Genomic DNA, 72,089 nt, shown 5'->3' with positions numbered 1-72,089 from the left:
ATGCTTCATTTTATTCTCTTTAGAGGCACTTGTTGAGGACTAAGGATTTCTCTAAAGAAGGTACAGTTCTGAGAAAGGGAATGAAAATTAACTTTTTCTTTCTTGATCTTCAAATGGAACCGTTGGTTTTGTTGGGCAACTCAGCTACACAAGAACATAGTGTGTTAGGCTGGACCTCAAAGGCCAACAGAACCTGAAAATATGACCCATTCATATTCGGATGGTAGAGACCTAGCCCATGTTGCCCCTGGCAGAACATTTTGTTTGGCCACAATGTTTTTCAAAGCTACAGAACACTCTAGTTGTTCTGTTGTATACAGTGTACTTATTCTTTGGCTTTACCCTGCTCTATATTAAAGCTTATTTGTGTATCCCATGGACACCTCTAATACACACACACAGAAACACACCCTTTGCACATACTAATGCTTAAATCGAACTAATGACCTATACACAGAAAGCAACTCTTGGTAACATAATTAAGAGAGACTAGTTTAGACTTCCTTTGCCAATTGTGATCTACCGGTTTCTCCCAGAGACACATAATTTGCTTAGAATTTCATAAATACATGTCTAGTTTTTCTAACAGGGATTCAGACTCTCTTAATGTTAGAAAGTTTCAGTCTTAAGCCACCTATGTTAAACTAACAAATAAACCTAAACATGCTTTGGTGAAATATACATCTGAAAAGGCTACAAATGGGTAAAGAGAATCAGAAATCTTAGCTTGGAATCCTCGGGATTCTATATCATTTACCAGCTGTGGGACCTGAAATGAGTCACTTAATCCCTCTGAGCCTCGGTTTACCTCATTTATAAAGTGAGGATGCTAAAAGAAGTATAAAAACAGAGAGTAAAGACTTGGGCTGCTGGTTATTTGATCAAAGTGAATGCAGGAAAATGCCCTATGAAAACTATATAGTTTGCACTTTTCCAGAATATATCTCTTAGTTTGCACATGAAAATCTGTATCCTTTTAAAATACTTCTAACTTGTTATCTTTAGAAGGATAACAAGGGATTTCTGCAGAACCCTGCTGATATCACAAGTCTCACAGGCACCGAGGCAGTAGATAAAGGTATCTGGTTCTGAAGGTCATCTCTCAGGTCACCTACGCCCAGTAAAGAGGGAAACAGAAGCGGCTCCTTGACCTCATTTTCCCTACTCTGGGCCTGTCTGTAAACAAGTGGCTTGAGGGAAGTATGAGGTCTGCTTGTTGCCAGGGGTTCTGTTGCTTCCTCTTAACAGAAAAAAGCTCTTTCTGCTATTTTCAAAGGCAGCAGCTTCTGGCAGGAGCCAGGTAGGACAGGGCTGCCTTTGGCTCACTAGTGTCAGAATCGTTGCTGACAGGCACCTGAAGGGTAGGGTCTAGGGCAGGAAAATGTCTTCTCAATGTTTACCTCTCAGAGGTCATTTAAGCCCATGTCCTGGGAGGCAGGTCTCATCTCTTATGGGGTGGAGACTGGAGTGGGCAGGGAAACTGAACTCAAGAGGGAAGGTCGGTTAATCCCGCCTTAGAAAGAAGCAAGGACATTGTGATCAGAGATTCCAAGATTGTTGTGGGTTACCTTCAAGGTGACCATCTCAGTTTGGAATTTTCTGCTGAGGGGAAATGAAAGCTCCACAAGTGTTGCTATATGACGAGAAATGTGTCTCCAAGAATAACATGCCTAAACTCAAGATTTTTCTCAAGTGGATAGTGTTCCAATCCGGTGCAGCCTTTCTGGGGAGGGGGCTGTGGTATGGCCCGCAGGAACTAGAGGACTCACTTTAAAGGGCCCATTCTGTTGAGTTCAAATAGGGCTACTTTTAGCAGTAGTTGCTGCTTCCAGAATAACTTGTTAAATATGTGTTTGAGTGTTTTGTTGAGATATCATTGTTTTCTTTTTGCCTTGTGTTTTCCTTTCCTTCTCCCAGGAAGGTAGCTTTGTCCTCTGAGCCTTTCCCTTGCCTCAAGAGAGGTTTATGTGGTGGGCATAGGAAGCAAAAATTACTATAAACCATGGGTCTTTCTGGCTCTTATGTTCCCAATAACTGAGCCCTTTGAGTGGATTGTACTAGGGAGATGGGGGAGAAATAAGTGTTTTTGAGAAGGGCGACTCCTTAAGACTGGAGTGAATGGAAATCTTCATGGAGAGTGGGGGGATGTGCTCCCTGCACCATGAAGAGACTCAGGGAGGAGACAAGACTGAAGAAAGCTGCAGCTAAGGTGGCTGGATGCCAGCACAGGGCTCTGCCCACAGACAGCAGGGGATTCTACACAGACACCAGACTCTACAGTATCCTGGAACAACGAAACCTGGACAATGAGCATGTATCATCATCAGGGTGAACTGAAGGCCTCCCTTCAGTTCTCCCTCTATTTCCTACATTCTAGTTGGAGCCTGAGTCTCCCAGATTATAGGTGGAGCCTGAAGGGAAGATTCCTCCCGACCAACCCCAGTAATGAGAGGTTGAATTTTTCTACACCTTAGAAGGCAGGAGGCTTGTGGGGCAGGAAAAATTTTTCCTGTACCCTCATAGGTTTAGTACTTGGTGCCTTCCCAATTAAACTGACAAAAGCAAATTGGCAAGAGACAAGACAAATTTTATGCATGAATGTACACAGAAGTTTGTAGAAAAATATGACTCAAGGAAGTGCTTAAAGTTGAGGGCTTATGTACCATCTTTAGTAGGGGAAGAGGAGTGGGACAAAGGGCATTTACAGGAAAACAAAAGACTTTTAGGAAAGATAAACTGGCCTTTAAGAGAATGGATGGGAGATAAAGATAGTTTTCTGGCAATGTTTGTTTAGAGAAATTCTTATCCTGGTGCCAACTTCTCCTCTCTAGCCATAGGAGTCAATCCTCCCTGGTTAAGTCTCAAGGAGGGGATTTATAATCATTGAATTCCTTTGGGAGGCTCTGCTTTCAAAAAGATAGCTAAGGAGAGCTCAAGAAAAAAATCTCTTCACATATATTCAGCATTTTTTCACACTCAAATTTGGATTAAATTTGAAGAAAGTAAAGAAATGAGATACTTCTCTTACACCCAACTTTACGGAGTAAGAGGTTCGTATAGGCTACAAATGCACAGGACCCTGGGAGCTAAAATACACAAAATAGACTCAATGGGTGACAATTCAGTGCAGATTTTTTCATCAGGATAGACTCACATTGGAACTAATTTCCTAAAAATGGGACAGATGAGCAGAAAATTTTGAGAAGACTAAAAAAGAGCAAGAGATGAAGACTCACTGGTAGCAGTTGGTTAAAACATTGAGCCATTTTTATGGGACTCCGGTATATGACTTTTTTATTTATCTATAGCCCAACTTTTTCCACAAGTCTCTTTATCCTTCAAAATCAAATAATCATTAGCACCTGGAGAAAAAAGTACTGACAAGTGCATAATAATTCCTGTGTGTGTACCTGTTCTCTCTTCCAATCTTCAGAGGACAGTGTGCATAAAATTCTTCTTTTAAAAAATACCTTCCATAACTGGGTGATACCATAAAGTAAATTATTATTTTTGCAGTTTTCATTCTCTTTTTAATTTTTAAAAATTTTTATGTTTTTTAGAGACAAGGTCTCACACTGTCGCCTAGGCTGAAGTGCCTAGGTGGTGCCATCATAGCTCACTACAGCCTTGAACTCTTGGTCTCAAGCAACCTTCCTGCTTCAGCCTCCCTGATAGCTAGTACTACAGGTGTGTGCCACCATGCCAGGCTAATTTTATTTTTGTAGAGTTGAGGTCTCTTTATACTGCTCAGGCTGGTCTTGACTCCTGGCCTCAAGTGATCCTCTTGCCTAGCCCAAAGTGCTCCCAAAAGTGCTGGAATTATAGGCATGAGTCACTACACTCAGCCTCATCCTTTTTTTTTTTTTTAAATATTTTGTCCCTGCTACATCTTTACCAGTCTGGGATTATCCTAGCTTTCTGATGGCTCCTGAATATAGTCTTTTTTTCATCCCGTTGCTAACTTCAACACTTTTGCATTTCCCTAAACCACTAGCAACAGGAGAATTATTGAACAATACATTATTTACTGAAACTCTGTTAAGGATGAGAGGGGATACCATTTTTCTTATATGCTGCACAGCAAACTCTTTCAAAACACTGTTAAATATCTCTGTTTCCCAAAGTTCGCATTATGGCTACTCAGCAAATGGGGTGTTTCCTTTTTGCTTTTTCCAAGCATGGTCCAGTTTCCTCTATTTTGCTGAGTAATTCAGTTCTTCTCCTAAATTTGCATTCCCTACTTAGCTAGGTGCTCAACAAAGCAAAAAGATCTACAATATATATGACTCCCTCCTCCTCTTAGAAGGAAGTTTAGTGACTGTTACTACTTGAAAATGGACTTGAATATCTCACTCTGCCCTATTTTCAACTCATCCCTGCTATGTAGTTGATCAAAGTGTGTTTTCCCAAATATACAGAGCAATTTCTCTTAGAAGAGTGTTGGTAAATGTAATTTTCTATGCCTAATTCCCTAATAATATGGCTGCTTATCAGGGCCCATTGGCTGTTAGCAGATTCTAGGAACACCAAGATGCTGGAAAGTTCAGCAGTCAAGTGTGTTAGAAAAGATGCTCCTTCCCTGAGGGTGACCCGAAACTTCTGATTTTCTTAAATTTGGAAACGGCCTGAATAATAGTGAGAGACAGGACTAGCTGGATTTCCTAGGCCAACTAAGAATCCCTAAGCCTAGCTGGGAAGGTGACCGCATCCACCTTTTTTTTTTTTTTTTTTTTTGAGAGGGAGTCTCGCTCTGTTGCCCAGGCTGGAGTGCAGTGGCGCAATCTTGGCTCACTGCAAGCTCCACCTCCCGGGTTCACGCCATTCTCCTGCCTCAGCCTCCCAAGTAGCTGGGACTACAGGCGCCCGCCACCTCCCCGCCCCCCACCCCGGCTAATTTTTTGTATTTTTTAGTGGAGACGGGGTTTCACTGTGTTAGCCAGGATGGTCTCAATCTCCTGACCTAGTGATCCGCCTGCCTCGGCCTCCCGAAGTGCTGGGATTACAGGTGTGAGCCATCGCCCCAGGCCCGCATCCACCTTTAAACACGGGGCTTGCAATTTAGCTCATACCCGACCAGTCAGGTAGTAAAGAGAGCTCACTAAAATGCTAATTAGGCTAAAACAGGAGGCAAAGAAGTAGCCAGTCATCTATCTCCTGAGAGCACAGGGGGAGGGACAATAATCGGGATATAAACCCAGGCATTGGAGCCCGCAAGGGCAACCCCCTTTGGGTCCCCTCGCATTTTATGGGAGCTGTTTTCACTCTATTAAATCTTGCAACTGCACACTCTTCTGGTCTGTGTTTGTTATGGCTCCAGCTGAGCTTTCGCTGGCCATCCACCACTGCTGTTTGCCGCCATCACAGACCTGACGCTGTCTTCCACCCCTCCAGATCCAGCAGGGTGTCCCCTGCGCTCCTGATCCAGCAAGTCTCCCACTGCTGCTCCTGATCGGGCTAAACGCTCGCCATTGTTCCCGCACAGCTAAGTGCCTGGGTTTGTCCTAAGCAAGCTGAACACTAATCGCTGGGTTGCACGGTTCTCTTCCGTGACCCACGGCTTCCAATAGAGCTATAACACTCACCGCATGGCCCAAGATTCCATTCCTTGGAATCCGTGAGGCCAAGAACCCCAGGTTAGAGAACAAGAGGCTTGCCGCCATCTTGGAAGCGGCCTGTCACCATCTTGGCAGCTCTAAGGAAAAGGAACACTCCCCGCCCTCGGCTGCCTGCCCCATAACAATAGGAAATAAAAGTGACTACAAAATAATTCTGTTTTGGCTACTATTGCTTCATAACGAATTACCCTAAAACTTAGTGGCTTAAAACAACCATTTTAAAACAACCATTTTATTTTGCTAATAATTCTTCGGGGCTAGGAATGTGGGAAGAGCTTGGCTGGGTATTTCTGGCATAAGAGCTCTCAAGCAGTTGGAGTCAGATGTCACGGAGCTGCTGTCCTCTGAAGATTAGACTGGTCTAGACATTCAAGACAACTCTCCCACTGTTGGTGTTGACTGTTTGCTGGGAATGACACTGGGCTGTCAAGTGCAGTACCCACTTAATGGCCTTTCCATGGAGTTTGGCTTCCTGACATCATGGTGACCTCAGGGTAGTTGAGCTTCTTACAGGGCAGCTCTGGACTCCAAGTGTAAACATTCTAGCAAACAAGGCAAAAACTACATTATCTATTATGACCCAGTCTTTGAAGTCACACAGCATCACTTCTGCTGTATTCTACTAGTAGGAGTAGCCATATGCTTTTTCCGGATTCAAACTGAGGAGAATTAGACTCCCTTCAAGATATGGGTGTGGTGAGATCACATAATAAGAGCAGGAAAGATGGAAATATTGTTGCAGCCATTTTGGAAAATGCAATATCCCCCTTTCTGTGGAGGTAACAGCCAGAGGCAACTATGTGGGTGAACAAAAATCCAATGTAGAATGGGGTTATCAATGTCCTTTCAAAAAAAACAGTTCCACAACCTTCTGCCATTGCCACCATCTCCTACTAGATCATTCATCATTGCGTCAAAGGAAACACACCTGAGGAGACGTGGCTTGAATTTCTTTCTTTTTTTTTTTTGAGACAGAGTCTCGCTGTGTCGCCCAGGCTGGAGTGCAGTGGCACAATCTCGGCTCACTGCAAGCTCCTCCTCTGGGTTCATGCCATTCTCCTGCCTCAGCCTCCCAAGTAGCTGGGACCACAGGCACCCGCCACCACGCCCGGCTAATTTTTTGTATTTTTAGTAGAGACGGGGTTTCACTGTGTTAGCCAGGATGGTCTTGATCTCCTGACCTCGTGATCCACCCTCCTCGGCCTCCCAAAGTGCTGGGATTACAGGCGTGAGCCACTGCGCCTGGCCCGTGGCTTGAATTTCTATGACTGTTAGTAGAAAGAGAGTGTGTAGAGGTCTGAAGGTATATAATAGGTTTCCTCCTTGGGATTTAAGTTCACAATTTTACATGGAAATATAATAATTTTGTTTTAGTTAAAAAGGTTGATTGAACCTAATCATACCTGGGCCTGGACAATCTATTCCACTGGTTTGGCCTACTGAGGACCATGGCAGTATTAGATCTTTAGTCTATGGAAACCTACACAGTGGAGATGTGCCACCCTATTTATATCTTTCTCCAGCTACTCTGTTACCAAGCCCACACAATACCAAATGTTCATATTGGGCTGAACTAATTATGTATCAAGAAAATAGTTTAGATTTGGTGCTATAAAGATTTCTGACGGGTTTGTTTCATACTACAAAGGGGTATAGAATGCCCTCACTAGTTTATCCACTGAAAAACTTCAGACATCATTGACTAACAAGTAGACTCTACGGCTATGGTACATTAAATGGCAAAACATGTGTATGTGAATATAGAGTGCCTTTTCTTCTGGTGAAATTTTAGAATTTCCTTTTATTATATTCTAACTTCTGAGTTACAGGGGTCAACACTGTTTAGTAGTAGAAATTTATTTTTTCCTAAATGAAAATATAATACCAAGCGGCACTAAGCAGACTGTTTATATTTCTGCATAACTGAAGAGTCCAACTTTATTTAATGGGATCTTTGGGCTCAGCATAGTGGGAAAAACTGGATACCATATCTCGCAGAGCCATGGGGCAGTCTTGCAAAATAAACTCCCGATAAAGCTGTAATCCCTTTGTCGGGTTAACTGTGATTAGATTTGAGACAGTGGAAAACACCACAAAGGCTTTGCATGTAAAATGGATGATACCTTTATTATGCACATATTCTCAGGGGGACTGCGGGGAGAGATATCATGTTTTTTGCTAAATGCATCATTTCAGCAATGCTTTAAATTTGAATCAGATGTACCTCAAATTCTGAGATTTGAAATCCTGGTCTTACCTTCACTCCTCTGAGCATCAGATACATGTGATTCACATGGCAATTAGGAAGGCGGTAATATACTTTCCAGGTCAACATGAATTATGGGGCAGAGGATGAGCTCTCATTATTTGATTATGGGTTTAAATTCATCTTGACTCAATATCACGTCCAAGAAGAAAACAGCAGGCCAAGAAGTCATCCTTGGCCTACTACATCTACCCTGATAGAATGATGGGTGGGCTTTGATTAGTCCTAGTAGCTTTGACTCAAATCTGTGAGGTTTTATATTGCTAGTAAGAGCAGGCCGGGTACGGTGGCTCACACCTGTAATCCCAGCACTTTAGGAGGCCGAGGCAGGCGGATCACGGGGTCAGGAGCTCGAGACCATCCTGGCTAACACGGTGAAATCCTGTCTCTACTAAAAATACAAGATACTAGCCGGGCATGATGGTGGGCGCCTGTAGTACCAGATACTCAGGAGGCTGAGGCAGGAGAATGGCATGAACTCGGGAGGCGGAGCTTGCAGTGAGCTGAGATCGTGCCACTGCACTCCAGCCTGGGTGACAGAGTGAGACTCTGTGTCAAAAAAAAAAAAAAAAAAAAAAAAGTGCAGCCTTGTGGGTATGCTAGAGGAAACTTCTGTCCTCAAGCCCCAGTCTTCATTTAAAGAAGTGACTTGTGGAGCCACGGGAGACCCCCAGATGGCCAAGACCATATTCACTGACAACTTGTGTAATCCTTCTTATTGTGTCCCAAAGAATCCTGATTTTCAGGTAGAGAGTCTGGGCCTTAGAATGTAACTGCCGAAGGGGTTCACCTTGCCGGCTGCCTAGACAGAGCCAATTCATCAAGACAGGGGAATTGCAATAGAGAAAGAGTAATTCATGCAGAGCCAGCTGTGCGGGAGGCCAGAAGTCTTATTATTACTCAAATCAGTCTACCCAAGCAATCAGGGAGCAGAGTTTTTAAGGACAATTTGGTGGGTGGGGGGAAGCCAGTGAGCCAGGAGTGCTGATTGGTCAGGGTTGAAATCATAAGGCGTTGAAGTTGTCTTCTTGTGCTGAGTCATTTTCCAGGTGGGGGCCACAAGATCAGATGATCTGGTTTATTGCTCTGGGTGATGCCAGCTGATCCATCAAGTGCAGGGTCTGCAAAAATACCTCAAGCACTAATCTTAGGAGCAGTTTAGGGAGGGTTGGAATCTTGTATCCTCCAGTGGCATGACTCCTAAATCATAATTTCTAATCTTGTGGCTAATGTTAGTCCCACAAAGGCAATCTAATCTGCAGGCAAGAAGGAGGTCTGCTTTGGGAAAGGACTGTTACCGTCTTTGTTTTAAACTATAAACTATAAACTAAATTTATCCCAGAGTTAGTACAGCCTACACCCAGGAATGAACAAGGACAGCTTGGAGGTTAGAAGCAAGATGGAATTGATTAAGTTAGATCTCTTTCACTGTCTTAGTCATAATTTTGCAAAGGCAGTTTCAAGAAGCAGGTTTGAGAGCATTGGGCCTCACATCACACTCTTGTCTAGGACCAGAAAAATGGGGAGAGTTTCAAAATTCTGAGGTCAAGACTGTACCTAGCCTAATTAAATCCAAAATGCTGGGGGTGAGGGTCCAGGCTTCAGTAGTTTTTAAAGCTTTTAAGGGATTCCATTACATAAGTCAGGTTGAGAACCACGGTTCCCAATTTCTGCATACAACATTAGTGAACCAGGGCTATAAATCTCCTAACCTGTGGAATATAACACTTTGTTGGAGGAGTTTGGGAATTTAGGATAGGACTGATCTTCATTGTAGATTCAACAGAGATGGAAGCAGTTGAACTCATAAACTCCATCAGAAGTCAGGTCAAAGGCATTAAAAAATATTTTTTATAAAAGCCAGCCCCCTATAGTGGAGTTTTGCCATTTTTTTCTCTCTCCCCTTTTCTTTGTGGTTTCTACATCCTTTCATTCACCATCCCAACCCCAGAGTGCTAGCTGGCTATGTTCCTATTTTTAACTAAAAAAAATAAACTCGGGTTATGCTGCCTGTTGCTTGCCCCCACTGACAAGGCAGTCAGCAGCTGTGTTCACAAATATCTGGAAAACGGATCTGTTCCACTAATCTGGAAAATTATGCTGTAGACCACAAAGATTTGCTGCAGTGGGGCCATTGAGTGAGGGTGATAAAGTCCGTTGTATTTCCTTTTTGAAACTGGATGAAGCTATGTGGATAAGGGAGCAAGAATTCTGTAGGAAGTGATATACATAGTTTTGTTGCTACTTATCTCCTCACTTAAAGATAAGGAAGTTGGAAAACAAGAGTCTTTAGAATGGAAAGCTCTTCAGTGTCCTTTCAGACTAGTTGCCTTGAGGCTGGCACCTGATAAGCTCATTCCTGGACAGAATGTGTGTGGGGTACAATCTTACATTAGGTGCTGAAGCACTTACAACTTCTTTCATCCATTATTTTCACATCCATTTCACTGGAGGAAATCATCTTTCAAACTTACAGAGGAAAAATGTAAACAGCCCAATATCCAAATAGTTTATTTATCATGCAGGTTGAAAATCCTGTTAAGTAAGCTAGACAAAAATTTCACGTGGAAGTATTTGCTAAAATTCCTGCCTCTCTTCCGAAACCTGGATAATATATTTTGCTTTGCTCTTAAACGTCTCATAGTGATGATGATAAAACTATGAAAACGGTGATCCTGCTCTTGGAAAACACACACACAGCTGTTTTTGTATATGGTTGGGATGTGTGCTGCTCTAATTAAATATGAAGTGGTTTGTCTGTGTCATAGTTCATTTTGTGTGGCTGTAACAGAATACCTGAGACTGGGTAATTTATAAAAATAAAGATTTATTTCTCATAGTTCGGGAGGCTGGGAAGTCCAAGGTCTTGGGGCCCACATCTGGCAAGCACCTTCTTGCTGCATCATCCCATGGAGGAAGGCAGAGGGCAAGAGAGCACAAGCTCGGTGGACGGTGGAAGGGGACTGAATTCATCCTAACCACCTTAATCCCCACATCAGGGCAGAGCCTTCACGACCCAATTACCTCTTAAAGGTCCCACCTCTCAACAGTGTTGCATTGGGGATTAAGTTTCCAACCAACGTATGAATTCAAGGGTCACATTCAACTCATAGCAGTCTGTTTTGGGAAACAGTTTCTTGAGTTATGCTTAGCTTTACAATTATTTGCTCAAATTATTTTTTTTGTTGTTGTTTAGAAAATTTTTTTCTGCTCTGAATAACTCCAATCAGTTGATGAAAGTGGATTGATATGTATATCACAAGTGTACATTTTATAAAATGAAGCAATATATGTTCATTAGAGAAAAATAAACACCAAGCATTTTTGCTTTAAATTTCATAGGGAAGATTAAAGCAAGCACAGTTCAAGACTTTTCTTACTGTCTTTTGCCACTTTAACATCCTCTAGTGTGTCTGAGGCAATATAGGATAGTGGAATACATAGCTAACTATCAACTTGCCAGAGTTCAGATCCCAGCTCCATCACCACGGGCCAGGTGACTTTGAGCAGATTAGTCAGCTTTTCCAAAGCTCAATCTCCACACCTATAAATACAAAATTTAAAATACTATCTACCTCATAGGGTAGATGTGAAGATTAAGCCAGATCATAAAGGCAAAGTAAGTATTAGAATATTTCAAAGATCTCACTTTAGTTTAATATAGCCGTTATTTTTTACTTTTAGAAGGAATTTTTATCTTGATTATAGAAACCAGTTCAAACAAGTTGACTGAACTTAGACCTTTCTTGAGACATATAAGGCATTAAAATTCATAGCTACTTTTGAAAATTAGAATGTACTTCTAATTTATTTATGAGAACTAATAAAAATACAGTGTTCTTGATTAAGAAATGTTGAGCCTTATCAAATAAGATATAATCCAGTTAATAAACTTGAGATTTTTTCCATCCTGCTTTAGATCTTAGATCCTGGAATGTTGATGCTAAATAGAACCTTAAAGAACATCTCTCCTTTCAGGTCTTTGAGCCCAAGCTAAGCCATATCCCCTGTGACCTTCACATATACATCCATGGCCTGAAGCAGCTGAAGATCCACAAAAGAAGTGAAAATAGCCAGGTCCTGCCTTAACTTATGACATTCCACCATTGTGATTTGTTTCTGCCCCACCCTAACCGATCAATTGACTTTGTGACAATATACCCTCCCCACCCTTAAGAAGGTACTTTGTAATATTATCCCCCCACCCTTAAGAACGTACTTTGTAAGATTCTCCCCACCCTTGAGAATGTACTTTGTAAGATATACCCCCTGCCGGCAAAAAATTGCTCCTAACTCCACTGCCTATCCCAAACCTATAAGAATTAATGATAATCCCACCACCCTTTGCTGACTCTCTTTTCAGACTCAGCCCGCCTGCACCCATGTGATTAAAAAGCTTTATTGCTCACACAAAGCCTGTTTGGTGGTCTCTTCACACGGATGTGCGTGACATTTTCGAGTGTAGCTGTGGAGGGAGAACATATTCAAGCCTTCAAAAGGAGGGAGTCCCATGAAGACACGATCTCTCATCTCTCTCTTCTGTGTCTCTTTCTTTTTTTCCCTCTCTTTTTCCCTCCCACTCCTTCTCTCTCTCATTATTTTCTCTGACAATTCCACTCTTTCTCAGTAAGAAACAGATTCTGTCGTCCTCCTCCCTACCACCCAGTCCCGTTTTGCATCTGTAAACCCCAAATATCAGAGACAGATCTTAGTCAATTTAGGACGTTTATTTTGCCAAGGTTAAGGACTCGCCTATGACACAGCCTCAGGAGGTGCTGACGGCATGTGCCCAAGGTGGTCGGGGCACAGCTTGGTTTTACACATTTTTAGGGAGACGGGAGATATCAATCAATATATGTAAGATATACATTGGTTCATTTCAGCAAGGCGGGACAACTCAAAGCAGGGAGGGGGCTTCCAGGTCATAGATAGATAAGAGACAAATGATATTACATTCTTTTGAGTTTCTGATTAGTATTTCCAAAGGAAGCAATCAGATGTGCATTTATCTTGGTGAGCAGAGAGATAACTTTGAGTTCTGTCTGTCCTTTGTCCCCAAGGAATTTCCTTGTGGACAAATTGTGAGGGAGGTATATAGTTTTTTGTTTGTTTGTTTTCTTAGTAGCTATCTTTTTTAGAAATAGAATGAGAGGCAAGTTTGCCCTAAGCAATTTCTAGCTTGACTTTTCACTTTGGCTTAGTGAATTTGGTGTCCCTAGATTTATTTTCCCTTCACACATCCTTCACACTTTAGGTGCCTCAGTCCTGGACTGAATGCTGATGAAGACTCCCACTCAGGTATTGCATCAGGGCAGAAAGGTGTGATGCCTTTCCTTACCCATCATAAGGGTCACCACCAACATTCTTATAGCAAAAGACAGTTTAACAAGCAAAAAGCATAATACAAAGTCTTATGTCACGTGGGAACTTTCAGAAATGAAGACCCAAAGACCCAGGGAAAAGTGTCCGTTTTTACACTTAAGTTTGATGAAGAAAGCACAGCTGTGTAGAAACGTGCCTAGGCAAAAAGGTATGATCTAATGTTGACAGACTGAGGGGATAAACCCAGCAAGGGCTGTCTGCTCAGATTCTTTCTGGCCTCTCTCTGTAGCATTCCTTTCTCTGGGGCAGGACCCTCTGGAGTGAGGGTCTTGCAGGGTGAAGAGAGAGACAGAGTGACCTTTCTAGTTTTCATAGCTTGCTTTGGGCGAATGGAGTTCTAGTTTTTATGATCTGCCATGGGGAAGAGGAATTCTGGTTTCTCTGACTCCCTTCAGGGAAGAAAGGGAAGTGGAAGACCAGAGGCCGGGGGAAGGTCACAGAGACCTTGCTTCTGAGGTCCTTCCAATCTCCTTCAGTTCAAAGTACTTAGCATGCCAAGGTACCATACTTTGCAGTATCATGTTCTGAGCCCCCAAATTGCTGAGTGTAGATGAGGAGGGTTAGAATTCCAGCCAATGAGAGAAAGTAAAAGTGTTGACATCACTTTATTTTGGTCTACTTATCACTTAGCATTTTGGTTTATTTCTTGCTCATTTTCCCAGGGAGCAAGCCACACCTTGCTAGAATGAGCAGTCCTTTTTTGGGAGGACAACACAATCTAATCTTATAAGGAGAAAGGGTATTCCTTTTGAAACCAAAACTTTGACCCTATCGCTTATGGAATCATGACCTTAATAACCTTAATAACAGGACCTACTGGCAGTAAATGGCTCTCTTTGCCATTCTGGAGAGTCAGAATCAGCTTTAGGAGGCCAGAGGGAAGAGATTTATCTGCTTTGTTCATTGCTGTATCCCTTGCATATAAGCACAAAGCAAAAGCTAAATATATATTGGTTGAAATAATAGATTTGTTTATCCTCCAAAGTGTCCATCCTGTCCTGCACCCATGAGAGGAAGGAAATTTTAAATTCATCCTGCAATACATGTGCACACACATACACACATACATACTGTTTGGATCTTTCTTTGCAGGGGTAGAAGGCCAGACGCTTTTAGGTCCAGGCTGTTTTTGGTTCCAAGAGACTACTGGTGAACTGTAGAATAGTACATCATTTGCTTTATGGCTGAAGGTGAGTATATCCAAGGGAGAAGTTCGGGAGGGGAAATCTTGGGGTGAGATGATAGGCTATCTAAATATGTTATCTATCTTAAGGAGCTTGGAAGAAAGGGTGAGTCAGGGTATAGAGCCATTGGGATGGAACGAGTCAGAGATAAAATAAGAGCCATTGGGATGGAGAGATAAAATAGGAAAATATGTTCCAAGTATAACATGGAAGAGTCAAATTTTGGAATCTCCCAGGCAGGGAGCAGCCACGGCTTTTAGAGGGTGCTCATGACCACAGTGGGTAAGGAGATAGTAAAGACATATATAACCATGTGATTATATATGTATATATATATGTAAATGTATGTGTGTGTATATGTATCCACACATATATAACCACACCAACTTGCTGTCTTTACTCACTCCTTACCCACTGAGGCCATGAGTACCCTGTAAAAGGGGATAGACTTTACAGAATCTACCAGTCCACAAGATAAGGAATTTGTAATTATTTCTTAAGGTTTGAGTCAATTTGAAAAGTGGTTTGTGTCAAGCAATGAAAAAGCCAAATACGACGTAATATAAATCAGGATCTAGAGAGGAAAGCTCGGTTCATGCCAGGTGTCCAGTAGAAATAATTTAATACAGGGCACTAGGTACAAAAAGACTGGAAGAGCTGAGAAGCCAAATAGGGCTTCTTAAAGATTAGCAGCTTAAAGATTAGTAACAGCAGGAAGCCACTACCACCCACAGGACTGAAGGGACAAAGAAAGGAGATAGTGTGTACCAGAGCTTGGAAGTCAGAGTCACCTGGAGCTGGATGTGTAAGATGTGTAAGATGGCTGCTTGGTGGGAGCTGGGACCATGGAAGAGGGCCCATTGGCATTGGCTGGGATTATGGAGAAGACCATGTCAACACTGGAGATACTGCTGGAAGCAGAGGAAGGGAAGATAAATCCCCTGGCTTCTCCATTCCTCTTATTCCTCAATTTCCTCCTAGTGCTGCCAATGACTATATCTAGCTGGAGGCAGTTGGCAAGGGAGTTTGGAAATTTTATTTACAGGTAAGGGTCCAAAATAAATTTTGGAACAAGCAGGTAAATAACCTGTACAGTGAATTAAATAAACAGAATTCTCTTGGTCTTTCCCTGAGCACCTGAGGTGGCTGGGACAGCTCCAGCTCTAATGTCCATGAGCAAGGTAGGAAGAAGAGGGAAAGGCTATGCCAATCATTTATGTCTCCATTTACCAGCAAAACTAATTTCTATTTTCCAGAATGTGCCCAGTTGACTTCTATTTAGTTCTCACTGGCCTGGACTGAGCAGCTGAGAAACGGGGAAAAGAATGGTCATAATTGGCTTAGTCCATTTATCCCCATCTGCAGTGGTGCACAATGTTATTATAACCAAAATAAAGGTTTCAGATGGTGAGTAAAAGTGGGAAGTGGAAAGTGAGTAGGTAGCTAAAGTGTCTGCCAAAGAATTAAATGTCTTCTGGACTTTCAATCTTTGCTGACTTACTTTGGACTTTAAAGCTTCTGAGCAGCTTGGTATCCTGGTCCTCACTGAATTTTAACTGTTGGCCCCTCCCTGTTAGATATTTCACTATTTGTTCATAACTTAGTTTGAATCACTAGCACTTGTCCTTAATGCTCTGAATTTCCTTCTTTAGTCTATTGTCTCCCAGTTTTGATTACATAAGGACAAATTCAGTATCTACTATGTACCAGGCATTGTTCTAGGAAGGTGAGATACATCAGCGAACAAAACTGGCAAAAAAATCCTTAACCTCTGTAGAGCTTACATTCTGGTGAACGGAGACAGACAATAAAAAGTAAATAGCATATTAGAAGGAAGTAAGTGCTATGGAAAAAAACAGAGTAAAGTGGTCGGGATGGGAAGTTTCAGGGTGGAGTGTTCTCAATTTAAAATAGGACACTCAGGGTAGGGCTCTTGGAAGCTGAAGCCTCATCTGACTACTATCTGCATGGTTCTATTTCTCACAGAAAAGGTCAGGCTGGCCTTTCTCATAGTTAGGGAACCTTCCACTTTCCCTGGCTCTAGGGAAAAGCCATGAGAGTTTTCTTGATTCAGTTTTTCTAGCTTTCAAAGAGTAATAATTCTGTTATTTGAAGCTAGAATTTATATACTTATTTTGTTCCGGACTGCTGAAAGGAACATGTTAACAGCAAAATCATTCAAGATTTAAGAAAATAAATCTGCTTGCACCAGCAATTTTAAAGTTTGATTAGTTTCCATCAACATATCCCTTATCTAAACATTTCTGAATTAAATAGCTTTTAAAATAGATATGCTACTGTAAAATAAAAATATACTTGAAGAATTTCTAATCATTGACTTCACACTAATTTCATGCTTAACTATATAATTCTTCTGATTTAAAATTTTGATCTTTTGAACACAGTTTCTTTTTCCCAAGAAGGGGGTGCTATATAAAGATAATTGCTTGGTTGCAAAGACCAAAGTGTTGCTGACCTTTTGCTTGAATATCCATCCCTTTCCTCTTATATTTCACCAGCTTTTAATATATTTCCATCCCTTTCCTCTTATATTTCACCATTAACTCCATCCCTTTCCTCTTATGTTTCACCATTAACTCCAAATGAGCCAGGCCTCATCTTTCACCCTATTCCTATCCTAACCAGTAGCCACAATAAGTTCAGAGTGAGATTCCTCCGACACATCCTACCTGCTGTATCCTGAATAAACCAGCTTGACTTGCAGAATTTTAAGCAGGGTAGCCTGAGCTTGTGGGTAATCATTCTTTGAGAAGGTCAGGAGCAATTGTCACTTAAATCCAAAGCCTTACTGTTACCCCAATTTACATTTTCCTCTATTTATGGAATACTACCTCATTTTCATCACTTTCCTAGAACCTATTAGAAATATGTTGTCTTCTATGACTCTAGTAGTAACTCAGGAATACTTATATGTTTTGACATAATCTGGAATTTGTGTTTAGAGATTAAAATCTAAGATAATCCAATTCTGTTATATTATTTTAGTGCTGAATTATGTTTTTTAAAATTGTAGACAAAGTCTTCAGTAATCTCTATGCTGATGATTAAAGAAAACATTGCTATTTTCATAGGTCATAGAGAGGATAACTGAGGAATTCATTGGCAAGCTTGTGGGTGTTGCTTTTTACAGTATTTTATTGTGAAACATAGGTGAGTCATTGCCATATTACTGCTACAAAACTGCAATAACCTCAAAGAATTTTTATAAAACATTTCAAATTGGGGTAGAAAAAGAACTTCTGAAGAAGAAAAGAGACATATAAATCAAACATGTCCACGTGTAGTACTATGTGGTGGCGGGGGGATCCTGACATATCTTTAATCCCTCTTGGAATGTATTGAGTGTATAGAATGTAGAATATCTTTGTTTTAGTCTGTGTATTCTTAACATACCACTACCACCTGACTGAGACCAGCGTTTGCTCTAATACTTACTATGCAACCGTAACACTGGCATTGCAGTGATTCATCATATGGAATTGTAGGCAGAGAAAAGCTATTAGCCAGCCCATGCAATAATTGAACACTTGAATGAAAGTTTATTGACAGATTACTGTGCCTACTTTGCAAGGTGCTGGGGATGCAGAGATGAATAAGCACAGTTTTTATTTTCAATAAATTTATAGTACAATCCAGGGCAGATATGACTCTTTTTTTCTTTCCAAGCCTGGATGCTCAGTGGACACACTTTTTCACACAGTTCTCTAGGAAGCCATCACATTTCCAGCCCCATCTCCATGATCCTCTGGGTTCAGCCATATTATCTTCAGATCCTTGAACCTGTCCTACACTTTAGCCTTTGAGCCATTGAACTTGCCATTCCCTCCTCCAAAATCACTGCCCTGCCCACACCCACAGACCTCTTCTTTGCTTGGTTCACTTCTACTGGTCCTTTGCATCTGGATTTAGCTCTCACTTCCTCTAGGAAGTCTTTTCTGCCCCACTCTGCCTCCCCCTGCCCTCCTAAGTGTTCCCACTTCCCCATCCCAGTATTTATCACATCTTCCTGAAACTGCCTTTTTACTGAATTCTGTCTCTCACCAGGCAATAGTCTCCATGACCATAGGGACAGAGTCTTGTTCACAACTGTATCTCCAGGAAGGATGAGCATGCCTGTTTCATAGTAGACGGTCCATAAATGTTTTTGAGTGAAGAATCTGACGCAGTTTTTAGAGCTGGGGGTCAAAGTCAGAGACAGATTAGAGGCCAAAGTGATTGGGTCCAGGACTCAGATAGGTGGGCAAGATTGGGTAAACTTCTCTTCTTGGGCCTGTCTATTCTGGGGCAGGGAAAACCTTTGGGTGGATTTAGGGGCCTCACTTGGAGGGCCACAGAGGCTTGAATCCAGCAGGGCATGGTTCCAGAAGGTAGAGACAAGGACACTCATTAATACCAATTTGACACCAAATTGGAGAGACAAACCCCCAGAAGATGCCCTCCTCTGGATGCCATAGGGTCTAGCTTGAGCCCTGCTGCCTGTACGCAGGAGTGGGAGGAGGAGATGGGGATGGAATATGCTGTAAAGGGAGAAAACATGGGTAAGGGGAAATTGTAACAGAGTTCCTTCTAGACCCAGATCTCAAGACTTTACTTCTTTTATTCCTTGTTATTTTACTCATCTCAGCACCCCCCACTGCCTGCACACCAGATCCCTGCCCCTAAACCCAGCACCACTGTCACCTTTCAACCTATCTCTTCCACTCTTCCATCAGATGCTCCTTGTTTAAATCATCCTTGCCTTTGCAACATCAGTCCCTGCCTTCTCTAAGGGGTTCATTGTAAGCATCATTGTTTTTTAGGCTGACCCACTTTCTAACCCTGGTCTTCACAGGACCTTGATCTCTCTCTTTCTTGAGCCAGCTGTTGGCCCAGGCTTCAGGCCCCTCGGATTCCCATCCTGCCACACATCAGACTAATGCTTCAACCGTAGCTTAACCACCCTCCAGCTGAGATGTTTATATCAGATTTCAACATTTCTTTAATTTTTTTTTTTTTTTGAGACAGAGTTTTGCTCTTTTTGCCCAGGCTGGAGTGCAGTGGTGCCATCTCGGCTCACTGCAACCTCTGCCTCCCCAGTTCAAACAATCGTCCTGCCTCAGCCTCCTGAGTAGCTGGGACTACCACCACCACGCCCAGCTAATTTTTTTGTATTTTTAGTAGATGCAGGGCTTCACCATGTTGGCCAGACTGGTCTTGAACTCCTGACCTCGTGATCCGCCCACCCTCACCTCCCAAAGTGCTAGGATTACAGGTGTGAGCCACTGCGCCTGGCCCATTTCTTTAATTTTAATCAATATTTACCTTATGGTATCAATGGCCATGTGGGAAAGTGAGAGTGGTCTCAAGCCTTAGTGAGATCTGAGAACTAAGTGAGGAGCCCTGTCCTTCACTGACTTCTCACTCATCAACAAATATCTGTTGCTAGATGTCAGCTTATTGCTGCACCGAAAAAATTACATGGAATAAAAAGTAATGAAAAATAAACAATATTTAAAATTGGTGATCTATTGCTATGCCAATATAAATCTTTTTTCACTATCTTCTCTAGCATCCAAAAATTTGAATACTTAGCAGACAGGTCTGAGACCAGAGAGTGAAAGCCCAGAGTCCATCAGCATCACATGATTGTTGCTTCACTAGGCAGGAAGCTGCTTGCTCATCACCTGATTCAGAGTTTCTTTCTCTGCTTCTCATCCCTGGGGGCTACAAACCTTCATATATCCAAGTGTCAATTTCACTTCCTAGCAGCTTCAGCACAATTGGGAGCCAGAGCATTGCTTTTTAGAAGGGGAGGATGACCAAGTAAGAAACAGCTCACCAGTGGGTGAGGCAATGGGTGAATTGCATGGCTTCTGCCTTTGAAGTTTAATGAACTCTTATGAGAGAGGCATACACAGAGGAAACAAAATTTTACTGACTTGCCTCTCATAAAACAGAGTATGATGTGGATGCCAGACTGGATTTAGATGGTACACTTACATGAGCCTCCGCATCTCTCCCGGAGCTATATTCATCATCCCCAGGGAGCCTGAGACACACATCTCCTGCTTCACCTACCAAACAATTATCAGATGTCCAAGTTCTTCAGTGACTACTGCTTAGATCTTTTACACTCTCTGGTACTAACAGGCATTGAGCCCAGAGCCCTCCAAAGTAACTGTTGATAGTGCATGGTCTTCCAGAGAAAATGTGGGCTTAATTCTAAAGAATGAGTTAAATAGTGGCATGTCTGGTATTCCAGGCTGTGGAGAGATCTTTGACAATAGAATTATTTTCTGGAATAAGGGACATTCAGTGCCCCTGACCCATCAAGTTGCATCAGCATCTTCCAGCTTCTCCAGGGCCTTGAGCCACTGAAGGGCTGTCCTCCCTTCGTGGTTCTCTGCCTTTTGTCCTGGGCTGACATCATCCATCAGTGACAATGGTTCCCAGAGGCAGGGATTTTACCCACAGGGAATGAACTGGAGGTCCACATCCTTCTAGAGTGTGCAGGTCGGAAGCCCCTGGGGAGGCACGTTGAAGCTCTCCTCCCCATTAGGGTGATTCTGATTCCCCCTTGTTTCATAATCCCCACAGGGCTTAGGGCTCCAGAGTGCAGAATAGCACAGACTGCTAAATCAGCCACGTGTCTTAGAGCTGTTTCTCCATCCAACTTGGACAGAAGTCTTTCAGACAGATGATGTCAGTGCAACTGGAGGGGAGATGTTAAAAATCTGTGCTCTCTCTGGCTGCAAAAACCTTTCCCGGAATGCTCAAGACCTGATGGTGGGATTGTAGACTGGGGTAGTCATTCTGGAGAGCAATTTGGCAGTACATGGTGAAACGAAGTGTGTCTACACCCTGTGACCCAACCACCCCTTTCTAGAGCCTACACCCCAGACAAACCCAGGCATGGACCCATAAAAGGATGTGTATGAGGGTGTTCATTGAGGCACTGGGTGTGGGAATAAAAACAATGATGATACTGATGCTGATGGCTAACACTTGCTAGATGCTTATGTGTGCTAAACACTTTACATCTTCTCAATACTCTTACTATCTCCACTTTAGAAATGAGAAAACTGGGGCATGGGAGGTGTAGCAAATGGGCTAAGTTCACACAGCTGGTGAATAGGGTGTGATGCCAGGCAGTCTGCTTCCTGTGGATGAAGTCTTAACCATCAGGCTTGATGCTCTACCTCTGTGTCCACCGCTGGGGAATGGGTAGGTAAATATGGAACAGTGTGTGTCAAGCCCTGGACAACTCTAAAAGCATAATGCTGAGTGAAAAAGGAAGAGAAAGAATGAGCTTTATAGTTACTACCATTTATATATAGAGAATAGACAGAGATAATGCAACATCATAAAATTTCAAATGTATTACTATATACACACACCCAAGAACACTCAGTGAGCACGTATTGCGGGGAGGTTGGGGGCAAGTAGAAGTCAGGGATGACTCACATAAAACAAAAAAGAGCAAACAAAACGAGAAAGAGCCTTGCCCAGAGTGATGATGACTGGACACCATGAATTAATGATGTGCTTAATTCTGCTCTCTCCTCCTGATGTTCATATCCTGCACCCCACAATAATTTTTTTTTATGAAACTAGATTTAAAGCTTTATTTCTACTTTAGGGAGGATCAGAGAAGGCACATTCATTCTCTTTCTCTTGAGGACTCCATTCAGTGAGCAGCAGAGTCCTGCAATAGGTGTACATTCTAGTTAGTGTTTTATTCCACCTCATGATATAAGCTCATTTCCTTCCATTTCACAGATGTGCAGAGAAGCAGGTCAGAGAGGAAGCAACTCTGCAAGTTATCAGCTGATCTTGCACTTGACTCAGGTCCTGGCACAGAGGTTTAGCCCTGTGGTTTACAGAACACCTCTATTAATTGTCCTGGCAACCACTGGTTTTATTTGTAGAAATAGCCACCTGTGGCTGGGTGTGGTGGCTCACGCTTGTAATCCCAGCACTTTCCGAGGCCGAGGTGGGTGGACCACGAGGTCAGGAGTTCAAGAACAGTGGCAAACACAGTGAAACCCCGTCTCTACTAAAAATACAAAAATTAGCTGGGCGTGGTGGCGGGTGCCTGTAATTCCAGCTACTCAGGAGGCTGAGGCACGAGAATCTCTTGAACCCAAGAGACGGAGGTGGCAGTGAGCCAAAAATGTGCCACTGCACTCCAGCCTGGGCGACAGAGATAGACTCCATCTCAAAAAAAAAAAAAAAAAAAAAAAAAAGAAAAGAAAGAAAAGAAAAAAGAAATAGCTACCTGTTTCCCAGAAACAGAGCATTTCCAAGTATTACTTGATGAAGACCTCAAAGCGAGGACCATGCCTTCAGGGATGATAGTAAAATTATTTTAATTAAATTTTTCTGAGGTTACATAGAAATAAGGCACATTGCAGACATTTGAGAACATTATTTATTTACATGTCATGTATCTCTGGTGGCAGCTGACCCTAACGCTTGTCATTGTTTACAACACCCCCACACCTGCATGGCACGCTTGTCTGCAAATGAGCATCCCTCAGTCCACTCTTGCCAGTATTTCTTTTTCTTTTCTTTCTTTCTTTTTTTTTTTTTTTTGAGGATGGAGTCTCACTCTTGTCGCCCAGGCTGGAGTGCAATGGCGCGATCTCGGCTTGCTGCAACCTCTGCCTCTCTGGTTCAAGTGATTCTCCCGCTTTAGCCTACTGAGTAGCTGTGATTACAGGCACCCGCCACCATGCCCGGCTAATCTTTGTATTTTTACTAGAGATGAGGTTTCACCATGTTGGCCAAGCTGGTCTCAAACTCCTGACCTCAGGCGATCCGCCCACCTCGGCCTCCCAAAGTGCTGGGATTACAGGCGTGAGCTACTGCTCCCAGCCTCTTGCCAGTATTTCTAAATGAGTTAAACATGGACATAGTTCACATTACTGCATATCATTGTTTCCTATACAGATGGAGAATTAATTCATAGTTAACGCTGTAATCAGACAGACTCCAAGGAATGATTTAGCAGGACACTATTTGGCAAATGCACAACGACTATAAAATGTCACCTTTTAAGAGTCCTATTGGCAGGAGAACTCTGTTTCTTTCAGTCCCTGGAGAGTTTATTCTCATGATGCTTATTTTTAAGTTGCCTCCTGTTTCTCTGACACTGTGTTGGTAAAAGATATGGCTCTAGTTGGGGGACAAGTTGGCTGTGAAACTGACCAGACTATGACATATGGGATATGAGAACAATGCTGGCTTGTGCAGCCCAAACTGTGATTGCAGGTGAGAGCTGCCCTCTTCACAGATCATGTAAACAGCTTACATTAAGGTCCTAAGGAAACTGTTGGGGAGATTTGGAGAGGCAGAGAGGAGGAGGCAAGAAGGAAGAATAGCAGCCCCAAAGTGTGAAGTCAGGAATGAGGAAGAGGATGGAGGTGGATGGTAGGGGTAAGGAGAGTGACGAATGAGCCTGAGAAGGGACTGCTTGGCAGGGAGAGGAGGGACAGGCCTGAGGAGGTTGGGGGTCAGGTGGAGATGGAGGGCGTTAGGGCCAGGCTTGGCCTTGGAGACTTGGAGGCTTAGAGGGACATGGCTGAAAGTAGGTTCTCCCTCATCCTGACTTGTGGGTCTGAAAGCCTGTGTGTTCATGAGATTCTGAGTGAGGCCCATTTGGATGTGCACTTTCAGCTCTAATTACTAGAGGCAGAAAAGAGTCTGCCAGGTGGCAGAACATATTTCCCTGGAAGCAGTTGTCAGAATGCTCAGATTCAGGCCGTTCATGAAAGATGCCCCAAATGCTCAGAGCACTCCTGTCCTGAGCATCTGCCCAGGCCGCTCCTCTCACTGGGATAGTCTTCCTCTTTTCTTTCCAGCTCTCTAGACCTGCGCCATCCAGTACAGTGGCCAGTAGCCATATAAACCCTGCAAATGTGGCTAGTCCAAATAGAGATGTGCTGTAAATCTCATGTGTGCAGTTTCTCAAAATAATCCCTTCAAAATGATCCTTATGACGAGGAGGCATATTTGGGGGTATCATTTTCAGGTCTCCTACAGTCCTACTCTGGATGGCACATTTTTGGTCTTCTACAGCAATAATTATTTAGGTTTGGATATGTGATTCTGACCAATGAAGCAGAAGGACTAATCTGATGGGAGAGTGCTAATCTGATGGGAGAGTGCTAATCTGATGGGAGAGTACAACACAGAGATGTGCTGTAATAGAAAATATCCACAGGATTTCAAAGACTTTTAAACAGTGAAATATCAGTATTTTAAAAATAGTGAACTATCTCATCACTAATTTTATTCTTGTATTTTTTACATGTGGAAATAATATCTTGGATATATCAGGTTAAAATGTAATATTGAAACTAATTTCACCTCGTTCTTGCTTTTTCATATGTGGCTGCTAGATTATTTAAAATCACATATGTGGCTCACTTTCCATGTCTACTGGACAACCTTGCCTTTGCAAGAGGTTCCACTGCATAGTAGTAAAGTTCTCAAGCTCTGAAGACAGGCTGCTGAAAGTTCAAATCCTAGATTCAGATCTTGCCACTTGAACACATGTGACCCGAGGCTCTGTACCAAATCTTTACATGCCTCAGTTTTCTTCTCTCTAACAACAGTGCCTGCCTCATGGGGCAGAGCAAGACCCAGACGCAGTGTCTGCTGTCTCTCTGAGGCCCTCCCCTACACCTTGTTGCATGAGCCTTCCCTCAAGCAGTGGCTCTCCTTTGGCACTGAGTGTACATGGGTTCATGGTAAAGTTGTTTTGTCACTTCACAAGGCTTCTCATGAGGTTGCACCTTGATAACTCTTCATTGCCTCTCTTATCTTTCTGCCCACTCTCATGGAGGAGATGAGGCATCTCCTCCCAGAAAGGCTGCAGAGCTCCAAGTCAGACTCACCTGGGAACCACATTCCACATAATTTTTTTTTTTTTTTTTTGAGACAGAGTTTCCCTCTTGTCATCCAAGCTGGAGCGCAATGGCATGATCTCGGCTCACTGCAACCGCAGCTTCCCGGGCTCAAGTGATTCTTCTACCTCAGCCTCCTGAGTAGCTGGGATTACAGGCACCCACCACCATGCCTGGTTAATTTTTGTATTTTTAGTAGAGATGGGTTTCACCATGTTGGCCAGGCTGGACTCGAACTCCTGACCTCAGATGATCCACCCGCCTTGGCCTCTCAAAGTGCTGGGATTACAGGTGTGAGCCACCATGCCCAGACTTACCACAGAATTTTTATTAACATATAACACACTCAGACAAATATAAAACTCATAAATGTGTACAAATTGATGAGTTTTTAAAAACCAAAAATGTGTATCCTTCATAAAATCAAGAAATAGAACATAAAAATCATTCCAGAACTTCCCCCTGTATCTCTCTCAGTCACTTCCCACTCCCCTAAAGATAACTGCTATCTTGATGTGATCACCATAACTTGTTTTTGTCATTTCAAATTTATGTAAATGAATTTGTAACTGCCCAAGGGATTCACCTTGCCCTCTGCCTAGACAGAGCAGATTCATCAAAACAGGGGAATTGCAATAGAGAAAGAGTAATTCACACAGGGCCAGCTGCGTGGGAGACCAGAGTTTTATTATTACTCAAATCAGTCTCCCCAAGCATTTAGGGAGCAGAGTTTTTTAGGACAATTTGGTGGGTGGGGAAAAGCCAGTGGAGCCAGAAGTGCTGATTGGTCAGGGATGAAATCATAGGGAGCTGAAGCTGTCTTCTTATGCTGAGTCAGTTCCTGGGCGGGGCCACAAGATCAGATGAGCCAGTTAATCATCTGGGTGGTGCCAGCTGATCCAACAAGTGCAGGGTCTGCAAAATATCTCAAGCCCTGATCTTAGGAGCAGTTTAGGGAGAATCAGAATCTTGTAGCCTCCAGCTGCATGACTCCTAAACCATAATTTCTAATCTTGTGGCTAATGTTGGTCTAGTCCCCAGGAAAGAAGGAGGTATGCTTTGGGAAAGAGCTGTTACCATCTTTGCTTAAATTACAAACTACAAACTAAGTTTCTCCCAAAGTTAGTTCAGCCTACACCCAGTAATGAACAAGGACAGCTTGGAAGTTAGAAGCAAGATGGAGTCAGTTAAGTTAGATCTCTTTCACTGTCTCAGTCATAATTTTGCAAAGGCAGTTTCAAAATCATTCTCATGTTGGGCTTCTTTTACTATGTTTGTGAGACTCATCCACGTTGCTATGTTAGTGCTAGTTCATTTCCATTGCTGAGTAATATCCCATTTTCATACATTTATCACAATGTGCTTATTCATTCTATTGTTAATGAATATTTGGGCTGGTTTCAGTTGGGACTCAAACTGCTGCTATGACTATTCTTGTGCACTAAGGAATGGAATTTTGGATTATAGGGTATGTGTTTATATAGCTATTAGTAGATACTTCTATTAAAAATATATTTCCGAAATGTTCATACCAATTTTGCTCCCAAAAACAATGTATGAGAATTCCAGATGTTCCATGTCTTTGTCACCACCCTTTCCCCCCCCCCATTCTGAGAGCAAGGGATGGTTTCAATTTGCATTTCCCTGAATATCTTGTGAAGTTCAAGTCTTTTGCCATTTGCCTCTCCTCTCATAAAATTGTATTTACAATGGACCCTTGAACAACATGGGTTTGAACTGTGCAAGTCCACTTATGTGCAGATTTCTTTCTGCTTCCACCACCCCTGAGACAGCAAGACCAACTCCTTCTCTTCCTCTTCCTCAGCCTACTCAAAGTGAAGATCATGAGGATGAAGACGTTCATGATGTTTCATTTCCACTTAATGAATAGTACATATATCTTCTCTTCCTTATTATTTTCTTTTCTTTGGCTTACTTTATTGAAAGAAGACAGTATATAATACATAGAACATACAAAATATGTGTCAACCGACTGTTCATGCTATCAATAAGCCTTCTGGTCAACAGTAGGCTATTAGTAGTTAAGTTTCTGGGGAGTCAAAAGTTATACCTAGATTTTCAACTGCACAGGGATTGCTGCCCCCTAACCCCTTCGTTGTTCAAGGAGTCACTGTATTTGAGTCAACTGTCCTTTTCTTATTGATGTGTGATTTCTTTAAGTACATTAAATACTGAATCTTTGTTGGATACATGAGTTGCAAATATTTTTTCTAAGTCTGTGGCATGTCTTTTTACTCTCTTAGTGGTATCTTTTTTGAGAAGTTCTTGGAATTAATGAAGTCTGCTTTATCAGTCTTTTTCTGTATAAGCAATTTATTTTTGTAATCTGTTTAAGAAATCTTTGTTTACATGATACAGCCTATTTAATGTTAGGAAATTTTATCAACCATGTCACAGTGTTGGAGACCAAAAACTAACTAGAACTTGCCATATAAGACTTCTGAGAAACCACCTGACACAACACATGTTTATACTACTCTAAATGGTGTAAGTTCTATCCTTTGAGACTCATTCCACTGTCTCTCCACTGCCCCAAATATCACATTCAGATTCAATGTCTTTTCTGTGGTCTTTCCCTGTTTGGCCTTTCCATTCCCTTTTATTTATTTATTTACTTTTTTTGAGATGGAATCTTTCTCTGTCACCCAGGCTGGAGTGCAGTGTCACGATCTCGGCTAACTGCAACCTCCGCCTCCGAGTTCAAGCGATTCTCCTGCCTCAGCCTCCCGAGTACCTGGGACTACAGGTGTGTGCCATCAAACCTGGCTAATTTTTTCAGTAGAGACGGGGTTTCACCGTGTTAGCCAGGATGGTCTCGATCTCCTGACTTCATGATCTGTCCACCTCGGCCACTCAAAGTGCTGAGATTACAGGCTTGAGCCACAGCACCCAGCCCTTTCCATTCTCTTCACCTCATACACCCCACTCCTGGGCTACCTTTGTGTTCTATGTCAAATATTCTTGGGGCTCTCTTTCATACTTACAATGTCAAAAAACAAAATTTCAGTAGATGTAGTTCAATAATCTAATTGGCTTTTGTTAGCAATTCATGAATCAGGCAGCATCTATGAAATATAAAGGCACTCTGCCAAGCTGGCAGGATAGTTGGTTTTTGTAGGGTAGCTTGAACAGGAACACGAAGAAATAGTGTAGTACAAAAAACCAGTAGGATGCTAATGATTAAATATGCAACAAGGCTCACCAAAATTAAGATAAATAATTATAGAAATAAAATTTTCAGAGGGTAATAGAAGAAGCAAAGTTCTCTGAGGGAGGTTTCCTGGGTGAGGTGATCTGAACATCTGCCTACTGCAGGTAAATATTATGGGACAGAGTCATGGGGCTGAGGGTCAGGGGAGGAATGCAAGGAAAGAAGCTTGAAGAATGGAGCTGAGGCTGCCTTTTAGCCCCACAGGAGGGAGGGAGGGAAGTTGGGACAGGGTTGAGCATCCCACACCCTATGAGGGGCTGGTTAGACCCAGCAGCTGAGGAGACCTAGGGGGCTGCTTCCACCTCTCACCAACCTGCTTCTGGGTGTGGCAGTAATGTCTTGTGGGTGAGTCCTTTTCAGTTCCCCTCTCCCTCACTCACACTCTCTCTGTGGGATTTCCATGGTGATAAGACGAGAGAACATGTCAAATGTACCCAAATGAGGAGAGTTAAATGCGGTCTTTGTGGCTTTGGCTCAGCTGTCCAACTGCAGCCTTCCTAAGGTACCTCTTGAGATCAAGACACAGGGAGAAGGAACAACACACACACTCCCTGCTGGATTTAGAGAGAACTGAGAGGAGGCTGCGGTTTAACTGGACCTTCCTTAGGAAAGACTGTCGCAACATTTGTAGAGCACATGATGTGGCTAAGAACATAAAACTTCAAGTTTTCTCATATTTGAATTACAACTGCTTAGCAATCTAACCTAAAACTGGAGACTTTCTTCATATGATATTTGTACATATGATATTCTTGTTAATCTAAATATTCCAAGCAGAAACTCTAAAATAGGAAGGTATGTAAACAAGGGGGTTGATCACTCTTGCATTAGTGTTTACACCCAGCTCAAGAAAGAAACAGAGGTCTCTCTTTGTTCCTAATGTTCTTCCTGTGGACATCCACCTGGACTGACATTTTCCAAGCTTCTCTCAGATCAGGGATGGAATCTGGCACTTATGCTGGAGGCAGCAATTGGAAACATATTAGGGATTTAGAACAGTGGTGTTAGGAATAGGCAAATGTGTATGTAGAGTGTGGTATGGTTTGGTGTACATGCATATATGTGCAGGAATTTGGCAGAAGTGTGAAGAGAATTCTCTTTGGTACCCACCCAAGCACCTACCTGTCCCCATCATTGCCCTGTTCTTTTCTCCAATGATCTTTCAGACCCCTCGTGTTACCCTGCTCTTACTCCGGGCCCAAGTCCTAACGCAAAGCTCGTTTCAATCCATCCAGGCTGCTATAGCAAAATGCCTTAGACTGGGTAATTTATAAACAACAGAAATGTAATGCTTACAGTTCTGCAGACTGGGGAGTCCAAGATCAAGGCACCAGTAGATCTAGTGTCTGGCGAGGTCCTGTTCCTCATAGACGGCACCTTCTGTGTGTCCTCACATGGAGGAAGGGACTTATAAGCTCCTTGGGTCTCTTTTATAAGAATACTAATTCCATGCATAAAGGCTCTGCCTTCATGACCTAATCACCTCCCAAGGGCCCCAACTCTTAATACCACCACAGTGGGGATTCAATTTCAACTATGAACTGAGGGACACAAACATTCAGACCATGGAAAAAGTTTTTAAACCTTTCTAACTGTGATCATGGGAAGAAATATTTGCTTTACAAAGACATACACACATTGAAAAAAGTTTGTGAAACAATATCTACCTGTACCATCTATCTTCTACTTTAATGCTTTCTATTTTTTTTTATTTAAAAATTGTGAACTGCATCTATCAAACTAATTTCACAACCCATGGCGTTTCATAAAGCATGACCTCACCTAGTCCCAGGAAAGGTGTTGATAACCTAGGTGGATTACTGTTTTGCTTTGCTTTGGTTTTCAATAAGCATCAAGGTTTTGCTACCGCTTGAGCTTTTTGAATTTTATCTGTGAGCTCCAGAAGGCTCTCTCGGCAGCCTGGGTAATGAAAAGAGTTTGTACATAGACTTTTGCTTGCATCCAACTTGGGAGGGTGGCCCCCAGGACTCTTGGGTGCTACTCTGCAAGCTGTGTGGGAAGGACTTGCAGCAGTGGGTGCTCCTCCAAAGCACACTAGAAAGCGCAGTGGGCAAGAGGTGCAGTAGCTTTCCCAACGTTTGAATTAATTTATCTTGTTGATATAATACTATAGGAAGTTCTTTGAAACACAGCATCAGTATGATTCATCATAACCATTTTCATTTTAACCTTTGTTTACTTTGAGAACTAAGAAGGTGGGCTTGCAGCATCAGGTTCATGGGCTGCTCCCTGTTTCAAGAAGAAGAGTAGGACATCACTGGCACACCAATGCTAGTAGGTAGGGACTGAAAATGTCTTTGGAAAAGGCTAAAGCAGGGTTCCTGTGGGGAGAAAGGCAAGAGCTACAATAGACTTAGCTAAAATAAGGCTGCAATGGAGTCGCAGTTACTGGCCAAATGAAGAAGCCAGTAGTAATGTGGCTTTCAGATCATAACAATGAAAAATAAACAAGCCAAATCAGGAACATTAAAGATAGTTAAACATCGATCCAAAAATCAGGGAGGTATATGAATAGAAAAAGTGAGTATTCCTCTACAGTGACTCTGATATAGAAAAGTGATCAGATTTGTTGTTCATTTTCCATTCACTAAGCATCTGCTCAAATTGAAGGGATTTGTCTAAGGTCACACAGCGTGGAACTGGATTTAAATCCAGATCTTGGCCAGGTGCGGTAGCTCAAGCCTGTAATCCCAGCACTTTGGGAGGCCGAGGCGGTTAGATCACTTGAGGCCAGGAGTTCGAGACCAGCCTGGACAACATGGCAAAACTCCGTCTCTACTAAAAATCTAAAAGTTAGCTGGGCATGGTGGTACACATGTGTAGTCCCAGCTACTCGGGAGGCCAAGGCAGGAGAATTGCTTGAACCTGGGAGGTGGAGGTTGCGGTGAGCTGAGATGGTGCCATTGCACTCCAGCCTGGGTGACAGAGTCAGACTTCATCTCAAAATAAAATAAAATAATCCAGATCTCTCTGATTCCAAAGGTCATGTTCTTTTCACAAAATTCACAGAATTCCACAGACTCCCAAAATTGTTTCTAATCTAGTAGGACTATAAGTGGGTGGTTTTTGTGCGTTTGTTTTTCCTCCCTCCTTTTCTATATTTTTCAACTTTTTTCCTGATTATCTTGAGTGCTTTTTTCTTAAATGAAAAGCAAACCCAATATACTCTGTGTTTTAAAAAGATTGCCCACTAGAGAATGATTGCCAGTCCAGAAAAGAAACAGCATTTCATCTATCTCAAACTGTTTCACCACCACTGGGTTTTATTTTTATTTTTTTTTCATTGTCTATATTTGTTTTCTGGCCATTTTATTATTTGTATCGTCTCATGATTATTTCTGAAAATATTTTTATGTATAGGGGAAGGGGTTGCTCAAAATGATGTACTCTGGACCTAAATTAAAATATAATTGGTACCACCTGTTCATGGAATATTCATACCACTAGTGGTTTTGATAAACATTTTAAAAATGAACGAATTCCTAAACCCATAGTGACTTAACAAGGGATATTTCATTATATAAGAGCCTGGTGGGTTGGCGGGGAGTAGAAGTTTTTATTCCTTTTTTTTTTTTGAGACAGAGTCTTTCTCTGTCGCCCAGGCTGGAGTGCAGTGGCGTGATCTCGGCTCACTGCAAGCTCCGCTTCCCAGGTTCACGCCATTCTCCTGCCTCAGCCTCCCGAGTAGCTGGGATTACAGGTGCCCACCACCACACCTGGCTAATTTTTTGTATTTTTTAGTAGAGACGGGGTTTCACTGTGTTAGCCAGGATGGTCTTGATCTCCTGACCTCGTGATCTGCCCTCCTCGGCCTCCACGAGTGCTGGGATTACAGGCGTGAGCCACCATGCCTGGTCGCCACTGGTTTAATCTATCCCTAAACATTTTTCAGACTAGAATGCATTTCTTACTTGAGATATTCCTTACTCTAATAATCTGGTCATTCTGGGGCCACATTTTTAGGCTTAATTCCATTTTCTTTCCTCTCTTTATTAGTCAAAACACAGTTAAACTTTCTAGCTCATTTTTTTTTTATTGGGGGCAGGGGTTGACATAAAGTCCCCAGTGGAAGGAAGTGCATGGAGAGAAAGACTTCTAATTATTAAGGTTAAATAACAGTCAGTATAGCGGGGACTGAAGAGCTCTGATCGTTGAAAGCCTACAGAGAAGTTTTCTCTTTATAATAAAAGGGCACTATAATAAAACGGATTTAGGAAAGTTCAGGAAAGGGGCTGCATAAGCTTATCCTCTTCACAATTAACTTTTTGTTTAACTGTCCTTAATTCTGGGCCATTTTCTCACTCTTATTATCTTCATACGTGAATTGAGCAATCATGACCTCATGCTACTTAGATCCAAAGGTTACCTAAGAAAACACTTGCATGGACTATCTATAACTTGCATCCTGAGAAAATAACCCCACTAATGTGAACATGAACAGGGAAAGTAAGGTAAGTGTGGATTAACCAAACTGGAAAATATGAGCATAATAATTTTGTCAAATGAAACCACAATCTTTTACCCCTCTCTGTCTCTCCAAAACTTGTTTGCAGTGTATACCTTGCTAATTTTTTTTTTTTTTGCATGTGATCATTTTATCCTCATGGTAAAATAGGAAATAAGTAGTGATTGCTTTATTCCAGTCTTTGGCTGGCTAATTCTTGTTATCATAAAGGGATGGGCAAATTAGAGCATCTTCTGTGGCCTAAGGCTCACTTGTTTCCCCAGAGACAAAAGAGACTGAATGCAAATGCTCTAGACAGGTCTAAAGAGCAGATTTTTTGTGGACTGAATAATCAAATCAGAGGGTACAAATCACTTAGAAAGTGCCCCAGGAAAACTAAGCACTTCGGACCATGTGTTGCCAAATTTTATTAAGCAAATATCAAAGTTGCAGTGTAATATACATAAGAAATATTGCTGTGGCTGCATTTCTGGAGTGTGCCCTAGAAGGGAAACGTGGTCAGGGTCTGGATAAGTCTTTCATGTTCTTGTGACACTGGGCATAAACAATCCTAAGTAATGAAATTTCCAGGTTATAACCTGGAAATCTTCTGCAATATGAGAGAAGGCCAAAGAAGAGTTATGAGGGACAATGGGAAGGAGACTTGCTTTGGGAGAAAGAAGTGCATTTCTGTAGAAGGAGTAAAAACCACAAGGAAACTCCCGATCCAGTGTAACACCAGACTGCAGTTCCCAAAGAGAACCATTCTGAAAGGGTATAATCAACTGGCCAATTTCATGGCCTCCGGATCAAATGTAATCAACCAATTAAGAATGGATGTGGACCAGAATTCTCCTGGTCATAACAACAGCAAGGAGAATCAACCAGAAGTGCATCCTTCTGCTGTGTCTGGAAATGCAAGTTTAAGTTGGAATCCAAATCAAGGCCTTTCTTGTGAGCACCTCCATTCTGATTGCTTTTTCTGAAACGCCTGGCTCTGGCGCTTTGGCAAGTTGGGCTTCGAATCAGGCCATTTACTTAAGTCAAAAGGCTCTCTCTCTCTCTCTTTCTCTCCCTGTCCTTCCCACTCTCTTTTAGGAAAAAGAAGCCCAAACCTAGAAGCCTTGGGCCCTGATCTCATCTGTGGCCCATGCCAGCAGCATAGTGGCAGAACACACTGCTTTGCTCAAGATGGCTTTTAAGCTTTAATCTTCTCAAATTAGAGGGGATTAAACCTTTTCTAATATTTCTGGCAAACTTGAGGAATATGCATCCATAGAGGTATAAACTTTTCTTTCTCCTTTTCTGTTCACCACTGTCTTTCAGAGATTGCTGCATTAAGAAAGCATTGAACTGCATCTGCTTCTAAACTGGCTCCGACTCACTGAACTGAGGGTCAGAATCAGAGAAGGAAAAACCTACTGAATGCTATACCTGGGGTAGTGGAATGGAGTAGGAGGTGAAGTTAAAAGCATCTGGCACTCCCCTAATTTTAGACAAAATTCATTCAGTAACTTTGATTCTTGTAAATTCTGGTGGTTTAGGGGTCTTGTCTTTGTGAATTAGCTATGAAATCTACATTGATGGAAAAAGTTAGTAAAGCGGGCCAGTCTCTTAACTAGGAGAGAATGTGGACCTCTATGGGAATGTGCTCTTGTTTCCAGGGTTTCCACAGGAGAAAAAAACTTGAAGCAGTATTTTTTTTTTTTTTGCTATAGGGAAATGCACTTCTCATTTATTGAGTTCTATCTTTTTATTCTTCATTGCCTTTTGAGAATGATTTAGCATGTTTATTACTTGATACAGTGAAAAGTAGTTTGAGCTCCACATTCACTTTGAGAGAGTCTGACCACAGAAATCAAAGAAGATGAAACTGTCCAGAGCTCTGCTGTACACCACATGAAGTATTTTCAAAGAGGCAGGTATGATATGTCTTAACTCTGTCAACTTCTTGTACTATCATCTTCCATATGGTGGGTTCACACCAAAAGCAAAGGAAATGATGGCATTTCCTTTAACTGTGAGTGGGATTTTAGGGAAGACTTCTTTTGTTGTTGTTAAAATTACTCATATAAGCTAAGTATGTCTCCAACAGGATGATGGCGTAATGCCTGCTCCTATACTTGTACCTCACCAGTGTTTGGATCAGTTGCATATGGGCTTATTATTAGATTACAGTTAGGTGTGTAGTGGTATATCTCACTTGTTTCTTTATCACCAGCTCCTAGCTGAATTCCTGCCTCATACTAAAAACTCAATAATATTTTCTTACTTAAATTAATTATGGACTCTGATATTTTACTTAGCTTTGGCATGTAGCAAATGGTGCCCCTACCCCAAATATATGTCCCTGTCTTTATACCTGGAACCTGTGAATGTGACCTTGTTTAGAAAAAGGCTCTTTGCAGATGTAATTAAGTTAAGGGTTTTCAGATGAGCTCATCCTGGATGATCCAGGTGGGCCCCAAATTCAAAAACAAATATCCTTATAAGAGACACACAGAGGACAGACCACACAGAGGAGAAGGTGATGTGAAGATGAAGGCAGAGGTTGGAGCAGTGCATTTACAAGTCAATGAATACCCGTAATTGCTGGCAGAAGCTAGAAGAGAAGCATGGAACTGATTCTCCCTCAGAGCTTCCAGAAAGAACCAGCACTGTTCACACTTGAATTCCAGACTTCTAGCCTCCAGAACGGTGAGAGAATGAATTCCTGTTGCTTTAAGCCACCACATTTATGGTAATTCATTATGGCGGCCACAAGAAACTAACACAGGATCTATAGGAAATGCAGAGAAAGCAGAGTATTTATTTTTCAAACATCCCTGTGGAACTGACAGTTTCCATTCCATAGTATGTATAGGTTGACAGGCAGAACGTGAGCCACCATGTTTAACCCAGGGTGCTGTACTCTACTGCAAAGTTTACTGAACAAAGACCTTCTGCTTCTGAGTTCTGGTCCAGCTTCACCTTGGGTGAGTTACTCTTTCTTCCTGATCTTCAGTTTCCTTGTTACAAAATGGAGGTGCTCTCTCAGGCTGGATCCCATACATCTCACAGAAGTGTCAGAGGCGGGGTGAAGGATAGTGAATTTGTAGAAGGGGTGTAAGTGAGAGAATAATATGAGTGGCATGATTTAAGGCCTAGCTAGCAAAGCATTAACTAGTACGAGATGTCTAGATTTAGTAGTAGCCTCCTACCGCGGGTTTATGGCTCCTGTGTAATTTTAGAGAGGGGGCACTTGCTCACTTTTTTTCCACCCAGACCCAGACCAAAGCTATATGTGTGTATCATTACATTTATATGAGGAATTAACAATCTTCAGATGACAACACAGCTGTGTCAGCAGAGTGCCTGCAGCTGAGTCAATATAAATTGTAACCAAGAACATTATACGCCAGAAAAATGGTATATGCTCAAAGAACATCAGTCCCTAGAGAGGCCACCTGGCGCCTTGAGCTTTCACGTGGGAGGCTAGACCTTCCTCATCAGCCCTTCACACAGAGCCATCCTTGCTGTTCCACAGCTAGCTTGGGCCCAAGCAGCTGCTGCATGAAATGATTGGGATGCTGCAGACCCTCCCTTTACCTCATCCTGAAAGCTCATGTCAGGGAGCACCCTGTCTTCTTAGTGCTGTGGATCAGCTGAGGGTGGAATGCAGGAACCTGCTCTGAAGGGCCCACAGCAGAAGATGATTCTTAGTCCCCATGAGGGCCCTGTTCCTGCCCTTGTCTGGGTGCCAGAAGTTGTTAATGCAGACTGAGCAATGCCTTGTTGGTCATCCAGCTGAGAAGAATTTGTTAGCAGACTTTAATTTTCTGAAGGGCCCATGCCACAGAACACACATGGCTAATACTCTGAGGCCTGAAAGCAGGCAGAGCTAATCTCACATGGCCCTTCCTAGCACCCGGTCTAGAGCCTGATTATCTGGACTGGAATCTTGACTCTGTCCTTTCCAGCTGTAGAACTTCTCTAAGTCTCAGTTTCTTCATTTGTAAAATAATACTAATACGAGGTATTGTTATAAATATATAGTCAGATAATTCTTAATAGAATTAATAAAATTAGAAAGGTCAAAATCATACATAATGTATTCTTTGACCATTACACATTTCTACTCATGGGTGAAAGATGAAAGCACAAGGAAAATTAGAAAACACGTTGATCTGAATAAAAATAAGAATAGAAAGAGAAACTATAGCTTTAAATGCATATATTAGAAAATGTGCAAGGTATAAAAACAATGACATAAGTTTCCACCTGCAGAATCTGGAAGAGCAGGAGCAAAGTAAACACAAACTAAGTAGAAGAAAGGAAATAATTAAGAAGAAAACTCAATAAAACTGAAAATGTCAACAAGTAGAATCCAATAATACGGCAAAAGGATAATAGAGCATGGCCAAGTAGGTTTTATCTTAGGAATGCAAGTTTGGTTTAACATTCAAAAATCAATTAATGTTATTCACTATATTAACTGAATAAAAGTGAAGAATCATATTGTTTCAATGTGCACAAAGCATTTGAAATATTCAGCATTCTATCATCAAGCTAGGAAGAGTAGGAAACTTCCTTAAACTGATCAAAACAAAACAAAACAAACCCTACAATGAATATCATTCTTTCCGGTGAAAGACTGAATTGCTACACCTCAAATCAAGAAACAGGTCCCTGCTCACCCTCACCACTTCTATTCAATATGTTTTGAAGGTTTTAGCCAGTATGATAAGAAAAAAAAATTAAAAATAAGCCATAAAAAGTTGAAAGGAAAAAGAATTTGCAGATGATATGATTGCTCATGTAGAAAATATTAAGAACTCTACAAAACAACTGCTAGAACTAATGAATGAATTTAGATATGCCACAGGCTATGAGGTTAATATACAATAATCAATTGTTCCTTATACATTACTAGCAAACAATACAAAAATTAAATTGAAAAAATACAATTTCATTTACAGTAGCAACTGAACAACATAAAATACTTAGGAATAACTGTAATAAAAAATGTCCAAGACCTCTACACTCGAAATTGCAAAACATGCTTAGAGAAGTTTGAGAAAACTAAGTAAATGGGGAAGCATGACATGATTATGAATTAGAAGACTTGAGATCATGAAGATTTCAATTATCACCAAATTTGTCAGTGCAATACCAATAACAATTCCAGCAAGCTCTTTTGTAGAAGTTGGAAAGCTGATTTGAAATTATATATGGAAGTGAAAAACACCTAAAATGACCTAACTGATTTTTCAAAAAAGGAACAAAGTTGGAGGACTTGTTCTACCTGATTTCTAGACTTATTATAAAGTCATAGTAATAAAGACATTTTGGCATTGGTAAAAAGATTATATATTTATTAATCTATCAATGGAACAGAATAGAGTCTAGAAATAGACCCACAGATACATGATCAATTGATTGATTACAAAGGTGCAATGGCAATTTAATGAGAAAAAAATGGCTTTTCAAAAAGTTGATGATATGAATATGAAAAATATCAACCTCTACCTCACAGCATACACAAAAGTTATCCTGAAATGGATGAAGGGCCTAAATGTAAAATGTAAAATTATAAAACTTCAGGAAGAAACACAAGAGAAAATCTTTGCTACCATGGGGTAGGCAAAGATTTCTCAGACCATAAAAAACAAAAACTATAAAAGAAAAGGGATTATAAAATTGGACTTCATCAAAATAAAAACATTGGTTCTTCAAAAGAAAGCAAAAGGGCAAGCCACAAACTTGGATAAAATGTTTGGAACACATATATCTACCAAAGAACTTGTTTCTAAAACATATAAAAACCCTTAAATATAAGAAGATAAGCAGAAGTCTTATTCAGATACTTCACATAAGAAGATATATGCATGACAAATTAACATGAAAACATGCTTAACGTCATTAGTCATTAGAGAAATGTGAACTAAAACCACAATGAGTTATCAGTACACACCTAATACAATAACTAAAATAAGTGACCAATCAAGTTTTGGTAAGGATATGGAACAACTGGAACTCTTCTGGACTACTAGTGGAAATGTAAAATGGTATAGGTATTTTGAAAAAAGTTTGACAGTTCCTTAAAAAACTAAAAACAATAACCAAAAAACAAACAAACAAAAAACAAACACCTATCACAGACCAGGCCACTTTTCTCCTAGAAAATAGAAGACCTACACCCCCATAAAGACTTGTATACAAATGCTCATAGCTGCTTTATTTTTAATAACCAAAACCTAGAAACAGCTCAGATGTATATCAACAGGTGAAAGGATAAATAAATTATGGTACAGCCATGCATCACTTAATGAAATTGATACATTCCAAGAAATGTGTCATTAGGCAATTTTATCTTTGTGCAAACATCATAGCATGTACTTAGAAAAACCTGCATGGTATAGCCTACTACACACCTAGGCTATATGCTATAACCCATTGCTCCTAGGCTACACACCTGTACAATATATTACTATACTAAATACTGTGGGCAATTTTAGCACAATGATAAGTATTTGTGTATCTAACCACAGAAAAGGTACAGTAAAAAACAGTATTATAATCTTATGAGACCACTGTCATATACGTGGTGTGTTCTTGACCAAGGCACTGTAATTCAGCACATGACTTTATATTCATACACTGGGAAACTACTCAATGGTAAAATGGATAAATTGTTGAGATATGTAACAATGTGCATGTATTAGTCCATTCCCATGCTGCTGTAAAGAACTGCCTGAGACTTGGTAACTTATAAAGAAAAGAGGTTTAATTGACTCACAGTTCCGCATGGCTGAGGAGGCCTCAGGAAACTTACAATCATGGCAGAAAGGGAAGCAAACGCGTCCTTCTTCACATGATGGCAGGAAGGAGAAGTCTTAAATAAAAGGGGGAAAATCCCCTTATAAAGCCATCAGAACTCATGAGAACTCACTCACTATCATGAGAACAGCATGAGGTTAACCACTCCCATGATTAAATTACCTCCCACCAGGACCCCTTGCGGCATGTGGGGATTATGGGAACTACAATTCAAGATGAGATTTGGGTGGGGACACAGCCAACCCATATCAGTGCATAAATCTCATAATAATTATGCTGAGTTAAGGAATCCAAGCAAAAAAAGAGCACATATTAATATCATTTAATTTGTTAAAAATAAACTGAGGCACATTAAAATATTCAAGAGTTTATTTCAGCAAACAGGGGGTCATGAATCAGGCAACTCCAGACCACAAGTGGTTTGGAGGCTTCCCCAAAGGGTTATGAGGGAAACACTTTTATAGACTAAATGAGGAAGCAAGGCAAAACAGTTTTTAAAAATTGTCAAAAGTGGAGCAGTAACCTTGTTTGGATCATTCCAGTGGAAAGTCCCTAATAAGAGGTTAGTTGCTAGTTTCTGATTGGTTAAGCTTTGTTTTATTTACAGTGAGTTGGGTTTTGGTTTGCTTATGTAGGGACCCAGAGCCCTGGAGCTACCGCAGCCTAAAGGTCTTGTAATTAATATTTTTTAACACATTTACATAAAATTATAGAAAAAATGTAATCTACAGTGACAAAACAGATCAGTGGTTGCCTGGGGACAGTGGTGGATGGAGGAATGGATCACAAACAGGCATGAAGAAAACTTTTGGAAGTAATGGAAATGTTTGTTATCTTGATTTTTGCGATGACTTTAAGGGTGTATAATATGTCAAAACTCATCAACTTATACACTTTTAATGTGTGAAGTGTACTTCAATTATATCTCAAAAAATGTAAAAGAATTTTAAAATGACATAGGCAGAGCAAAAGAGAAAAAATGAAACAAAGAATAAAGATAAACCATGTTACATAATTTTAACAACTGTTGAATATGGATGCTAGATACAGAGAGGTTCATTATACTGTACTATACTTTTGCGCATTTTAGAAAATTTTCATAATATCATTTTTGGAAGTACAATTAACATGCCTATTTGGGAATTATACCCTGCAGAGTTGGAGAGATATCAACTTTTTTTTTTTTTTTTTTAAAGACAGAGTCTCGCTCTCTTGCCAGGCTGGAGTGCAGTGGCGCAATCTCGGCTCACCGCAATATCTGCCTCCTGGGTTTAAGGGATTCTCCTGCCTCAGCCTTTCAAGTAGCTGGGATTACAGGCGTGAGCTACTGCGCCTGGCTAATTTTTGTATTTATAGTGGAGACGGGTTTTTGTCATGTTGGCCAGGCTGGTCTCGAGCTCTTTACCTCAAGTGATCTGCCCGCCTCGGCCTCCCAAAGTGCCGGGATTACAGGCATGAGCCACCGTTCCCAGCCTAAACTTCAAATCTATAGCCATTACATGGTTTGGTGACTTAAAAGTTATAACACGTAGGTCAAGAAACCAGTGGCAGAAGGAGTGATTCCTCTCACTGTCACTCCCAGTGACCCTCTCAGGACATTTGTACTTTCCATTCTAGCACTTTTAGGCTCTGCTGCAGTGGAGGTACTAGTTCACAGGTGTTAAAGTGAACTAAATATGGCCTGAGAAGGACTCCGTAGTTCTACATTTGAGTCCTTGTGGACCAACCGGAACGCAACTTAATAGGCAAACATGATTGAAACCTAACTTAGGACTAAGTTAGTTAAGTCTTGGCCAATCCCAGCAGCAGTACGTCAACCACTCATACATTGCTGTGAGTGTTCAAACTGTGTTCAAGTAAGGCAAACACCAACCTGTAACTAATCCAGCCGTTTTGTACCTCACTTCCAATTTCTGTACGTCACTTTCCTTTTTTTTTTTTTGTCTGTAAATTTGTTCTGACCACGAGGCATCCCTGGAGTCTCTCTGAATCTGCTGTGATTCTGGAGGCTGCCTGATTAGTGCATCATTTTGTTTTCTTGCTCAATTAAACTCCGTACAATTTAATTTGTCCGAAGTTTTCTTTTAACACAGGGAAAAGTCACAATTATTAGGGAATACTGTCAGTGTGCCATTAAAACTAAAGCAGAGGTCTCACATACTTTGCTCTCAGGGATCTTTTACACTCTTTGCAGACCAATGAGTTTTATTTGTGTGGGTTTTTCTCTACCACTAAATACCCTATTCATAATTAAAACTAAAAATTTTTTTTAGTATTTTAAAATGTAAATAAATTTTAGTATTTAAAATGTAAATAAATATGGTTATTTTAAAATAACCATAGTAAACCCATTACGTTATTATAAATAATACATTTTAATGAAAAATAAATTATTTCCAAACCAAAATGGTTTAATGAGAGAATGCCATTGTTTTATATTTTCACAAAACTTTTTAATATCTGGTTTAATAGGAGATAGATTCTCATATCGGCTTCAGTATTCACTCTGCTGTGATATGTTGTTTTCGTTTAAGTACATGAAGAAAATTTGGTCTCTTGCAGATACGCAGTTGAAAATAGTGGACCTCTGTCACTCCCTAAAACAGTCTTGGGAACTCTCAGGGCTCTTCAGACCTCTCTTTGAGATCTTCTTACCTAAAGATATAACTTCCTCCTAGTCATTTTGGATTCCACATACTAATAGATCAACAGTGAAGACGAGAATTACTATAGTGGGAGTGGTCATTGGTCCTGATTACTGTAAATAAATCAGATTGCTTAGCCAGGCGCCGTGGTTCACGCCTGTAATCCCAGCAATTTGGGAGGCCAAGGCAGGCAGACCACGAGGTCAAGAGATCAAGACCATCCTGGCCAACACGGTGAAACTCCCGTCTCTACTAAAAATACAAAAATTAGCCAGGCATGGTGGCATGCGCCTGTAGTCCCAGTTACTCAGGAGGCTGAGGCAGCAGCATCACCTGAACCCAGGAGGTGGAGGTTGCAGTGAGCTGAGATCACACTACTGTACTCCAGCCTGGTGACAGAGCAAGACTCTGTCTCGAAAAAAAAAAAAAAAAGAAAAGAAATATGATTGCTCATACAAAATGCCAGCAGGAAAGATGTCTAGAACTCAGTAAATTCATTGGGGCACTTTTTATTGAGTTCATGCACTGTGATCCTTATGACCAGGTAATTCAAGCAGTCATAGTTTAACAAGAGCATAGTAATCAGGGACTCAGATCCCCCAGGAATGAAAGTCTATGTTATCACACGAAGCAAACAACCTAGACTAGCAGGACTGCTAACCAAGGGGTAGAAGAGGGAGATAGCAATTATCAGGGGTGACTTTGGGATCAACTGCAGCTGTCCAGATTGTATCTTACCCTATTAAACTTTCTGTTGTCTTTCTTCTTTTTTTCCCTCTTTTGAAATTCTGACCAATCATCTCCTGAAAAATCAGTGTCAGGATTGTGTCCATTTAACATGGGACCCAAAGGAATCTGAGTGATACAAAGGCTGGACTGCAGCAGACACTGTTGGTGCCCAACCCATATCCTCTCAGCACTCACTAGTTCCTTACATGCTGGTGGCTTTCTACTCCAAGCTCCTGAGACCCAGGCCACTCAACACCATACAAGAAGGGCAATGGAAGTTCTTGGAAAGATGATGTCTGCCAGGTCTGTCCCACAGATCCTGGCCAAGCAATGGATAAAAGGAGTACTCAGGGCTGGGCCCGGTGGCTCACGCCTGCAATCCCAGCACTTTGGGAGGCCGAGGTGGGCGGATCACAAGGTCAAGAGATTGAGACCATCCTGGCCAACTTTGTGAAACCCTGTCTCTATTAAAAATACAAAAATTAGCTGGGCGTGGTAGCACGCACCTGTAACCCCAGCTAGTCAGGAGGCTGAGGCAGGAGAATTGCTTGAACCCGGGAGGTGGAGGTTGCAGTGAGCTGAGATCGCACCACTGCATTCCAGCCTGGTGACAATGTGAGACTCTGTCTCAAAAAAAAAAAAAAAAAGAAAGAAAAGAGTACTCAGACACAGGTATGCAGTGTAAAAGCAGCTAGGGGACTGCCCGGCACTAGTTGCCAAAGAATGAGCAGTCTCTAACAGCTGGAGCTACTTGCTTTTATTCAGTACTGACATAATGCCAAAGCCTGGAGCAAACACAATCTGTGGGTAATTAACATTATTGTTCCTCTGTGTCACATGCATGGATGATCAAAGGTCGGTTCCTGGTCAACATAAGTAAACAGGCCTGTTTAAGATAAATTCCACTACACTTCCTTGTACCTACTCCTTGCCCTCTGACTCAAGGGCAGAGAACAGCTGCCTTCAGCTCTTCTCCCCCAAAGCTATGCAGAGCCTTCTGAATAGTCAGAGCCTTTCCCTATAGCTTCTCCCACCACTCTGACCAATCTCCTACAGATGTCCCTGGAGCATCCCTCAACCAATGATGAAAGGCAGTTGGTGGATAAATACCCCAGTTCCTTACACCTTGGTTGGGAAAACTTTGAGATGTGTTATGTGTAGTGTCCTAGAGGTCCCCTGTGGGATAAGTCCCAGTTGCCACAGAAGTAAATGGCTCATTATCACACCCCATTATTCTTTTTTCTTTTCTCTATTTCACTTCACCTCTCCCTGACCCTTGATTCCTTGGCTATGACATCAAATAAATTGCTAGTACTTAAATCTTTGTCTTGACAACTGCTTCTGGGAGAACCAAGTGAAACTTATCTGACCTGGGTGTCATTACAGCAGAGGCATTCCACCTAAGTAACAATTACATGCATTCAAATAAACTCTTCACAGTAGATTTATGTGCTACTTAAATCATGTGCTTCCACATAATGATGTAAGGTTATAGCAACCTGAAACATAATAAATTTAAAAAATGTGATGTGGAAAAAGAAAACAATGGGTGGGTGGATTGGCGACTAGATGGCTGAGGAGATATGTTGCCATAGCAGGGCCCTTCTTATGTTATGGGGAGGCATGAGCTTGGCATGCAGACTGGTCACTTCTTGAACTACTTTTTCTTTTTCTTTTTGGTCACCCTTGCATTCTAATGTGTTAGCATTCTGTTTCCAATATGTGTTTAGCACTCTTTAAAATTTATTGTAAATCAAATTATTTCCATCAAAACTCTATGATCAGCCTTAGATATATCGTTCCATATACTTCTTGTGAAATTCCCATTTTACAAAGAAATGTATATATGGACTTTCACTATAATTCTTTAAATGCAGGAGAGAACAAACATTTTGTCATGTTGTAATCATTCTTCTGGTTAAAAAAAAAAAGCCTATATTTGGATTGGTTAAGAAAAAAAAGAGGATATAGAAAATGGCTTATACAACTGCAGCTATAAGCCAGATTTAAAAGTCCAAAATAGCTACTATATGTACATTTGTGGAGAACTGTATTGGTATGTTTGTTTCATGATAGCATGATATACAGGCTACCTTTACTGCTAGTTTTGGAGAATTTAAAGCTATTCTTAATACAGAGTTTTAAATTTTTATCTTGGGAACAATCATTGAACAAACTGGCTAAAATGTAGATTCCTGGGTGCCACTCAAGCCTTATTGAATCATAATCGTTAGCCTGGGGCTCAGGAATCTGCATTTTAAGTGATAATCCCTGGAGATCCTACTGTGGATGGTTCTTGAGTCAGACTCTGACAAACACAGCTAGAGATAGGCTCTCTTGACTAGAACTCAAGTGGAAATCTTACATTAAAATTTGTCAAAGTTTTAAGAGGGAACTCTGGAGGGACAAATTTCAAAATGGTGCTGTCTATGTTGAGGTCAATTAGGAGGAAGTTAGAAACCTGAGTAGGATCCCATGTGAAGCTGGGTCAACTTTTGGTAAACATCTCAGATATTAGGACAAGGTCTGTAAACCCAGGCCCCAGCTAGCTATGGAACAATTATGTGGTACTTCGAAAGTCAGACAAATTTGATCCACTGGTATATTATTTGCTTGTGTCCCTGTTGTTCTCTCTTGGCATGTAACAAAGTCGTCTTGGAAGTTACAGCTTGATTGTATCTACAGCAGACTTTAAAAGGTAATTTACACTCCTTTGGGTCCAAATATGGTGGTGGCTACAGTGTCTAACTTCGGAGAACCCCATGTAGAAGTGTGAGATTTGGAGGGATAAAATTGGAGCTGTTTAATAAGCTCCCTATTTCTACACTGGATTTTCCTTTCTGGATAATCATTGAAAGTTCTGGGTTTTATTTTAATAGAAAAGTAATTTTCCCTACCAGCTTCCTGGGTGTTCGTAATAAACATTTTAAGCCAGTTTTCAGCTACAAGTAGTAGAAAACTGCAAGAAAATTAATTTAAGCAAGGAAATGAATAAATCCATAGGTAGGGTGGGCTGCAAAAATGGCTGAGTTCGTGACTCAACAAAGTTTTCAGACATTGTGATATTTTCCATTACTCTCTGTCTCACAGCTTTTGAACATCTTAAGGTTGCCTCCTCAATTTTAGGGGATTATAATATGTTATAAGGTTACTGGAGTTATATGGGATTATAAGATAGCTGCCATTAGGAATCAAGGAGATATGCTTTTTTTTTTATGTCCAGCAGGATAGAGCAATCACATCTCTTCCAATCTTGAAATAAAAGTCATTTCCTTTTATCTAACTGGGCCAGTGCCCCAGGTAGTTCACACTCCCCAGCCCTGGACCAGTAGCTGAAACAAGAGGGAATACCATGAGATAATTGGCTTAAGCCTGGGTCCTGGACCAATCACTGACAATGGGGATGGGATAACCATGCTTGGATCGATAAGAAACCACCCCCAAACTGGGAATAGGGTCAGCTTCCCCTAAGTAACAAGGACTACAAAGAAAAGGGGTAGTGGACACCTAAAAATATTTGGGATCTGTTTGGAAAAGATGGAAAAGGGAATAGATACTAGAGAAGCAATCAGTGGTTGACTATACTTAACGTTACAGAGCTTTCCATTTAAAGGTCTCTATCCCGGCTTACATGTAAACTTCTGCCACCCAATCTTTCCACATACAGTTGGAGAGCCTCTTCCCTATGACCCATGGAAGAGTCCAGGGAGCCCCTCAGGCTTAAGGTGTTTTGGAATGTAGTGGCAAGGTGGCTCATAGAGTGCCACCACAAAGAGCATAACATTCTATGGCAAGAATGGTTGCTGTGCCCATCAGGCAGTCAATTTAGTGAAGTCATGATACAGATGGAGAAATAGTCCCCCTGAGGTCTTGCGCACAGATTTTAAGATGATTCTCACTTACAAGAACACTGAGTGGTAAATTGAGAAAACTATGATTCTCATGTTCAAGACTATTTTCCAATTGTTCACCCTATATTTTCTGTTCAATGCCCCTTTACCTACTTTCTCTGCCCCAACCTGTTTTCCCAGATAATTCTCCCCATCTAGTAACTCCCCTTTTCTTTTGCTCATTATCCCCAACTTTTAGTACTTTCCAGAGTGCCAGCTCTGGACCCTTTATCCTTCAGGCTCAAAGCCCTGTACTATTTTATTTTCTTTGGTGCAATTATCCTCCATAACTGAAATCCAGAGCTCAAATCACTAACAACTAAAAGCTAACTTCTAAGGATGCTTAGTCATCATACACTTCCTAGAAGGGAATAAGAAATATTTACCTTCCCTCCTGGGTGTGGGGAGTGATGGGAACCAAGTGGGAGCAGAGAAAGTTCCCTTCCTCCTAGAATGGGTTTAATTACTCCTTCCCTTGCAAAGAAGCAAAGAGAAACAGAAAACAGGTAGTGATGTCACCATATCAAAACTGGTTAAAAACTCATATGCTGTTACCTTTGTATTACCATATGCTGTGTCTTGTATGTTCAGAATAATTTCTTATAATTAAGGGAAGAAAATTATGATGTCCTTAGAGCTTCATGTGTGTTGGCTTCTGTTCATCCTCTGTTTGATCATGTCCCAGTGGGCTGGTGGAAAGGATCTGGTGAAAGTGATTTCTTTATAAATTTCTCTTTTATTATTACATTATCTGGGCCCTGGTCACCAAATCTCCCCAGCATCCTTGGCTTAGGTGGAATATTGTTACACTGAGCAGCTTGGATATTCTTGTAGTGTGGAAATGAAAAATGAATAAGAAAAATCAGTTGTGCTTTCATTAGAAAAATCCTTAGATACTACAATGTGCAAGTCAGAGGATTATGGGAATAAGTGATACCAGAAAAAAACCCACCTTGCCCTCTGTTGAGCCAACTCTTGAAGCTTTAAGGACTGAAATATTTTTCTGGTGTGCATAGATAAAGACAAAGTTTCAGGTTTGCTTGTCTCTTATTAAAAGGAAGAAAAATATGTCTCTCCCTCCCACCTTTAACCACTTCATTTCAGACCGCAGAGCTTATTAATATTCAGTAATATGTCTAGGCTTAAACAGATAAAAATAGCCAAGCCTTTCATTTAGAAACAGACTTCTCTAAGCACAAGCTTATTTTCTCTATCGCTGCAAGTATAACTGCCTGTCTCTGCAGATAGATCATCCGTCTCCTTCCAGTGACCAGCATGTGAAATGATGGTCACTGTCACTTATTTTGTTTCATGAAAGGCTGCCTGTTAGCACGTTTGTCTGTTTCTCTTTCAACCATACTTGAACCTGCACCCCCCCAAAATATTAAAATACGTTAAATATCTGTTAAATATCCCTTCTATCTGTTAAGGGGAAGATTATCCTTCAGTAAGAGGTGATCCTTGGTCACCCCCAATGTTAGCATTATCTGCACATTATAGAGCTGTGCTGTTTAATACAGCAGCTGCTAGTCATGTGAAGATTTTACATTTAAATTTATTAAAATAAAATAAAATAATTCAGTTTCTCAGTTGCACCAGCCACATTTCAAGGGCTTAGTAGTTGCATGTGGCTAGTGATTACTCCACTGGGCGGCACAGAGTATTCAATTTTTTCAGAAAGTTCTATTAGACAGCACTGCTATAGAAGCTCAACTGAGTAAATATATCTGTTGACTAAAGAAAAAAAAATCAAGCTTTTAGAGAATTAAAGTTAATTTTATTCAGAAGTCTTACTGAGGACTATAGACTACTGTCTATAGCCCCAGGGCAGTTCTGTCAGACTGTTTCAGCACAATATTTTAGCCTACAGCTTATGTACATGTGGTAGGGGTTCTGTACTTGCGAAATCACATAAAACTTGCTCTGAAGTTATATTAAAGCAGAATCACCTCGAAGTTTGGGTGTAAAAAGACATCTGGTTGTAGATTACAGAAGCATAATCACTAACTCTGTCAGACATTATCTTATGTCCAGGAAAAGGCAAGGACGAGGGTCATTTATCTTTTACACAATGTAGTGACTCAGGCAAAAGATGTGAGGTGGGAGGGAGGTGTGTGCTCTCCGTGTTTTGTCTTCAAAACATCTTTCAAGAGAGCTGCATATATCATCATAGAGTCAGAGGCTCTGTGAAATTATAATAGCAAATGGAAACGGGCAAACATGGCTTCTTTGCTACTTTGTCTCACATAGTATATAGAAAGCCATTTCAAATTCCAAGTTGACTATGACTATTATTTTTATGACAGTTCATGATTTTTAACTAACTATAAGTTTTGTGGTGTTTTTTTGTCAAATAGTTTTGTGGGGGGGTTTTTTGTCAAATAGTTCATGTTTTTAGTTTCTTTTTTCTTTTTTTGAGACAGAGTCTCATTCTGTCACCCCTGCTGATGTGCAGTGGCGCCGCCTCAGCTCACTGCAACTTCTGCCTCCCAGGTTCAAGCGATTCTAGTGCCTCAGTCTCCCAAGTAGCTGGGACTACAGGTGCCCGCCACCACGCCTGGCTAATTTTTGTATTTTTAGTAGAGACGGGGTATCACTGTGTTGGCCAGGCTGGTCTCAACTCCTGACCTCAAGTGATCCACCCACCTCAGCCTCCCAAAGTGCTGGGATTACAGGCATAAGCCATGGTGCCCGGCCTCATGTCTTTCAATCTGAAAAAAAAAAAACCAAAAAAACAAAAAACAAAAAAAAAACCTCTTGGATGCACCGCTAGAGAGTAATAATCCAAATATCAGGCAGTCCTTGGTCTAGTTCAGATGTCACCACCACCAGCTGTATGTCTCCCTTAACCTCTGAGTGTAGATTCTTTCCTGTAAAATGGAGACAGTGATGTTGCCTGCCCTGCTGTTTCATCATCAATAAGCAGGGATTGTGTCTTATGTCTTATTTATCTTTGTAACCATGAAGCTTAAAACAGTGAGTGGTACACAGCTGGTGCTCAATAAATGTCCATTAAGCTAAACAATGAAATAATTTACATGGCTCCCCTTCATTCCATCAACGTGTTCTTTGATATATAACTAGGTCGAGGGACTTTATCTGCTAAAATTTGAGGGAAGGTGCTGATGGCAACATAAAACTTAGGCAGAAGAAAACGTGTCTAAAAAGGATGTTTAGAAAGTTTTAAGGAAATTACAACAAAGATCTAATAAATTCTTGAAAGCTTTCTGAGTCAGAGTGATGCGATTTAACTGTTACCCTTGGTTGCACCTGGCTTCAAAGCAAGAGTGACCGGGCCTAGTTGTGTAGAGGTTACAGTTATATGAGAGATTAAAAATAGAACATGTAAATTAGTTTCTTAGGAACATTTAAATGATAAAGCATCTTTTTCCCTTTTACCTTCTGTTCCCCACAAGCCTCACTACCTCCAAGTCTATATGATAGCCATAGTTTTGAGAGGGTTTAGAGAGAACACAATAACTTCTTGCCCAGTAGATACCAGCATATTTTCACAGGTATTATGTATATGAAGCCACAGTTTTAAAATGAACACTCACAAGGCAAAGCATTGCAGACCACTGACCAATATGCATGTTTAAAAGTCAGATTTTTTCAAGCAGCTTCTAAATTACCAGGGAAACAAGCCAACCAGCCAGATGTGTGTGCAGTAGAATTCCAGCTGAGAGAAGCACAGAAGTCAGGCTGTACTGGCAGTTTGGAGGAAGGGTTGGGTTACTCTGGGAAGACATTCTGGAAAGAAGGACCAAATGTTCAAAACAGATTAGCACCCTGACAGATTGGGAACGGGTTGAAGGATCTTTTGGGCCAAAAGACTATGAGGTTTACATTGTTCTTTGCTTTTCTTTGTAAAGTCAGAGCCCAGATGTGCTGAGCTCCAGTGGTGAGCTGACCAAGCACATTGCCAGGTCTCAACTCTCTATTTACTTCACAAGGAGATGAAAGTCAGCTCTCTGCAGCTCCTTAGCACAGAAGAGCTTGGTTCAGTGTTTTGCCATTCATTATATGCCACCTTTGCTTAGGTGGTTTCACATACATTCGTCTTCATTAGGTGATGCTTTCTGGGCCTACACTCATTTGCATGTTTTACAAGACTTCTATCATGTCATTGAAGTGGTAAAATGGCCCTGGCTGTCTCTTTTCCAATCTGGCTTCTATATCTTATCATCTTCTTTATTTAATGAAATGGGAGTGATGTACAGATGAGGAGGTCTGGGGAGGTATTCATTTTTCTGTCTGGTATTACTTTTATCTGTTATTGATCATATTCTCAAAATACACTTTAAGGATGGTGGAAAATATACTTTCCAAATGTTGATTTGATGCAGACCTAATTCTGCAAATTCAATAAATAACAAATTAATATTCCAAATGCTTTTCCTGACACTTTTGTTTTTTTAGGATAGTGATTCCAGATCTGAGTTCCTTTAGGATGTCAGAAGCTCTTTTGCAGACATCAGGCAGCATTTCAAGTCTTCTCATTTCTATGCTAAAACATTATTATGTCCTTTGGCTCCTTAGGGTGCATGGGAGTCTGGATCCCTTTGGCCTAATGCTGGTCATGGTCATATAAGTGATTGGTCAGTCTCAAATCTTGGGCATTGTCCCATCCTCTCATCCACCCTTTTCCAAAACACACACAAACACAGCTCATCCTGGGAGACTGTGTGGTCCAGGGAAAGAATACTGGACAGACAGGGAGTACAGAGGCCTGGGTTCTAGTTGCCAGCAACTAGCATAGGCAATTCTCTCCACCCCTCTGTTTTCTTTAACTGCAAAGTGATAAAGCTGGAATAGGTCATCGATAAGGCTCTGCCAGCTATTACATGGCTTAAATCCATGAAGCCTGGAGAATACTAAGGCAAAAACAATACGGAGGGCAGAACTCATAAAGAAACTGCATCTTCTCATTGCAAATGTAAGAAAATTTGAAGCAGCAGACTTAGACTTCTCAGTTGGTACTTTTCATCTGGTTCGGAAAGAAATCAGAAAGTAAAAGACATAAGAAACACTTGCTTAAAACTGCTTCTTTTAATGTATTTCTTTTTTTAAAAAATTGCCCTAAGTGTTTCTCCAGAAATAAGAGATTTTTTCTTTCCCACATCTCTGATTCCAGGAAGTTTCTAAGTTCTCTGTGTTGCAGAATATTTGGTAAAGTATTTGACTTATTGTATGGGATGATGACTATGAGAGAGCTATTTTTGGATACTTTTATCTGAAAATCTTTATGCACTTTTTTTTTTTTTTTTTTTTTTTGGAGAAGGAGTCTTGCTCTGTCGCCCAGGCTGGAGTGCAGTGGCGCAATCTCAGCTCACTGCAGGCTTCGCCTCCTGGGTTCACGCCATCCTCCTGCCTCAGCCTCCCAAGTAGCTGGGATTACAGGCACCCACTACCATGTCTGGCTAATTTTTTTGTATTTTTAGTAGAGATGAGGTTTCACCGTGTTAGCCAGGATGGTCTCGATCTCCTGACCTCGTGATCTGCCCACCTTGGCCTCCCAAAGTGCTGGGATTACAGGCGTGAGCCACCACGCCTGGCCTATGCACTCTTAAATACAGTTTTTAAATGTGTGTGTGCATCCATGTCTTAGAATTCATAGTGTATATCAAGAGGAAAATGGATTAATTTCTCAAAAAAGTAAAATTTCATAAATTTATCTACTGTGCAAATTAGCAGCATATTCCTTAGTGTCTTCCCTAAGGTTCCTCACTGAGTTTCTGTGTCATATTGCTCCTCCTCCTGGTGTACTCTTTTCTCACTCCTTTGCCCCAACCACATACACACTAGGGTTTACAGCAGCAGCTTCTAGCCCATTTTCACAGTCTCTGGTCCTGGCAGAACGCCTGTTGACTCTTTGGTCTTTATATCACAACCTTTCGTTCATTCATCTAATCCAAAGAATATTTTATATGCCAGACATTTTGCTAGATAGCGAAGATGTGTCATAAATAAAAGAGAAGAGCCCTGTTCAACCTCTCCACCCAATTGTGGGAGAAATTGACATTAAATAAATAATAGCTGATTATTTTGTTAAAATTATAATAGTGTTACATAGGAGAAGTCACTGTGTCTCAGGAGTGTAGAATGGGGAAACTAATTAGTCAGTGACTGTGTGAGAGGAGTGTTAGGGAAGACCCCTCAGAGGAAATGATATTTTCTTAGACTTTAAAAGAGGATGAAGAGTTGTCTAGTTGAAGATAAAGTGGGGTGATGCCTAATATATTGCTCAATAAATTTTTTTTAATGAATTTGTAAACAAAACTTCCAGAAAGAATTATGGGTATTGATTATATGCTAATCATAGTAGTCAGCATGTATAAGAAGGTAAAAACTACGTATATTTTAGGACCAGGCAGCTCTTATTCATTCTGGCAGTGACATGGAAGTGAGAAAGGCCAGCTGACCTAAAGAGATCAAACTTTTGACCTTGCCCTCTTTAATCCAGGACCCTAAACCACTGTGGTAACTAGACAATTGTGATATTTGAATACTTTGAAAACCTTAACAATGAAGAACATTGAGTCTTTTACGAAAATACTCCTGATCACAGTGTTTGCATTACAAACTGAAATCCAGTGGAATAAACCCTGGTTGGCCTATGTGGTAAAACTATCATATTTTTCCTAATGACTGTGCAAACTCATTATAAAATCATAATTTTGAGGTTTCATACCCATCATGGGTCAAGATAGGTTAGTTTTGGCAAAATGCATCTTCTTGGCTTTAGAGACTGTGATCCATCTTTGTGGCATCAAAGAAGGGGAGCATAAGTGTTGACTGGAATCCCAAACTTTTCACCTCCCTTTGATACCAAGCCAAGCCTAAGCTTTCATCAAAAGTACATAAATTCTTTTATATGGTGTAATTAGGAGTTTGTAGCATAATTTGCAACAGAGGTTGCTTTACTTGCATGCTTTTTCCCTTCCTGGATCTTTTTCCCTGACCTGAGAGAATGAAAATAAATCTCACGTCATCTTCACCAATTTTCTCTTCATCCCACCTGGATGTGCTTCCTCTTAGGTTACCAACTGCCCAACAGATATGTCAACTGCAAGATGTTCTATCAAGCAATTCACTACTTCCTCCCTTCTCAATCTTTAGGCTCTGCATATGGAAATGAACATTTCATTATGACCCTATGACCTACACATCTCCCTCTCTGTCACTCCTTATCATCTCTCCTAGGGAGGCAATCAAAATGAAATGATTTTAAGATTCTAGCACTCCCAACTCTAAGGTAAATAGCATCTGACATCTTCATTAAGTCCATATTCAGTTTTTAGGTCTTCTGGTTGAAAGAAGAATAATCTAGAAGGACAATTAATATTTAAAAAGGTCTTTCCCCTATAACTTAACATTGTAGGTGGTAGTACTTTTTAGGACAGCACAGACTTGGTTTGGAAATCTCAAAATAACAAAAGGTGGTTTAATTTTCTTACCCCTATGTCAAGTTTTACCTGTTTTTTGTTTGTTTTAATTCTCTAAGTGGGGATAGAACATTTTGTGGTATGAAAAACTATGAAAGATCTTACCTCTGAAAAAAACTCCATTTGAATGAACCCTAATTTAATGGACAGGTGAAAGGTCAGCAACCTAGAAAATTGGAGTGTAGTCACAGAATTTACAACACTTTCTAACATTTCTGGGCCTAAATTTCACGTGTATCTAAACTAGAAAGAATGGTCCCCAGCCCTTTCCAGAGTTTTAATGAAAGAGTCTATGCTTTAAATTAAAGACACATCTGCTAGGTTCCTTTAACAGCATCAGAGTTGATGTTCAAACATATTATTTCAAAATTATTTTGCGAAATGTTGAGGTTATCTGTCTTTAAAGTGCTGTTGCAAAAGTATATTGTTGAATTTGTAACTCACAGCTAGAAAGCGATATAAATCTTAGAAGTTGCACTGAGATCTTTCTAGATGAAAATGATGCAGCAATCATGAACTCCTGTATTATCTGTCACTATCTCATAAGTCACATGATTTGAAGAGAAGATCATTCGGAGCAGTGGAAAAATGAAATCAAACATAGCAGCTACCTCAGATTGAAGAGATGTCCTCTCCGATTCTTTAAAGTATTTCCTGTTCTCCTACCCACCTCCTCTGTTGTTTGCAAGACTCAAAAAGATAAGTTTATAGTGAAATAAGAATCCTCCAACTTACATATTAGAGCTTCTGCAATTAAAGAAAAACAGAAATCAGGCTGGGCGCAGTGGCTCACGCCTGTAATCCCAGCACTTTGGGAGGCTGAGACAGGTGGATCACCTGAGGTCAGGAGTTTGAGACCAGCCTGGCCAACATGGCAAAACCCCATCTTTACTAAAAATACAAAAATCAGCTGGGTGTGGTGGCGGGTGGCTGTAATCCCAGCTACTCAGGAGGCTGAGGCAGGAGAATCCCTTGAACCCAGGAGGCAGATGTTACAGTGAGCCGAGATGGCACCACTGCACTCCAGCCTGAGTGACAGAGTGATACTCTGTCTCAAAAAGAAAAAAAGAAAAAGAGAAATCTATAGGTGAAGACAAATGGAATGGCAATACCTTGGAGTAGCATTTACTAATTCAAACCATATAAACCATACTAAGGTTGTCAGCCCAGAGGGGAGTCCATCTGCTATGTAGATGAGAGAATGCGACCAGGAAAGTCAGGACACAAAGCCATGATTCTTTCAACTTTTTGGCACTTTAATAAATGAATTGCATGTCCTGTCTTCTCCATGAACTCAGCAAAGCTACAACTAAGCTCCTCATCTTGAGAGTTCACCATGTGCCCACTTTGACCTATGGATGGGCCCCTTGGCACTCTACCTTTTCAGTGTCCTCAACTGCACAAGCTTCCTGGGCTGCACTGACTGCTGTACCCAGGCAATTTTTTGGGAGCTCCAATGTCTTGTCTAGCACATGACCTGAGGCTGTAGCATGTTCTTTCAAGTATTAGTGCTAAAGAGGTCCCATTCTACTTTCTCTGACTGATCAGGTCACTGTTTTCAGCTACCTGGCCCTTCTAAGTCAGGGTCACTAGAGTATCGGGAGGTTTGTAACTTCTTCATTGGTGTCTTGTGTTTTCCTGTCTTTGAACTTGAGGAAAGCTGGCCCTGGATGTTCACAACATCAACCAAGCAATGAAAACCACAGCACCCTACAGGAAATTCTGCATTTCTCTCAAAACATGCAAAACACAAAATTGGGTGGAACCACAGAAGGTTATGGATAACTCACTACAGTTTGGACTTTCAAAGGTAAATGTAATATTTGACTCATGGCTATCACTTCTGGGAGATTTTTCAGGAGAGATATCTATGTTTCTGAAAGTCTGTATGCTTGCCTTTATTTTTTCTAACTTACTATAAATTCTTGTCAGTTCTGGTCATTTTGGTTAAACTTGTTTCTACTGTTACTTGTTCATGCTGTCGACTAATAAAAAAGACAGTGTTTTTAAGACTGTGCTTCATGGAGCCCTAGGGGCTTGAAAAAGCATTTCAGGAGCTATTTTGGGGCCAGGGAGAGGCTGAGTGAGTCAGGAACCAGATCATGCTGTTTCTGTCACCAAATACAAACACACACACACACACAAACACACACACAGATACAATACCAAGTATAAAATCAGACACAAAGTCCAATAAAAATAATCCCTTGTATATACTATAAATAATATGTATTATATATATGCGTATATATACATATATGTGTACGTATATATATATGTATACATGGTATATATACATATATACTATGAGGTTGTATATATACTATTCCTCACGTAGTATATACACACATCTATAGTATATATGTATATATACTCTGTGTGTGTGTATATATACTCTGTGTGTGTGTATATATATATATTTGTTTTTAAACAATGAAACTCTACATAAAACTTTGGAGAAAAGAGTTCATTAATTAAAATGAGTTTGAAAATCTCTGGGTCAACTATCCAAAAATGTGTATATAGTTGAATACAATCCATGAAATCCTAAGTAATATACCAGTAGAGAATAGAATTTGCAAGATTACATTCCTTTTAATCAAGTTCTGTGTGCATTAGAAAGAATTTAGTACAGACAAAAAGCCATGCTCATTCATTTAGACATTCATTCTGCTACTATTTACTGACACTTTTTTTGTATGTGTTCCAGGCCCTGGGAAAACTATCCTACTTTTGTGAGATACTATTGTTTTACCTGTAATGCAAGTGAACAGATCTTAATAAGGACAAATACAATTTTTTAAATGTTTACCATATTTTCTCATTTGTTCCTTTCATCAAGCATTCAACCTGCCAGGTAATTATTATTATCTGCTTGCTTCAAATAAGGAAAGTAAACCTCAGAGAAATTAAGCAATTTTTTCATGGTCACTCATCCAGTGAATAGCCTTTCAACTCTTTCCTAACCCTCTCCAGTTTGTTAGCTTAGCTGTGGGATCTCAGACAGGGCACACTCTCTCTGAGCTCAGCTGAATCACATATAAAATATATGTAATATCTTTCCTATCTCATATGGCTGCAAAACTTTAAAAGAGCTAATATGTGATAGTGCTTTTCAAGGCAAAAATCAAACCATATTATACTGGTAACAGGTGATGAATTATTTTTACTGGACTTTGTGCTTGATTTTTGTACCCTGGGCTTTGCTAATCAGAAGGTCAGAATCAATCATTATACAACTATGGATCAAAAGCAAGGCATGGGCAATTGAAAAGACCACAAGTTAGAACAATGCTTCTCAAAATATCTGGGATTAAAAACCAGCTAGTTCTTTTAAATTCCCAGTTCCTCATGGATGAATACACAAAATATAAACACCTCTTTTTTTGTCATTAGCTTTAAAGGATTTAAAATTATTGCATTCTAAATGCAATTCTCAATTTCGGTATGAATCTTGTCATGAACTGATAAGAAACAGTTGTCAGTAGTCTGTGAACACACTTTCAACACTACTGGGTTAGGATATCCTCAAATTGGTTGAAGTTTGAATTTTCAAAATTCTGTACAGAGTTGTCCTTGAACCTACAAATATGAACCAAAAATCAGCCCCCAAAAAAAGAGAATGGGAGAAGAAAAAAGGTTCTTCACACTCTATATCAGGTTCCCTAGTCTAGAGAAATATAAAGGGGAAATTTTGTCCAAAAGCAGTCATTTCATGATTTATGTAATAGAGATGCTCCAACCAAGGACACCATAAAACCAATTTGTGTAAAGCAGGTTTTATGTATATCCATCAGAAAACTCCTCTAAATGCTTCAACTAAAATTGAGATGTAGTTAAAGGATTTTGCTTTCTCCTCTATAGAGTGAGAGGTTATATTAATATTCCTTCTAATATTTTGTGCTTTTGCATTGGAAGCTAACTCAGTGCCTGGGTATTAGAACAAGCCAGCAGAATTTCTCTGGTAGGAACTTTCTGCCCAGAGACCTCTGTTCTATTGCTTTTCCCTTGCTGTTACTCACAACCGCATGTAACAATCTCATACCTTAGTTCTCTTCTTTTTTCCTGATATTTAGAATGCCTAGCAGAGTCGCAAATGGCATGTCATATTTTGTCAGGAGATGGCATTGACTAATGTGTGCAGAAAACACCCCTGAGTTAGATACTCTGAGTCATGTACAATGAGCAGTTCAGTACTTAACACTTCACAAAGCTCAAAGCTGTTTACATGAAATGTATATTTTTGGCTTCTGGTAGTCTATGCTGCTATTACGGAAGGTTACAGTCAGCAGGTTTAAGAAATATATTTTTGGGCTTTCTAGAATGAACAATTTGAATGGTACCAGCAGCAATTCTTTGTGAGCTGAAGGCTTGATGCAGTCTCTTAGGACCTGTCCTTTTAGAAGTAAGAGCGGGTTCTTAGAGGCCACATCCTGCCTTTCAGATAGAGATATCAGCTTCTACCAGGAATAGTTCCTTTCATACTGCACTTAAGTAGGCAGTGAGAATAATTAGCACGATTGAAACTACCTTTGCAAAATTATGACTGAGACAGCGAAAGAGATCTAACTTAACTGACTCCATCTTGCTTCTAACCTCCATGCTGTCTTTTTCATTCCTGGGCGTAGGACGAACTAACTTTGAGAGAAATTTAGTTTATAGTTTAAAAAAAAAGATGGTAACAGCCCTTTCCCAAAGCAGACCTGCTTCTTGCCTGGGGACTAGACCAATATTAGCCGCAAGGTTAGAAATTACGGTTTAGGAGTCATGCAGCTGGAGGCTATAAGAATCTGACTCCCTAAACTGCTCCTAAGATCAGTGCTTGAGACACTTTGCAGACCCTGCACTTGATGGATCAGCTGGCACCACCCAAATCAATAAACTGGCTCATCTGATCTTGTGGCACCCACCCAAGAACTGACTCAGCACAAGGAGACAGCTTCGACTCCCTGTGATTTCATCCCTGTCAACCAGCACTCCTGGCTCCCTGGCTTCCCCCCACGCAACCAAGTTATCCTTAAAAACTCTGCTCCCTGAATGCTCAGGGAGTTTGATTTGAATAATAATAAAACTCCAGTCTCCTGCACAGCCGGCTCTATAAATTACTCTTTCTCTATTGCAATTCCCCTGTCTTGATGAATCGGCTCTGTCTAGGCACCGGGCAAGGTGAACCCCTTGGGTGGTTACACTAGCATTGGTTTTTGTTTGCCACTGCAGCATTAATTATGTGTTTTTTATGGCAATAGAAATTTTTTTTTACTGCCCTTCCTCAATGTTACATGAAGACATATTTCACAAGTAGGCCAAGTACAAAGTAGGAATAGAAGCTAGAATGGAATCATAGACCAGATTCTTACATAGATCACGTCAGCCAGGCTGAGGCTCCATCTGTGTGCATGGCACGGCACAGCTGCGTTGGTTGCTTATAGCTAGCATCTGTTCTGATTGGTTGGTGCCTGCGCCTTTTCAGTTGCTCAGAGTTTTGAATATCAACCCTGGGTACACAGTTATCTCTGAAAGCTAAAATGGTGAAATATAACACATAATGAATGCAATAAGCCAGCTCTAGACACAACCAAGAGAATTCCCATAACTGGGAACCTGAGAAAGTATAAAAGCACTTAACTGAAGGTGTAAATGAAAGAAAGCAGGTTTGAAATGCAACCAAAACAAAGCCCACACATAGACAACTGTATTTATAAGTTGTTTCTAAATGGGAATGGAACGGTGTTTTTCCGGGAACCTAGGGAACAGTCTTTCTATGGCTACTTTTCTCATGTGAGAAAACAGACATTTAGCAGAAAACCAGAAAATGTTCATTTGCTTCGGTGAACTTTTATTCCAAGTTTCAATGAGGGACCCTGTGAAGCAGGCTTGGGACACGGAGACCTCCCTCTGCTGCCTTTAAAGAAGGTCATTAAAAAAAAAATCCGTTTTTTTTTTTGTTTTTTTTTTTTTAAAGACGGAGTCTCGCTCTGTCGCCAGGCTGGAGTGCAGTGGCCTGATCTAGGCTCACTGCAACCTCCGCCTCCCAGGTTCAAGAGATTCTCCTGCCCCAGCCTCCTGAGTACCTGGGACCACAGGCGCCCGCCACCACGCACAGCTAATTTTTGTATTTTTAGTAGAGATGGGGTTTGAGCATGCTGGCCAGGATGGCCCCGATCTCTTGACCTCGTGATCCGCCCGCCCCAGCCTCCCAAAGTGCTGGGATTATAGGCGTGAGCCACCGCCCTTCTAACTTTTCCATTGTACCACACTGATGGCAAGGAAGGGCGGTAGGAAAGCCTGCCAAGGAAAGGGAGGACCGGCCTGCATATTCTTAAGCGCTGTGGGACACTGTTCTGTAGACGTTGCCCATCCCATTGCTCTCTCAGGGAGGGATGAGCCACGGCCAGGAGCAGCTCCTGGTCATCTACTGTACCACGTGTGCAGAGGGAAGACACACTCCCAGAGAAGAAAATGCTCGGAAAAAGAGACCACAGCCTTTGTATGGTGGCTCAATGTAAGTCCTTCTTGACATGTCCAGTTGTACAGCTCCTCTTTGGGGTTGGAGCGCTTTGCTTTTCAGGGTGTAGATTGGGGTCTGGGGAAGTGGTGAAGTGGAGTGAAACTGGAGGCCTGGAGCTCCCCCTAGAGGCCAAATGTATTTTACCCTGACTCAAGAAAACCTGGAGCTGGAAGCTTGGCTCATCAAACCTAAAGTAAGAGTAAGAATCAGCAGTATTGTCGGCACTACCCCGGGAAGGGAGAGATACTAAACTTAGTGAACAGTGCAGGTCCGGAATCCTTTATGTGAAGTTCTAAAACTCAAAACACTTTGAAAATGGAAACTCTTTTGAGACCTATTTGGCAACAACGTTTACCTGCAATATGAGGACATAGTCTTTATTATCTTAATGTGAGTATTTTTATCTTTTATGACAGATATATTAATGTGTTTAATCATGAGAGGCTGCTCATATTCCTAGTAGGAACGTTAAAAGGTAGAGTTCCCACTAGGGGTGTTTTAATGTACAGTATATGAACTGTTTACTTCTCTCAAATCTTAAAAATTCAGAAATCTGAACTACATCTGGCCCCAATCAGCCAAAGGACTATAGACCTGGGTATTATAATGCTCACTACTGTGTGGGCCTCAATCACAGCTCAACCTGTGCCATGTGACTTTCAACAAGTGACTCACTGGCTGGAAGGCTCAGCTTCTTCTTTAGTAAGATGGAAATATCACTAGTTTAGATATTAAATGAGTTTATGCACCGTGTTCAGCCCAGGATCTGGCAAATAGTAAACATCTAATAGTGTCAGTGATTATTATCATACTTTGTTATTATTACTTGATCTGAGAGAGTGCATGCCTCACTTTACTCTGATTCACAGTCACCAAAGAGTCATTTGACTACCAGCCACCAGGCCCACTATTACCAGGAAGGTGGAATCTTGAACGATGAACATGAGCTTTTGGGCCACTGATGATCCATTATAAATCAATAATTTGATATTCTAGATCCTATCTCAATCTCTTGAATATCTAGAAAAATCAAATCAAACAAAAATCAGAGATACTCTTGGTTCTGAGACACACCTATACACCTAAAACATTACTGGTTGCAAGCAGGCTTAAGTTACAGACAGCCGGACAGCCAAGAGCATTTTGAAGGTGGGAAAACTAAGGCAAAGAAATAGAATGATTTTTTTTGACATGAGCACAATCATTGTATGTGGGTCTTGGCTAATGGTTTGTGATTAGTTTACAATGATCCAAGAATCTAGAATAAAATTTTCTTTTCTTTTCTTTTCTTTTCTTTTCTTTTCTTGTCTTGTCTTGTCTTTTCTTTTCTTGACATGGAGCCTCACTCTGTTCCCCAGGCTGGAATGCATTGGCACTATCTCGGCTCACTGCAATCTCTGCCTCTTGGGTTCAAGTGATGCTCCTGCTTCGGCATCCCTGAGTAGCTGGGACTACAGGCGTGTGCCACCACTCCCAGCTAAATTTTGTATTTTTAGTAGAGACAGGGTTTTGCCGTGTTGGCCAGGCTGGTCTCAAACTCCTGACCTCAGGTGATCTGCCTGCCTTGGCCTCCCAGAGTGCTGGGATTACAGGTGTGAGCCACTGCACTTGGCCTAGAATAAAATTTTCTAAAATGTTGTACATAAAATACTAGTGCTGCAAGAGGTTCTTTGAATAAAAAATTTCCCCAAATTATTTAAAAATGAAACCCTTCTTTCAGGGAATATTTATTAACACCCACAGAATTTGGGTTAGATAGAGTGTACCTGGGGAAATACTGTTTTAGAGAGTATCAACTTCTGTATATAATTCAGGTAGATAATTCTTGGCTATTGGGTAATTTCAACGGTGTCAAAATTTAATTTTAAAAAATAAAATAATCACTCTCATCTGAATGTAAAATGAATATATATCAAATATTTCATTTAATATATTAATTAATGAAGGAATCTGTAAGATGTTAAAACTGATTCAAAGAGAATCTGAAGAATAGGCACATATAGGCACTCAGCAATACAGAAACAAATTTACCAATTGATGCAGAACTATTTAATGTTTATAGGACAATAAAATGTAACATTTGAAATGATCTTTCCAGCCAGGCATGGTGGCTCATGCCTGTAATCCCAGCACTTTGGGAGGCTGAAGCGGGTGGATCACTTGAGGTCAGGAGTCTGAGACCAGCCTGGCCAATATGGTGAAACTCTGTCTCTACTAAAAATACAAAAATTAGCCGGACGTGGTGGTGGGCACCTGTAGTCCCAGCTACTCAGGAGGCTGAGGCAGGAGAATCGCTTGAACCTGGGAGGCAGAGGTTGCAGTGAGCTGAGATTGCACCACTGCACTCCAGCCTGGGTGACAAAGCAAGACTCTATCACAAAAATAAAAATAAAAAATAAAACAAAAGATCTTTCCTACAAGGCATAAATCAATTACATACCAGTTAGACAAAATGCATTTGTATTTCTACAGAGAAGAATTATTTGCATCACCCTCAGTTTCTCCAACTAATAAAATGATAAAACAGTGATGGGGATCAGGACATGCTACCCCAAAATATGGCACCTTTGCATATGGAATATATAAATACATTGGTATGCTTTTCTCTTGTTAATCTATATCTTGTTATAGGTGCCCCAGCAAGTGAGGCTAAGATCCATAGAAAGAGATGTGCCATGTGACTTTGAACAAGTGACTCACTGGTTCTAAGGCTCAGCTTCTTCTTTAGTAAGATGCGGATATCACTAGTTTAGATATTAAGTGAGATGCACAGCCCAGGGCCTGGGAAATAGTAAACAGCCTTGTCAAAGCAAGGAGAATGTTTCTATAGAATCAGAAAACTCCCAGGTTGTCCATTAGATAACAATGAGCATTCCAGTGAACGCACACTGTGGTAGGCAGAATAGTACCCCTCCAGCCCCCTACCCCAAGATGTCTATGTCCTAATTCCCAAAACCTATTAATATGTTATGTTACAAGGACAAGAGGAATGAAGGTTGTAGATGAAATTCAGTGCTAATCTAATGACTTTAAAATAAGGAAACTCTCCTGGTTTATCCAGATGGACTCAGTGTAACCACAAGTGTCCTTTAAAATAGAAAAGGGGAGCAGAGGGAGAGGTCATAGTCAGAGAGAGACTTGAAGATACCACACTGCTGGCTTTGAAGACAGAAGAAGAGGCCACAAGCCAAGGAATGCACTGACCTCTAGAAGCTGGAGAGACAAGAAAATGGATTTTCCTCTACAGTCTTCGGAAGAAAAGAGGCTCTACCAACACCTTGATTTTAGCTTAGTGAGACCCATTTCAGACTTCTCACCTCCAAAGGTATAAAATAATAAATTTGTGTTGTTTTGATCTACTAGGTTTATGGTGTTGGGGCTCAGAAGACACTACCCCAAATATTAAGAAATGAAAGACCTTGGGAGGACCTCAGAAGCAAGAAGGTCATTGTGACCTTCACCTACTTTTCTGCTTGAGAACTGATCAAAAAAGAAATTCTCTGACCTAACTTGCCTGAAAATATTTCATAAGATGCTCATTCCAGAGAAGTCCTGCCCCATACCTGGGGGAAAGGAATGCTATAGAGAGAAGCCAAGAAGAATCTGAGCAGACAGGTCTTGCCGGGTTTCCCCCTCAGTCTATTACCATTAGATCACACCCTTTTGTCCAGTCACATTTCTACACAGCTGTCCATTCTTCATCAAACCTAAGCATAAAAATAGACAGTTTCCTCTGGGTCTTTGGCTCTTCATTCTTTTTCTTTTTCTTTTCTTTACTTTTTTTTTTTTTTTTTTTTTCTGAGACAGAGCCTTACTTTGTTGCCCAGGCTGGAGTGCAGTGGCGTGATCTTGGCTCACTCCAACCTCTGCCTCATAGGTTCAAGCAATTCTCATACCTCAGCCTCCCAACATAGCTGGAATTACAGGCATGCACCAGCATGCCTGGCTAATTTTTGTAATTTTAGTAGAGACAGGGTTTCACCATGTTAGCCAGGCTGGTCTCGAACTCCTGTCCTCAGGCAATCTGCTTGCCTTGGCCTCCCAAAGTGTTGGGATTACAGGCATGAGCCACTGCACTTGGCCCTTAGGTCTTCATTTCTGAAGGCTCCTGTATCATATTAAACTTTGGTTAAGTAATGTGTTATGCTTTTCTTTTGCTAACCTGTCTTTTTTTATAGGAGTATCCACCTTGACCCTTATGATGGATGAGGAAAAGTATCACATCTTCCCGCCTCTACAGTGGTAATTACTCATGGTAGTTAAGAGAAAACCAATAGACACCAAGTAATCTCTGTGCCCATTTCAAAGTCTTTTATAAACGTTTCTAATAAAAGTACCAAACTTTATAAAAGTGAATTTAAAAACTTATAAAACTTCTTTAAATACTTAAAATTTATAATGTAAAATAGTGCATAATATACATAAAAGTACTTAAATTGTTTATCAAATAGAAAAATTACAAGCACAGTAAAAAGAAGTAATTAAAAATATTTGGCTAAAATTATGAAACAATCTAGAAGTCTCTTCAGACTTTTAACAAAGATGACGTTTTAATGGTTTCTTATAGAATTAGTAAACACTGTGATCATACTATAAATGTCTGCTAAAGAGCCTTCCCTAGGGGCTGAGCCAGATCCTGTATTTGAGGCCTTTTGCCTAGATTAGGTACTCATGTAGACACTGCTCTGAATGAAATATCCTCTGCCTACAACTAGGTGGGGATTTTGTTGTTTTGCAAATCATATTTTAGGAACAAGTGAATTTTTTTACCAAAGGGGATTTAACTAATTGTGAACTCTTCAAGGGCTCACTTTTTTTTTTTAATTTTATTATTATTATACTTTAAGTTTTAGGGTACATGTGCACAATGTGCTGGTTAGTTACATATGTATACATGTGCCATGCTGGTGTGCTGCACCCATTAACTCGTCATTTAGCATTAGGTATATCTCCTAATGCTATCCCTCCGCCCTCCCCCCACCCCACAACAGTCTCCAGAGTGTGATGTTCCCCTTCCTGTGTCCATGTGTTCTCACTGTTCAGTTCCCACCTATGAGTCAGAACATGCAGTGTTTGGTTTTTTGTCCTTGTGATAGTTTACTGAGAATGATGATTTCCAATTTCATCCATGTCCCTACAAAGGACATGAACTCATCATTTTCTATGGCTGCATAGTATTCCATGGTGTATATGTGCCACATTTTCTTAATCCAGTCTATCATTGTTGGACATTTGGGTTGGTTCCAAGTTTTTGCTATTGTGAATAGTGCCGCAATAAACATATGTGTGCATGTGTCTTCATAGCAGCATGATTTATAGTCCTTTGGGTATATACCCAGTAATGGGATGGCTGGGTCAAATGGTATTTCCAGTTCTAGATCCCTGAGGAATTGCCACACTGACTTCCACAATGGTTGAACTAGTTTACAGTCCCACCAACAGTGTAAAAGTGTTCCTATTTCTCCACATCCTCTCCAGCACCTGTTGTTTCCTGACTTTTTAATGATTGCCATTCTAACTGGTGTGAGATGGTATCTCATTGTGGTTTTGATTTGCATTTCTCTGATGGCCAGTGATGGTGAGCATTTTTTCATGTGTTTTTTGGCTGCATAAATGTCTTCTTTTGAGAAGTGTCTATTCATGTCCTTTGCCCACTTTTTGATGGGGTTGTTTGTTTTTTTCTTGTAAATTTGTTTGAGTTCATTGTAGATTCTGGATATTAGCCCTTTGTCAGATGAGTAGGTTGCGAAAATTTTCTCCCATTTTGTAGGTTGCCTGTTCACTCTGATGGTAGTTTCTTTTGCTGTGCAGAAGCTCTTTAGTTTAATTAGATCCCATTTGTCAATTTTGTCTTTTGTTGCCATTGCTTTTGGTGTTTTAGACATGAAGTCCTTGCCCATGCCAATGTCCAGAATGGTAATGCCTAGGTTTTCTTCTAGGGTTTTTATGGTTTTAGGTCTAATGTTTAAGTCTTTAATCCATCTTGAATTAATTTTTGTGTAAGGTGTAAGGAAGGGATCCAGTTTCAGCTTTCTACATATGGCTAGCCAGTTTTCCCAGCACCATTTATTAAATAGGGAATCCTTTCCCCATTGCTTGTTTTTCTCAGGTTTATCAAAGATCAGATAGTTGTAGATATGCGGCATTATTTCTGAGGGCTCTGTTCTGTTCCATTGATCTATATCTCTGTTTTGGTACCAGTACCATGCTGTTTTGGTTACTGTAGCCTTGTAGTGTAGTTTGAAGTCAGGTAGCGTGATGCCTCCAGCTTTGTTCTTCTGGCTTAGGATTGACTTGGCGATGAGGGCTCTTTTTTGGTTCCATATGAACTTTAGTTTTTTCCAATTCTGTGAAGAAAGTCATTGGTAGCTTGATGGGGATGGCATTGAATCTATAAATTACCTTGGGCAGTATGGCCATTTTCACAATATTGATTCTTCCTACCCATGAGCATGGAATGTTCTTCCATTTGTTTGTATCCTCTTTTATTTCACTGAGCAGTGGTTTGTAGCTCTCCTTGAAGAGGTCACATCCCTTGTAAGTTGGATTCCTAGGTATTTTATTCTCTTTGAAGCAGTTGTGAATGGGAGTTCACTCATGATTTGGCTCTCAGTTTGTCTGTTATTGGTGTATAAGAATGCTTGTGATTTTTGCACATTGATTTTGTATCCTGACACTTTGCTGAAGTTGCTTATCAGCTTAAGGAGATTTTGGGCTGAGACAATGGGGTTTTCTAGATATACAATCATGTCATCTGCAAATAGGGACAATTTGACTTCCTCTTTTCCTAATTGAATACCCTTTATTTCCTTCTCCTGCCTAATTGCCCTGGCCAGAACTTCCAACACTATGTTGAATAGGAGTGGTGAGAGAGGGCATCCCTGTCTCATGCCAGTTTTCAAAGCGAATGCTTCCAGTTTTTGCCCATTCAGTATGATATTGGCTGTGGGTTTGTCATGGATAGCTCTTATTATGTTGAGATATGTCCCATCAATATCTAATTTATTGAGAGTTTTTAGCATGAAGGGTTGTTGAATTTTGTCAAAGGGCTTTTCTGCATCTATTGAGATAATCATGTGGTTTTTGTCTTTGGTTCTGTTTATATGCTGGATTACATTTATTGATTTGCGTATATTGAACCAGCCTTGCATCCCAGGGATGAAGCCCACTTGATCATGGTGGATAAGCTTTTTGATGTGCTGCTGGATTCGGTTTGCCAGTATTTTACTGAGGATTTTTGCATCAATGTTCATCAAGGATATTGGTCTAAAATTCTCTTTTTTGGTTGTGTCTCTGCCTGGCTTTGGTATCAGGATGATGCTGGCCTCATAAAATGAGTTAGGGTGCATTCCCTCTTTTTCTATTGATTGGAATAGTTTCAGAAGGAATGGTACCAGTTCCTCCTTGTACCTCTGGTAGAATTCGGCTGTGAATCCATCTGGTCCTGGACTCTTTTTGGTTGGTAAGCTATTGATTATTGCCACAATTTCAGAGCCTGTTATTGGTCTCTTCAGAGATTCAACTTCTTCCTGGTTTAGTCTTGGGAGGGTGTATGTGTCCAGGAATTTATCCATTTCTTCTAGATTTTCTAGTTTATTTGCATAGAGCTGTTTGTAGTATTCTCTGATGGTAGTTTGTATTTCTGTGGGATCGGTGGTGATATCCCCTTTATCATTTTTTATTGCATCTATTTGATTCTTCTCTCTTTTTTTCTTTATTAGTCTTGCTAGTGGTCTATCAATTTTGTTGATCCTTTCAAAAAACCAGCTCCTGGATTCATTAATTTTTGAAGGGTTTTTTGTGTCTCTATTTCCTTCAGTTCTGCTCTGATCTTAGTTATTTCTTGCCTTCTGCTAGCTTTTGAATGTGTTTGCTCTTGCTTTTCTAGTTCTTTTAATTGTGATGTTAGGGTGTCAATTTTGGATCTTTCCTGCTTTCTCTTGTGGGCATTTAGTGCTATAAATTTCCCTCTACACACTGCTTTGAATGTGTCCCAGAGATTCTGGTATGTTGTGTCTTTGTTCTCGTTGGTTTCAAAGAACATCTTTATTTCTGCCTTCATTTTGTTATGTACCCCATAGTCATTCAGGAGCAGATTGTTCAGTTTCCATGTAGTTGAGCGGTTTTGAGTGAGTTTCTTAATCCTGAGTTCTAGTTTGATTGCACTGTGGTCTGAGAGATAGTTTGTTATAATTTCTGTTCTTTTACATTTGCTGAGGACAGCTTTACTTCCAACTATGTGGTCAATTTTGGAATAGGTGTGGTGTGGTGCTGAGAAGAATGTATATTCTGCTGATTTGGGGTGGAGAGTTCTGTAGATGTCTATTAGGTCCACTTGGTGCAGAGCTGAGTTCAATTCCTGGGTATCCTTGTTATCTTTCTGTCTCATTGATCTGTCTAATGTTGACAGTGGGGTGTTAAAGTCTGCCATTATTATTGTGTGGGAGTCTAAGTCTCTTTGTAAGTCACTCAGGACTTGCTTTATGAATCTGGGTGCTCCTGTATTGGGTGCATATATATTTAGGATAGTTAGCTCTTCTTGTTGAATTGATCCCTTTACCATTATGTAATGGCCTTCTTTGTCTCTTTTGATCTTTGTTGGTTTAAAGTGTGTTTTATCAGAGACTAGGATTGCAACCCCTGCCTTTTTTTGTTTTCCATTGGCTTGGTAGATCTTCCTCCATCCTTTTATTTTGAGCCTTTGCATCTCTCTGCACATGAGGTGCGTTTCCTGAATACAGCACACTGATGGGTCTTGACTCTTTATCCAATTTGCCACTCTGTGTCTTTTAATTGGAGAATTTAGTCCATTTACATTTAAAGTTAATATTTTTATGTGTGAATTTGATCCTGTCATTATGATGTTAGCTGGTTATTTTACTCGTTAGTTGATGCGGTTTCTTCCTAGTCTCGATAGTCTTTACATTTTGGCATGATTTTGCAGCGGCTGGTACCGGTTGTTCCTTTCCATGTTTAGTGTTTCCTTCAGGAGCTCTTTTAGGGCAGGCCTGGTGGTGACAAAATCTCTCAGCATTTGCTTGTCTGTAAAGTATTTTATTTCTCCTTCATTTATGAAGCTTAGTTTGGCTGGATATGAAATTCTGGGTTGAAAATTCTTTTCTTTAAGAATGTTGAATATTGGCCCCCACTCTCTTCTGGCTTGTAGAGTTTCTGTCGAGAGATCCGCTGTTAGTCTGATGGGCTTCCCTTTGTGGGTAACCCGACCTTTCTCTCTGGCTGCCCTTAATTTTCCTTCATTTCAACTTTGGTGAATCTGACAATTATGTGTATTGGAGTTGCTCTTCTCGAGGAGTATCTTTGTGGCATTCTCTGCATTTCCTGAATCTGAACGTTGGCCTGCCTTGCTAGATTGGGGAAGTTCTCCTGGGTAATATCCTGCAGAGCGTTTTCCAACTTGTTTCCATTCTCCCTGTCACTTTCAGGTACACCAATCAGACGTAGATTTGGTCTTTTCACACAGTCCCATATTTCTTGGAGGCTTTGTTCGTTTCTTTTTATTCTTTTTTCTCTAAACTTCCCTTCTCACTTCATTTCATTCATTTCATCTTCCATCACTGATACCCTTTCCTCCAGTTGATCGCATCGGCTCCTGAGGCTTCTGCATTCTTCACGTAGTTCTCGAGCCTTGGCTTTCAGCTCCATCAGCTCCTTTAAGCACTTCTCTGTATTGGTTATTCTAGTTATACATTCTTCTAAATTTTTTTCAAAGTTTTCAACTTCTTTGCCTTTGGTTTGAATTTCCTCCTGTAGCTCGGAGTAGTTTGATCCTCTGAAGCCTTCTCTCAACTCGTCAAAGTCATTCTCTGTCCAGCTTTGTTCCGTTGCTGGTGAGGAACTGTGTTCCTTTGGAGGAGGAGAGGCGCTCTGCTTTTTAGAGTTTCCAGTTTTTCTGTTCTGTTTTTTCCCCATCTTTGTGGTTTTATCTACTTTTTGTCTTTGATGATGGTGATGTACAGATGGGTTTTTGGTGTGGATGTCCTTTCTGTTTGTTAGTTTTCCTTCTAACAGACAGGACCCTCAACTGCAGTTCTGTTGGAGTTTGCTAGAGGTCCACTCCTGACCCTGTTTGCCTGGGTATCAGCAACGGTGGCTGCAGAACAGCAGATTTTCGTGAACCGTGAATGCTGCTGTCTGATCGTTCCTCTGGAAGTTTTGTCTCAGAGGAATACCCGGCCATGTGAGATGTCAGTCTGCCCCTACTGGGGGGTGCCTCCCAGTTAGGCTGCTCGGGGGTCAGGGGTCAGGGACCCACTTGAGGAGGCAGTCTGCCCATTCTCAGATCTCCAGCTGTGTGCTGGGAGAACCACTGCTCTCTTCAAAGCTGTCAGACAGGGACATTTAAGTCTGCAGAGGTTACTGCTACCTTTTTGTTTGTCTGTGCCCTGCCCCCAGAGGTGGAGCCTACAGAGGTAGGCAGGCTTCTTGAGCTGTGGTGGGCTCCACCCAGTTCGAGCTTCCCAGCTGCTTTGTTTACCTAATCAAGCCTGGGCAATGGCAGGCGCTCCTCCCCCAGCCTCACTGCCACCTTGCAGTTCGATCTCAGACTGCTGTGCTAGCAATCAGTGAGACTCCATGGGCGTAGGACCCTCTGAGCCAGGTGTGGGATATAATCTCTTGGTGCGCCATTTTTTAAGCCCGTCGGAAAAGCACAGTATTAGGGTGGGAGTGACCCAATTTTCCAGTGACCTGATCACCCCTTTCTTTGACTAGGAAAGGGAACTCCCTGACCCCTTGCACTTCCCGAGTGAGGCAATGCCTCGCCCTGTTTCGGCTCACATACTGTGCGCTGCACCCACTGTCCTGTGCCCACTGTCTGCCACTCCCTAGTGAGATGAACCCGGTACCTCAGATGGAAATGCAGAAATCACCCGTCTTCTGCATCACTCACGCTGGGAGCTGTAGACCGGAGCTGTTCCTATTCGGCCATCTTGGCTGCCCTCCTCTTCAAGGGCTCACTTTGCAAATAGTAATAGTTGTG

This window comes from Gorilla gorilla, chromosome 2 (assembly GCF_029281585.2).
Source record: "Gorilla gorilla gorilla isolate KB3781 chromosome 2, NHGRI_mGorGor1-v2.1_pri, whole genome shotgun sequence".
Lineage (NCBI taxonomy): Eukaryota > Metazoa > Chordata > Mammalia > Primates > Hominidae > Gorilla > Gorilla gorilla.
Note: the sequence above shows the minus strand (reverse complement) of the source record.